The following is a 72089-nucleotide window of genomic DNA, read 5'->3' as shown; positions in this document are numbered from 1 at the left end:
GTTATTTGTGTTATTGTTATGTATAACGCTCTGCTTTCTGCATCGAGCACTGTAATTTCCCACGAGGACATTTGTATACTGCGAGATACATATATATATATATAATATATATATATATATATATTTCTATATATATATATATATATATATATATATATATATATATATATATATATATATATGTGTGTATGTGTGTGTGTGTGTGTCTGTGTCTGTGTCTGTGTCTGTGTCTGTCTGTGTCTGTGTCTGTGTCTGTGTGTTTGCGTGCGGACAGATGCTCATACAAAGAAGAGGGTATATGTTGGCAAGTACATTTCTGACGCACGATCTATGTATTGCCTTTACCGCCGGTGCTGTGAGGCAAACAACAGAACGACGATTATCGAAGATGAGTCCAATGTAGAACATTTGAATGTCTTGTTATACAGCACATCATGCCTACTTTCGGGGCATCGATCCCATACATGTAAATTAAAATGTGTACGATCGGTCTGAGCTGTTAGGCCTGCGGGGCAGAAAGACCGAGAATTACATTGTAATTTTCTTGCCGCCAAAGCTTTCAATGATTAAACGTCTGCGTCGGCGAATGGTTTTTAGATTTGACGCCTTGTGGGTTTGTCGTGCTTGATGTCAAAATATCTAGCGTTGAGCATTGTTCGCTGGTAAGTAAGCCGATTCACAATGAAGCTCCGCCAGCGTTTATGATATGTTATCTTTCTTTGTTGCCTTTATCCCTAGGATATGTTTTCAATCCGACGATACGCTTGTCTAGGTTTCTTTTATATTTAATTCAACAACCCAGTATTCTTATCGTTCGTTTGATTTTTTGTCAATATGAATTTATCTCATGTCATTCAACTACAATTTAGAGTAGGCTTTGTATAACAAGTGCTCCTCAGAAAGGTGTTAAGGAATACAATTGACAATCACGAGTCGAATGTTTGCCAGAGCAAACAGCTACGAAATGTTCACGAGAGCTTTGAAATGCGGAGGAGTGACCGTGGTTAATAGTATTCAGATAGTCACGGAACTCTGTAGCCAGAGTCTTTCAGAGTACCAGTCTATGTTACGTGTGAATTTTTTCCTCAGAAAGGTTTATGTTAATGAATATGAAACTGTGTCTATAAGAATTGTCCAATCAGAATGCTCCATTCGGAAGTCTTTATCCATTCATGAGGCCTTTGTGAGGATCATATTCGGGTCAGTCACAATCAGGGTGCTCCAGACATATTTTGACTTGTTACACTGTAATATAAAAAATATCGTGCAAAATTTAATGAACATTCTCAAAATGAAACAACAAGTAGAACCTAAAAGGCCGCATCAAAACAATTATGTTTTTTCGATGATTTTGAGCTGTGTAGTAAAAAAATACTCTAAAAATGGGTCAAAATGAGCATTACGGCGTTTCATCTGAAAAAGCACATTTTTTTAACTTACTTTTTGAAATTGTTAGATTAGTTTTTCAAATAACGGTATAGGGGTTTAAAAAAAGGAACAGAAATAGTGTTATCAGTTATTTCCCAATATAACTTTAAGATGTAAATGTTATTTATAGTGAAATTAAGGCATAACACTTAACAAACTAATTTACTTTCACATTAAACCACTTTCCATTTGCAACTGGCTTCATGTCACGGACACTACACCTAACAAGTGGTTAACCATTTTTTACTGCATTTACCTTTAAATTCACCTGACATCTGAAGTAAACTTCATAGACCATAATAAATCCTTTTAAAAACAAAAGAAAATGTGTTTTTGAATTATATAAGGGGGAAAGTGGTTGCAAATCTGACTATTTGACTAATTATGATGCTGCTGCAGTAGTGTTGGCTCCAGTTCAGATCTCTGTCATCAGTGATGCGTATGAGGGGGGGGGGGGGGTTATGCCCCTTCAAATTATTTTTCTGTTTTAACCCTTTATTATTAGTCTTTGATGAAATTTCAATCGTGTGTTGTTTGTTAAGGGAAAGCTATGGCGATATATAAGGAGAGTAAGTGGTTGCACATTTGACTATTTATCATGGTGCTGCAGTAGAGTTGGCTCCGTTACGGATCTATGTCAACAGTGATGTATATAAGGGGAGGGTTTATGTCCCTTCAAATTATTTTTCTGTTTTAACCCTTTGTTTGCATTATAAGGCTGTATTATAAGTGTTTGATGAAATTTCAATCGTGTGTTGGTTGTTAAGGGAAAGTTATGGTGAGACATAGTCGGATCTATCATGTGGTGTCTATTGAATGCTGCGATCCTGAAATCTGTTTCGACACCCAAGTGTGTGGTTTCTCCTCAGTCGCAAGGTACTGTCTTTCCTAAGTTGTTGTGTCAGATATGTTGTTGTTTTTTGTTATACTTGTTGATGTTAATGTTTTCACGTGTTATTGGCTTCAAATAATGACATCAATATTTCTATACTTTTATCTTGTGTTGAGATTATTGTAACGTTTTGTCTCTTTTTGTGAACTTTGTTTTGACAATTGTGTCTTTTATGTTCTTGTTTATTTTTATGGGTTATCATTGGGTGGTTTGGGAAAAAGATTTTTAATGTTTCGTCCTTTTCAAGTTCCTGCCAGTATTTTGCAAGACTTTCTTTCAAGTCTTTTGGCTGTTCAACAATGAATTCTACCATCAAATATGTGGCTATTTAATGGGCTGAAATGCATTTCTGGAGATCGCATGATTGCATTTCATAAACTGGAAATGGAAATCATCTCTGAATACTAAAATGTGATTCACTTTTGGAAAAGATTCAGAAATGACATTTTCATAATTTTTACTTGAACACAAAACCAACTGGCAGAGTTCAGCCATAGAATAAACAAAATGCACCAAACATTTAAATTTACAGTTAAGAAATCACTAGAAAAAATAACATTTCTCGACGTCAAAATTTTGAAGGGCCCAAGGCACAACTAAGAAAATATTTTTGATATTAAAACTCATACAAAACTATCATGTTACCCAAATCAAATTTTAAAGGACTAATTGAAGGTGAAATTCTCAGATACTTCTGTACGTGCAATGACCAAAACGATTTTAAGGAGATAGTTGATTTCTTTACAAGCAAATTAATTTACAGAGAATACACGGAAAAAAATAACTAGAATTACAACAGAAATCAATCACAAGAATTGAACTCAACAAAAAGTACAAAAAAATAAAGGTGGAAACAAAAAATGATCTAATCTTCACAACAACATATAGGCCATACATTAAAACAAAAGATTTGAAAGAAAGTCTTGCAAAATAGTGGGAGGAACTTGAAAAGGACGAAACATTAAAAACCCTTTTCCCAGAACCCCCAATAACAGCCTACAAAAGAAACAAAAATATAAAAGACACACTTGTCAAAAAACAAATTTACAAAAAAGTCTCAACACAAGATAAAAATATGGAAATATTGGCTTTATTTTTTTTGAAGCCAATAACACATGAAAACGACAACAAGAACAAGCATATAAAAATCAAAATATCTAACACAACAACTTAGGAAAGACAGGACTTTGCGACTGAGGAGAAACCACACACTTGGGTTTTGAAACATTGATTTCAGGATCACAGCATTCAAAAGACACCAAATGCTAGATACGACTATGTCTCGCCATAGCTTTCCCTAAACAAACAACACACGACTGACATTTTATCAAACACAAATTATACAACCTTATAATGCAAACAAGGGGATAAAACAGAAAAATAACATTATGGGACATAAATCCTCCCCTTATATACATTACCATTGACAAAGATCCATAATGGAGCCCACACTACTGCAGTACCACCATAAATAGTCAGGTGTGCAACCTCTTTCCCCCTTATACACAATAGATACTGACCAAATACTTAAAATACTCCAGTCACCTACAAATATCACTATGAGTGGCAAGAGGGTATTATATTATAGTCTTCATGACTTTAATTAGACTTCTGATATAGAGTATTTGTGTTTAATACTGTCTGTTAAAACTGATAAAGAAGTTGCCCCTTTAAGTATTCAAATAGTGTCCATGACGTTACTGAAATACAGATCACTATAATATGTTGGAAACCAAATGTTCAGTAAATCATTTATTGTTCACTTTATAGTGTTACTAGGACAGTTTTGCATTGTGTAGCATTTTCTACATACCAGTTATCATTGTCTACATACCAGTTATCTCGAGAATTTTCGCATTCAATGTTGTATTTCTGATAAAATTTTCTGGTTATTGAAAAATACCAGTACTACAAATATTCTTTATGTCAAACTTCCTTAATAATATGTTTTTGATTTGTTTGTAATCAATTCTTGTCATAATTTTACTATTTTTACAGGTTTACTGGTTATAATAAACAATAGTGTGTTTCGCACACATATTCCTGAATGTGTAGTGTCCGTGACGCTTTTACCATACTGCAAAAATGACTAGAAAACTAACAAATAAACAAAACCAAGCCAATGAAGACCATCACAGACTTTTTAGTGTTAGGATTAGTTATTGCATGTGATCACAGCAATAATTCCGTCTCATTCCGGGTACAATATGTCCCCTCTCACGTTTTATTCATCAACTGACCCCGACGGCAATGGCCATATTGCCCCTTTTTCAATACAGCACTTGCAAAAGACGGCACACTGTTACGTAACAGAATTCACAGTTCATTCAAATGCAGATAATAATCAATATGACGGCCAAAAAAACTTTCTATGTTTCATTTGCATTACTTCTTCGACAGACCAAAAATCACACCTGTACATTAGTTCAAACTCTGTTAATGATTGGTTTAATTTTTTTCCAGAAATACATTTTCTTTATCTTTGCGATCATGCCTCCCAATAAATTTTTGGCCCGGCTGTCTTTTGGAAATTTATGAATCCACGGATGTAAAAAAATCATCTATAATGAATTCAAGGTCCGGAAGTCCAAATACAGCTTTGGTCGACACAGTGACAGACATTTGGTGTTTGGAGTCATTGGTCGCGATATTTTTGCTTGCTGTTGACAGGCGTAATGTCAATGCTTTATCGATTTGTTTCTCCAGGTTCCAGTGGGGGGGGGGGGGGGAGATGTTGTTCATCGTTGTCAAAGTCTCCTCAGTTCTCTCATTTCACCGCTAATCATTGTCTTCATTTTGTGGATCCTCAAACCTTCGCCCACACCGACACCTTGGAAGGCATGTGGATGCATGCCAAGCGAACTTGGGCGGGCTTCACATTTTCACACTTATTTTCAACTTCTATTTATGCGTTCATGTGGCGGAGGCGTTTCGGCGATAAAGCTAAGGCGTGGATGTCATTTGTTCAACATATTTCAATTCTTTATCCTTTGAATTAACAGCCCTTTCATCGATTCAATACTGCACATAACACCATATTGCGTCAAATATTTTGGGACGGTCTAAAAACTAATGTTACTGCTCAGGAGGCCACTGCCGCTGATGTTTGACACTGGGAATGCACAAACCAGACGAAAATATGAGTTCGTGCTAGTGACAGTGTGTGGACCCTAAATCATTATATTGGCAGCGAATTTCGTTTGCTTCCTTACGTAGTTCACTTCGTCGATCGGTGGACTTACTATAATGTAATTTTCGTGGCATATCCAACGAATTGTTGTTCACGTTTTCATCTACAATAGCAAAGAAATATTGCATTTCCTACATGTTGAGTTATGAACTACTTTTATACAAAGTGTATCCTGTCAAAAACGGAATGCACACATTTCTTATTTTTTAAAAGCCAGCAAATGACAAAAGTCAATAATAAAGATCAAACACAAAGTTTTCAACATATAAAACATTCTAAACAAGCGACAACTTTATGCGTTAACTGTGCAAATACTACAATGAAAAATATTTAAACAATAACAAATCTGCACAGCAAACACGACAATGTGAAGAAAAAATAAAGACAGGCAATAAAGCAATCAATGCAGAGGCATAAAGTCAATTAAAAGAAGGAAAATGCGTAAAAGACTTTCAAATCATTACAAGTAAACATAAATTAATCAGTTCCTCGACCTGCTTAGCATTATCATGGTAACGTTTACATCGCATCCCTTCCTCGCAACTTGTTCTCGTGGAGTACAGGTTATAGGTAGTGCTTCACATTCTGGAGGTGCTGGGCTCTCAAGCCCCGGTAGCGACATTGTTTGTTGTGTAAAAATGTGTAACTAAAAATTAAGCACTTCTCTGTCGTTAATCAACCGTTGCTTCCACATAGGCATCAGGGTGGCTTAAGAAGACGTGGGTAGAGTAACATAATACTACAAAAAGAGGGAAAGCAGTGAGGATAGTAAAAAATTGGGACCCTTCTTTTCAATCATTTCACCCTAAGTTTCCAAGCCCCCATTCCTAACTCTTACCCCAAAATAATTTTTCGCCCCTTTTAGAACGTAACCTATGACCTCATTTCCATAAGTACGCACATCTTTGACGTCATCAGTTTGTGGCTATACTAAAATGATGCCCTTTTGTTACGACTGTGTAGTTTTTGGTACTCTCGTGTTGCGAATATCTGGAAAAACACATTCGTTCGCAATCACGCCGACGACACCCAGTGACCATGCGATGGCGAGAGAGTGTTGGCAAGACTGGGAAGATTTGAACTAATTAATCGTTTGGGAATTAATCGAACACTGGTTGCTACATACACTTGCAGTACATCTGTTGCACATTGTCTTGAAAGAATTAGACCAATCACAAACAAATTCTCTGCTCCAATACTGCGAAGACATAAATTCCATGCAGCATTTTAAAGGTATACAGTCACCTGTAATATAAGTATACCCATATATGGTCAAAGGGGCGTTCCTTGGTATTCAAAATGCCCATGTGAGGGCGCTGTTTTTAAAAAGCGGCCATCCGCTTAAAATCTGTGATTGGTTAGATTTTCTCTGTCCATGGTAACTGTGGCAAAATTGGAACAGGTGATAGTATACCTTTAAGGATGCGCGGTCCTGAGCCAAATACAAATGAATATCGCCTGCTAAGCGTTGTCCAATCAAAAGTGATCGCGCCCTATCCACTAGACAGCTGCAATTCTCAATATTCAATTTTAACACAAAAGCTAAATATGTCGGCAAAAACTTACGTTGGCAAAAACATAGAATAAGATGCCCTAGGGCTTTTATGGGAAGTTCCATTATATTTGTAGGTAAGTTTGGCATCATTTTACAAGTGGTATAGCCACAAACTGATGATTTCAAATCGCCGTACACAATACACAATGCCATATTACAAGGCGTCGGTGTTTTGTGTACGGCGATTTGACGTCTTCAGTTTTTGGCTATACCACTTGTAAAATCGTGCCGTAACTTTAAAAACATTGTTTAATTTATGTGCTAAAATGTTACATTGACGAACGAGATAGTCAAGACAAAACAACCCAAACGAAAAGATGTCAGTTTCGGTTGATAGTTTTTAAGCCCGATGAAACCCTCATCCTCGGGCTCCTCTGGTGTATAAAGTTCTCTTTCAGCCTTGACATTTTATCGTAGGATCTATATACAAGAAGAACCCTTGTATACTCGGGCTTTACCCTGTACATGTTTCACTCCTGATTTCTGAGCATCTCGTGAGTGGACATACCCCCTCCTTTTATTCGAATTCTACGCAGCCCACAGTTCTCTATGTTCCCCATACTCTTAATATCTACGTTTGCAATTTGTGGAACAGATATCTTTACCCTGTTTCGAAAATTTACTGACATCTTGTATCAGGATTTTTACAGATCTTCAGAGACAAAATCAGAGATAAAAACTGCGAAGCTATCAGCCTTACATTGATGGGAGATCATTGTCACAGAACAAATACGTTTCTGAGAAATCTAAATTTCTCTCTTGGATAAATTCAATTATCCTGAGAACTGGACCACGCATGGGCATCACCACTTAGAACCCTCGTCGAACTGCCGGGCAACCCCCCCCCCTTCAGGAAATGCGTCTCTTTTGATTACCGCCACGCTTGAAAGAAACGTGTCCAGGTAAGAACAACCTAAAGGGACGTTGCAAGATTCATCACAAGAGCTTCCATCTATGCAGAAAAGTGCCGCAAAATCCGAGAACCAAATTTTTTACCGGCCCCCCTGACGGTACCCTTTCATGGATATGTCGCCCTCCCCTGGGGATTTCAATTGCAGTCGATGAGAACGACTGACTACTATACTAGTTGAAAATTGCAAACATATTTTTGCATGGATACCAAAGAAGACAGTTAAAATACCCGCTCGAGTCTTCCTTGGATGACAGTTTACAATTTGTACGTCGTGAGAGAGATCAACAACGGTCGTTACCCGTTTGAAGAGTATAAAAATACCTGAGTGTGTGTCATAAATTTCAGTAAAACGATAACCCGCTAACGAACGTTATGAAGGTCACGTGTAACGATTCCTCCTTCTCGAACTGATCTGCGGACGATGATGCGGTGCCCGCAGGTTCATGCTCGGGAAAATTCTCTCCATACTTGAATTGGTTCTTCTCTAGAGATACGTATGTATGTAATATTTATCAGTGTTCAAAGGAAACTGTCGACGACAACGTCTTTGGTGAGAACTTTTTATATCTGTCCATAATAGGACATTGTAGTTGTATGAGGCATGCGTGTTTTTTTTTCTTTCATCAAAGTACATACTTCAAAACAAACATTTGCATTTAACATCAAGTCCAGTATCCAAATAGCAAGTTTATTACATTTATAATAAGACTGTATGAATTTCATTGGATAGTTGTACCTCTCAGAGTAAATTCTGTATGTAGTTCTACAAGTAAGCTCATATTTTAGTAGAGCACTAATTGAAATATTTTTCTCCATTTGCCAACTTGAATATTTGTGAATAGTCCATTTACCGATCAGTGTAAGAATTCATCATCTTGGGAAAAATTATTCATACAAAAATAAAGTACAATGTCTTTTATATACATTGGCGTTTTCAAAAGTTTACTAACGATACATTCTATATTATTTCAAACAACTTTAGTAATTTGACACCGTAAATCTGTGTCCGAGGGTATCTGTCTCCTTACAAACTTTACAATCCATGGACGTTCTCTTGTTCCAAAAGGCATGCGTGGTTTTCGTCAGTTCTTATTATATTTCATTCAGAAATTGCTTTTTAATCGGTGGAAATTCATTTGATTACAACACCAAGTCGTAGATTGTAGAATGTTGTCAATGATACGTTACACCACACAATATTTACCCCAGGTTTACATTGACAGACAGTTCAAGCATTCTAAACTCTGTCTATTGATGATGTCTCACTCACGATGACATTTACTGTTTGTGGTGATGTGTATTTCTTAGAAATGGTCGGCAACAAATCTCTAGTCTTATACCAATTATCAGAATCACACAAGACATGACAAGTTTTCCATAAAACTGCCTGCATAGGCCCAAGATGCAATTGGTTATTGTGAAATTGTTTCTGCCACAAGAAAGACTGTGACAACGTCTTTCAACGAGCTACCATTCACTTGCGTGGACACTCATCACAGAAAGTCTAAAATCCGACAGCACAACCAGCTGGGACAAACGATGAATACCACAATGATGCTCAAGCAACATAACCCATGCACTTGAAACTCACTGACAGATTAATTGAAGGATATGAGTTCCTACAGTAACTAGGTAACGATAAAATCGCTCGATGCAAAAAGTGAAAAAGAACGCATCGACGTCGCACTACAGGAACAGTGTCACTTCAACTTAAGATTGGACCTGTCAGTTTGAAATAGCAATTTATTTCAAGGCCATGTACTAAAACGTGAATCAAACGGTACATGTAGATGCTGCGATGGCCTTTACATGAACGTGAATACACTGACATATTTTTTTTTGCTGACGCACAAATAAACCTGCATTTCGTCACGCACATACCCGGTGACGCATATCCCTGTGGATACTCAAGAGATATGACACAAATTATAACTAGAAATTTCAAACATTAATGACATTGAGTGGAAACAGTCAAAAGTGCTTGAAGTAAATCCATTTCTTCCTTCGGCAAGTCATTTTCTCGTCTTCAATATTAATGCATTAGCGGCCTGTAGGGCGGATAACTATGTGTGTCGTTGATGCATGTACTACCAGTAACATAATTATTACAAGTAGAAAATGTAAAATCAAGTTGCAAAAATATAGTGTACAATCGTGAACAGTTTAAGCAAAAGCATCGCCTTTCACTATATCTTTAACAAAATACAATGTAGTGCACGTTTGTAATTCTCTCAAAAATTTATTTCGCAAATAGAAATATTACGCATAATCCGTTCAGAAAGTTATTTATAATAATATCTAGAGTCATATCTCACCCCAATTACCTCAATCGATTTGTTGAAACCGAAAAACACGATTACCACATCAATCTACAGAGCGAATAATTTCGCTTGGGGAGGGAGTTTGCATTCTTCTTTGACACGACAAAGCTAAGGGGCAGTCGAGGGTATGGTCTACCTTGTACCCCTCGGACCATAGGACTACCTCCCTCACAAATGTAATCCCGAATGTGTCTCATGCGTAGAATTTGTACAAAGTGATGAGTAATCTTGACCCTGATTATGTGAATTCGGTGTTAAGCAGTTCAAACGACAAAGAGCAGGTCTCCAAACAGAAAGGATTTAAGTATTCCAGGGCACAGATTTAGATAATCCAGGGCATATTCTTCTAAAATTCGTCATGTCGTCCCCAAAGCAATTTTGCTTTTGCTTGATAATTCCATGATTTTACCCCATATTTGTTACTGCATTGGGATCTGGAAGAATACATTCAGTTCTTTACCCTAGCCTATCTTAATTTTACAGAAAAAAGTTGTCCGCCTTATTACATTACATTTTCTGCTGCGCGAGCTCATACCGCCCCTCTATTTCAGGGAAATTTCTGGGAATTCTCAATGTCCATAAGCAATGTGAATTTAATACCTGTACTTTTTATCTTTGACCTTTAAAATAGTCATTTGTCACATTCGATATATCGTTACCTCGATCCAATGCCTCACAGTTATTCAACACGTCTTAAAACTGATGAAAACTTCTATATTCCTAAAGTTAATCTTACTTTGAGTCAACACAATTTGAAATATGCTGCAACTATGCTATGGAATAAACTTCTAGATTCTATAAAAAATTAAGTAAAAAGAAAACATTTCAAATTTCAGTTAAAAGATTGACTACGTGCTTGTTGATACTACTTTTCCCAAAAGTGGTAGGGTATTTTGATCACATTATCTTGTTGTTTTCTGAACTGTGTCTCGTAGTATTTTTTCTCGTTATCTAGTTTTGATCTGTACTTGATGGGAAAGTAGTTTACAATTATTGCTATAGCTTTGTCTGTCCATATCGACAAATTTACACCTTTTATAATCATTATTAGTGGCCACAATACGACTAGTTTAGAAGAACCATATCGTTAGGAATACTTGCTAAATAGCTAGGAATATTTGCTAAATTATAAAGCATTGATTTTGCGATTGTACCGAATTCTTCTATTTTTATTTTTCCATGTGTTTTTTGAGTGAGTGTAACTTTTTATTTCTAGCATAATAAACTGATGATGATGATCATGATTTGTTGTGTTGATGGCTTAAAAGGCTCGCATTGCTGTACACTTCGCCAGAGAATGTTTCTCCAACTCCAATGAAATTTGAGAGCATGCAGATCTGCGTGCAGTAATGAGGTCTGCATTTCTCTCTGAGAAAAAAGTAATGCAATTATACCGATGCGTCTGTATTACAAAATACCAATTACATGGCACCATGAACCTCGTTTATCAAATATTTATGTCTAATCTGTTTTGACTGTAACGAGATATGGATATGACTCTGATGCTTCGAGGTGTGTGATCGATTGGAAATGCACCACTGGGATTTTATTTATTGACATACTATTCCCGAGGGTATAGGTAATACGAGGAGTAATACGTACTCACAGGCTTTTGGAGTGGCGACAATACTGTTGACAATGCAAACAGAATGTGTGAGATTCAACATACCAGTAAATGCACGCATACATACATGCATACATACATACATACATACATACATACATACATACATACATACATACATACATACATACATACATACATACATACACACACACACACACACACATACATACATACATACATACATACATACATACATACATACATACATACATACATACATACATACATACATACATACATACATGCATTAAAAATAATGATCATTGCTATATATTGTAGCCTTCTTTTTCTCTATCGCTCTATTGCTGTATTGCGTCTCTCTTTGAATATCCAATCGTTAGTTTTCATTTTGAACGACCTACCCCCCTGTATTTATTATTGGACACCGAATATGTTCAACATTAGCACACTTGAAGACACCTGGGCCACATTCTCCCTACGACAAAAGTATGTGATTTTAAGAGGGTATCTTTGCTGACGAGTAAATACGAACATAACCCTTTAGATACTGTTGAATTATTCTATCCTTTAGTATAGGCCCACTATCCTTCAGTCTTGTTGTTTCGGCGCAGAGACAGAAACGTCGCCTACATGCACGGCAAGGATATGGAAAACATCAGGCGTGCTAACGGTGGATCTCTGATTGGGCTTCGTATCTCTTCAGGAGAGCTTGGAGAAGGGATAACTTTGGATACATTTTGGTCATGGAATTTTGTGATGGTGCCATCGGACCATTGCATTGTCATAATTATTTCAAATTCGTTCCCATCACCGGGATAGCAGTAACGCGTTAGAGCGGGACACAATAAAGCAAGGTACCCGTCTTATATTCTGTCGAAACGGGGAGTCTTCCATCTCTTCCAAATGGCTTGTCTTTTGTCTGGTGACGAAAAAGAAGAAAACCAGCAATGTGGATGAACCTACAACAGAAGTAAAGATTATGTGTGCTCATACAGTTACTTACCAAAACAACATATGATAGAATAGGGTGCTCCAGTATTTCTTAATCATGGAAAGTTGCGTTGAACATAGTATTGACATGTCAATCTTGGTATTGCAGGAAATTATAGATTCTAAACGTCGTTGTACAGTACTTCGTTTTTATATCATTCTCATGAATGCATCTAAAGTATCGTATTATTTTTGTCGTGACATGTCGATAGGGGTTTCAAAATTTATTTAATAAAATGAGCCATACATGACGTACAAACATTGTGGTCAGAGGGAGTAGGGTCTCATCTTTATCGTCGACGACCCTCATATTGTGATATTCCTATTGTTCGTATTTGTGCAGTGCTCTATTCTGTAAATACTCTTAAATGCACCCAGGAGAGCTCACCCCCGTAAATTGCCATAATTTCAACATTTCTTATTTTAGAATGAGACTTTGTCAATCTTCCGATTTTAATCTTTGATAATTTGTTTGGAAAGACTCCCTAAGCTTCGCGAGTTGAATACTTCTTTCAAGAAACCCGCTTTTGCTTACCGTTCAATCTTGGTCAGTCACGGTGTTACCAAATATTGCACTGTCAAGTTGGAATGTTTGGAGTAAGCAAATATATGTATGTTGTCTGTTGTCTCGTTTGTCACGGATTATTTTCTATGGTCTGACGTGGAGTGATGATAAAAATATAATACTGTGTGGTTGTTGCTTCCATGACTGCCAATGTGTTTTACCCTTCATCCCGAAATATCGAGGATATTTGCGAAGGAGGGCCACTTTCGTTACACTATTATGCTACATTGTGATGCACAGTCCTGACAAGCTTTTGCCTGCTTGGTGGCAAATTACGAGAGCCGATTTAAGGCAATTAATGTTGTGGAAAACATAATAATCAGATATAGTTTTATCGCCTCTTTCAAGTGTTATTTCCTTCTGAAAATTGCATGCGGTGATGCAATCGCTGAACAATCAAATCTGAGCCATATACTGCCGAGAAGATATGCTATGCATGATTAAAATAGCGCAGCATGCATGCTGAAGAAAGAGCCGTGGCGTCAAAGCCTGGCTCCCGCCAGGCGGGAAGAATACTCACGCGTGATTTCTATCCATGCTTTACATGTAATTTCTGATGCCACATTTCCTATACGATCCATCAACTTAACTCTTTTTTGTTTGTTGTTTGTTTGTTTGAAATGTTCTCTCTTTTATGTACAATATTTTAAAAAGAGGTATTTGATAACACTTGTTGACATTTTGCAAAAATGATGCGATGGTGCAATTTCCTATATTATTTCTCTTTCCAGTGACTTTTTTATGAGTCTATTTTAGTAATTATTTTTTCACTGATTTCAAAACGATTTCCTCTTTTAATTGTTGGCAAAGTAGAGAACTGAGGGAAGACAACTCCATAATCTAATCTATAAATTCAACTAACGCCACAAGTGCATTGTGTGTTAACAGTCTGTGAGTTGTGAAAATTTTCTTTAAACCATCAATGAATACAAAATTGCGAGGCACGACGCACAGGTCTCAAATTGACACGGGTGCAGTGACAATTCAAGTAAAAACGTACAGCGCGATTTTGTTCATGAGTCAGTATCTTTCAATACCACTTTCGACAATCTAGAGAATTATACAATCTTCTATACTCGTAAGAATGTAAACTTGCACCCAGCGCTAATTGTGTCAGGTTATTTCTATGTAAACAATGCACCAAAGAGCCTCCTTCCCATTTTTCCGGACCTAAAGTTCATTTTGTTTATCTTAGTTTACGCTATATCAATTCCTGATATATTGTTTAGTTTAAGAATACGAGGAAAAGAGGACGGCTTATCACCGCACTATTTCAAAGTTGAGCGAGAACGAGAAGTATTACTTTGTTCTTGTTTCTTTCATCCCCTGGCCTTCTTGAATCCTGTCTAATTTAGAGCCGGCCCAGTATAGGTAAGCAATTGAAGCAGCGGATATCGTTTGATGTTTAATCACGATAAAATGACTGGAGTGAACAATCGTGTGTAATTGACATTCTCGGAATGGTATGTTGAAAAGGAAACAAAATCGGAAGTTCCGTGCCGATTTGACACGAGTTTCAATTTATAGGCAGGGGAAAAGAGTACAGCTGCATATGTCTCGCTTCAATCTAAGAAAACATAGCAGACAAGTATATCAAATTGGGTCACATTCGTCGGCTGAGTGCCGCATTCTGAACGGCTCCAGCATCCTAATTGCTTAGCATGCAGTGCATTGAATTACTATAGTTGATGAAAGATTATTTCACCGCGTCTGCGAATAACTCCTTGATCTTTCACTTTCTTCTAATGAAAAGGCGGTCTGATATATTCATTGTGAAAGTTGTAATCTAGCAGCTGCTTGAGGAGACCAGAAAGCTAAATGTGCACACAGGCTTAACTGCACCTCGCTACCTATGATCAAACTCCCGGACCGCTGTATATATATAGGGTGCAGTAACAATTAAAGTTCTATTAGTCTGCAGGCATCTTTTCGCAGATATGAGTGGCACATATTAAAATATTGGTTGGGTTCACCTTTTAGCTAGTCAATCAGTCGTAAGTTGTGTGATAAAGAAGTGTTAATTTATGCAAATATATGTAAATCACCCGATTTCCTGGCTTCTTTTTCCTCCCAATTTCAAAATTTCCAAAGAATTTAACTCCGCTCTGGCTGGGTCAAATTTCCTGAAATTTTCACATTATGTTCTTTAAATGCTATATTAAAAACGACTATTTTGTTTGGTGATTCAGTACTTACATTTTGAATAAGAGGCATTTTTATTTTGCTAGTCATGATTTAAATCACTTTTTTTGAGTGTCAGTCTTTCAACATTTGCCATTTTAGAATGAGGAAAGGTAATGCAAAATAGAATAGTCGTTGTTTCCACATATACTTTTCTTTAAAGTGAAATATTACATTTCAGAAAATAGCGTCAAGTTTTTGACTTAAATTAATTTTTATCATTAATATTAAAATTGAAGTTTTTACCAAAAATATACACCCACTTCAACCTTCGAGTAAACTACTGATACCATACTAACCTCAAGTGTCTCTGCTTTTTGAAAATATATAGTATGAGGGGGTTTCCTTATCATTTTAGATGAGAAATACTGCTTTGAAAAACACTGTGTTGGCAACATGCAGCTCCACCTTAATTTACGTACACTTATAGGTGAGTATGGCTGCGAAAAGTTTCCGCTTCAGCGCTTTCCCTAATGCGACAACAGTACATTGTAAACACACATTCTCATTCAATTCCTTGTCAAGCATCGCCACATATAACATTTCCTCAACTACTGACTACGCTGTCGTTCTGAGAGTACGTGCATTGTTATGGGCACGTACTATGAAGAGAAATTAAAGCGCTTGAATATTGAGCTTTTCCTAATCATCAGTTCTCCTAGCTGGTTCATTTAGTCTAATATACATGCTAACAATTCCGAATGTATCGATGCAGAACAAGGATGGGATTTCGAAATTTTCAGAATATACTTTTTTGTAACTATACCATTTCTGCGTCAGTGTGGCTCAGGAAACAGTGTATCTAAACACTAAAAAGGACTACTTCACACTGTGATGGATCTCACGCTGTATGTTCATGGCAGAACTTGACATCAAGCGTTTCCCGGATGAGGTCACAGAACATCTGGCGGTTGAGCGTAACACAAGCGTATATCCTTAATACATTATTCATGGATGGCTACCCCAGCAGTCTCCCTTTGAACTTCGAATTCAATCCTGGGTAATTATAGCTTCGGGATATCATTTTAGAAAGCATAAATCTCTAACAGGAACTTACTGATTGTATGTGGCAGATTTTTGCAACCGTCCGCCGAATATGTCGCAAAGGCTACTCGTCGTGTCAATTGCTCGAGGGACAGTAACTTCTTACTTTTTTATTGTATTTCTTTTCTGTGTTTAGCTCATTTTTTGTGTTCTCTCCATTGCCTGTTCTCTCGGCCCTTAAAACATAATATGCATCTTTGCATGTCGTTGTTTGGCGCGTTGTTATTGTTACTCGAATTCAGGAGCTGACAGGGATTTGATTGTCAACAGTTTTAAAAACAATCCACTCGTAGCGCGTATATATTGGCTGTGTTAATCAGATGCATACCGGGTATTGCAAATGATGTTAGAAATAGGTCTAGAACCTGAGACTGATACGTAAAGAACATATGGGAAAATGTTCCGAGTTATGATTACTTGGGCTTTAATCATCCATGACAGTAACGTCACTCAGAGTTCTACTTGTCAAGGTCTTCACGTATGATACATCGTAACGACCCATAAAATTAGATATATTTTTCTAGTAGATTTAAATTCCCATCCATTCATAGACTCAATTAGCCAACAAAATAAGACAGTGGTGTCATCTTTCATAAGATCAGGTTTGATACTAAATAAACTGATGAAAGTGAGAGTCTGATAGTACTGAAAAATTGCCGTAATTAAAAGAAGAAAGGAAAAGGGAGCATACGGGTAACTAATCGACATCTGTAACTCAACCCAATCTTGTTTGAAGCAGTGGAGTTCGATGCAATAAAATACGAACCGACCAGCGGGAGATAGGAAATACTTGATATGAGCAGAGGATAAACACACGAACGTTTCGATTACAACCGTTCGTCAGCAGTGAAACACCATTGAAAGATTTGAACGCAGAGGAAACAAGAGCGTGAAGGCAACCAATCACGGGAAAAGTTTTGTCCGTTCTCGTTAAAAATGCAAAATGTGATAGTCTTGAAGTCCCTGGTCCAATTGCAAGAACTGGAACATTGCTACCCATTTCACCCGTGTATTTGGTGGTAAGTGCATGCTCAACTGTAAATGTTTATTCGTTCAAATGAAGTTAACATCACTAAAATATGCTAATAAGCAGAAAAGTGTAAACGTTGTGAAAATCTCAATAACCGTTGGCCAGATTATCTTGCCAAAGCAGCCAACAAAGCCTATTATTCAAACAGTGTTGCATAGAAGTAGCCATACGTACGGTGAGTCTAAAAGTAGTTGTGGTGTACAGATCTCACAAAAATGTCAACTGTATAGACAACAAGAGGTACAGGCTATTAATCACCAAATCTTACATCTGTGTTTGTAAAAACATTGTATGACAATTTTGTATAATGCTGAAATTTCTTCAAAATTTGGTTTGCAAGGTTTTTGTTTCTTTCCATTGTCGTATTGTATATTATATAATACCAGTATATTGATGGTGCAAATACAGCGATCTGATTGGTCGAGACGCGAAAATAACCGTAGTATATTAGCAATATACCACTGCTGGCATACGCGCGAGCTCTCAGCTTGAGCAAAAATCCGTTTATGACGTTCCACGCCAGAATTTGAATATACTGTTATGATATTATAGCAATAAATCACACCCAGCAACGGTATACCACTCGATTTTGACCAGTTCACTTCATATATGCACTCGCTATCTCTCGTGCATATATATGATGTGTTATTGACGCTATGTTTGCGAAAATGCTACAAACAAGGCAGCAAATATTCCAAATCACAATTTTCTCAGTGCTTAATCTGTCATTTATTTCATAAATTTACTGCAAAGCTAACACAAGTGTTGAGTAATATTTTTATGATACATACTAGCAGCGAGTCAGTCGCCGCATATCAGAATCTGTCGGTCGTCATATGGTAAATGAGGCATTTAGGCTGTATGTGTATACGCAGAGAACGTTCGCAGGATAGGCGAAAAGATGTACTATGACACTTCAGCTGAAGATGACACAATGTCCTATTTCGAACCTTATAAAAATCGGGGAATCTCAATGGCAAGTAAAATTCGCCGGGTATAATTTGATGATTCATTAGGCTTTGAGCTTTCGAAAAAGTTGCAATATCTGAATGTAAAATTTGTGACTTCATCTGTTGTTGTGATCACTTGATTGAAACAATAATGGAAGAATGGTAGGAGCATATACAAATTCTAAATAAGATTGTTGCATTACTCAGAATACTTTTTTCTTCGGTAAATTCCAAAGATATTATTTGCTTATTGTGACGACGTAACGATAGTGTTATGAGATAACGATGGCTAATTTTTGTTTAAATTAAAAGATAGAAGGTACAAACTCGTATAGCCTTGTATGGCCTTGACTATGTATAATACAACCGCAAATTTTTGTTCATTGACTTTCTTTTGTACCAATAGACAGTGGAGGCGGGATCTCCTCAGTCTTCAGAGTGACCTACATTTTCCTCCAAGGAACAAATGAAGCGATATAATTTTTCAAGTGAACGCACTTGATGAAGGAAAAAATAAAACACATTCCTAAAACATGGCTACAATAATCTTAACTGAGGACATTAACATAAGCCGTTTATATGATTTCACAGCCTAAGTGGACTGGCTGTTTACCGGAAGGTTTTACACGATTTCATGTAAATGGTACGGTCGCTTGAGTGGCGTGTGTAATAAGTGAGTACTGCGCTGCTTAAGTGGCGATTGTAAAAATTCCATCGATCAAAGTGGATAAGTATTAAAAATCTTTACGAAATCGAAAGGTCGTTTCTTATACATTCGTTATTTTAAGTAGTTACTTCACCGTTCGATCCATCCACCAATAGACGATACCAACCACCTTGGTGAGAATAACTTACATAGTCAGAACTGCGAGTGAAGAGTGCACGCAGCTATGTATCTTCTCTCTGCTTTTGTTTATAAAAGTTGGATTGTTTTCTTAGCATTAAGGCGGAGTTGCACCAAAGCAGAAAATCTAAAGAATAGTATGGTAGCAATAGTATACTCAAAGGATAAAGGGGTGTATCTTTCGGGTAAACAAACGTCAATTTTGGTATAAATGATGAAAATTAATAGTGTCAAATACTTAATACACTTGAAACAAGGGTATGTATATATATATATATATATATATATATATATATATATATATATATATATATATATATATATATGTAAACAAAGATTATTTTATTTTTCATTATTTATCCTCATTCTAAAATTGCAGGGGTTTGAAGGTTGATATGCAAAAAAGTAATTAAAAATCATGATGACCAAAATTGAAATGCCTGTTATTCAAAATGTAAGAACTTTATTGCTAAACATAATAGTCGTTTTATTATATAGTACTTAAGGAACATTGGGAGAAAAGAGACGCAAGGCAATCGGATGATTTGCATACATTTACATACATTTACACTTCTTTCTCACCAAATATACGACTGCCTAACAAGTTGGAAGGTGAACCCAACCAATATTGTGATTTTGGATTAACAAATTACTTAAAATCGAATGAATCTTTGCTCAAAAGTGATTTTGAGCAAAATACAGTGTGTTACGTGCAGCTAAATCTTAAGTTGTTGACGTCCATTTCATTGTATGCGCATGCAGTCTCTCTTTGTAGAAACCTTTTAACGACTTTGAGTAAAATGTTTATTTTTAGAGAAAAAAATTGGGACAGGCGCAGACGTCTGACAAATTTACTGCATGCTAAAATAAGAATTCAGAATAAAGTTCAGCTCTGCCAGTCAATCCCACACTTATGATTGACCTTATATAATTCTGACGATACTGTAGAAAACGATGTAGGGCAAGTCAAAATATTGAACCAAATATTTGTGCACAATTTTGCATTGGAATTTTTTGGCAAATCAGATAATCAGATAAAGTATTTTGATTGTTTGTGCTTACGCCCCCTTCGTAGTAGCCATTCCTTTATCAATCATACGGTAAGGAATGCAGCGTGGCGCCAACCGTTGACTATCTCGGCTCACACCACTCGCCCACGCTACAAATTGGTTCAATTGAACCATTACGTGTTGAGCGTTGTGCCATAAACTCAAAAATAGCTCTTCCGATGTCTATATGGAAACCAATAGTATGCTCACAAGGAAATCATTTGAAACGTGCTCGATTAAATCATATTTTCGGAAGGCTTGGATTCAAAGATTTTGTCAATTTATTCCATAAAACGACAGCCCTATATAGCTCTCATGGTAAATGAATAATAGGCGGAAACTCTTTTATATCTAATTATTTTCTTTCTAACGTTTGGAAACACATTTGATGTTTTATCCCCTACCGTAGGCTAACGGAATTGCGATAATTTAAATGATGAAGGGCGCAACAAATAAGCTTATCTGCATTACCTGCTTTAAGGTCATCCACTAAATTACTATTCATTGGTCTCCATATGGTAAATTTAGTCATAATGTTATTTGAAATCCTCTTTTCTGATCCAATAAATTCAATTCACGTCACTGAGACGCTACTCCATGTCGTATTCCCACAAATTAAGTTACAGCCGCTCGTCTTGAGACTCTGTGTGACCCGAACTGAAATCTATGTCCTAAAAATTTGCAGTGAATCTTGTCACCGAGACATTTCATAATCTGTTTCAGTGAAACTAGGAAAAACTTCTTTTATACGGTGTCTCCCAGTGTAAAGATTTTAATGATTGCAGCAAAAGCGTCGCAAAGGTGCATACCATCTAAAAAAATGGGGTAAAACATGTACCAAGTCAAGAATGAAGGTGTTGAAAATTGTGTTTTCTTATTGATATTGCGTTTGACATTTTCATTGGAAAGACGTAATATCTTGCAAAAGTCAAAACAACAACAACAACCAAACCTATTCAGGGTAAATATATTTCAGTTTCTATGAATTACATGTCGATACATGCAAAACAATGACGAATGCATAGTCTGAACAAAAACCAAACCTATTGAGGGTAAATATATCTCAGCTTCTATCCCTTGCCTGTCGATACATGAACAAGAATGATGAATGCACGGTACATTATGAAAACCTTAATTGACGGCCGTTTTGGTCATTTGATGTTAAATGATTCATTTGCTCCAGGCTATTAATTTCCTAACGGTTGTAAATTGCGTTCACTACATCATACACTTGAGAAATTACTTAATAACTTTATTCTCGTGATGGGTGTTTGCATATGAAATTGCACTTATATATTCTTTCCAACTTTAATTCTTTCATCACAGCCTGTCATACACTAAACACTGTGCAACATGATACCCTTCCAATTATGAAGCTTCACACACGTGTTGTACTGATTCAGAGAACAGTTGTACAAGGCGGAAAGCAATCAAAGGTCTCATTCAAGACAAATTGGATGTGTAATGTTGACTTTAGTGACACGCGGTATTTCAGATATTTTGCATTCAGATCTGTCAAGGATAGTCTCTCAATCTCTTATATTATTAATCAAGTTTTCAATTAACTTGTCATCAACTATAACATCAAACTCAGTACATCGAAGAACACATAAACTCCTACTTTGCCAATGTGTAAACTTGGCATGTAGAGAGAAGCGAGGTATGCAGTATTGGGAAAATTATTAAACGTTTGAAAGAAAAAAAATCGATTTGGCTGCAGCAGCACTCATGCTTTTTCTTGCTTTTTGTTCTATTTATTTATTCATTTCTCCTAATGTGAGTGAGACAGTGTTGCTATGAAGCCTCTGAAATCGTGATCGCTTATCCAAGGTAATTATCTTGACCAAATTCCTGCCGGATGTTGACTGAATATACTACAGTTTTCCAGTACAAGTGATGTGCGCAGTTGCCTGTAAAGTAAATTGATTCATTCGTTACAAAATATGGCCGTTAGCGTTACGAAAAAGCACCAGCTCATATTCCTTGGCTTTTGTTGTAGATGTAACTCTATTATTTTCTGAAAATCACAAAATGACCACTGTCTGCCATTTTCTAAATACAGCGATAATCGTGGTTTACTCGATGGTTCGCCGTCTTGTTTTTAAAACGTCGGTCACAAACACTTTGACATAGTTACACGTAATAAAATTTTGTCAAAGATAAGTCTAAGACATACTCGTGATTGAAATTTTTATCAAGCAGGTATCTTTATAAAACACTCTTGGCGCAGTCACATTATAAATATAAATTCGATGTGGTCACCAATAATACGATACAAAATTCTCTGAACAAGTGAGAGTTTTTGGGGGGCGTTTTACTTCCTCTGAATACTTTGAATCTCCCACAGCGCTTGCAGGGTCGACATTTTCATTCAGCGTGTGCAGCAGGTACATGTATAGGTTCGATCTTTGCCCTAAGAATTCGTATTTATGAATACAGTATAGTGACTCTAAATTTGTATGAATACAAGTGCACGCCACGAAAAAGGAATATATTACGGTACATGTGGAATGTCTATATCGTATACACCCAAATTTATCCAATTTTACATTTACAGAAGACGATCATCCAGTATTTTTCGCAGTTCGGTTTAACTTGGTTGTATTTGTACTATGAGTTCACAAAGGAAAATTGTTCTAAATAAACTTTGATGAATTTGTAAGTAATTATTGTGTTGAATATCTTCGAGTGACTGTCGCATATTTAAGCACGGGGCTGTTCACCCTTTGATTCACCAAATGAATTTTACTCTTTCAAGGCATTAATTTGTTTTCTTATAGCATACAAAGTATATGTACTAAATGTACCGCTATTTTATGGAAAAGCGGTGAAAGTTATCATGTGTCATTTTAACAATTGATATGCAAAAGGTGGACGATTTATCCTTGTGGGCAGCAAAGTTCGCTGACCATATAAATAGGTATTCGATTATTATGGTAAAGCTAATTTCTTTGGATGAAATTAGAACGTGTTCAGATGTATGTCTGAGGCACGATTCATTTTAATTTATACGTAACGCAAATCGTAAAGGTTGGTCTACATGTAAATTGTCGGTAGCCATCTGAGACAACTGAAAAAACAAACTGCCTCTTTTTAGATTTCTATCATTAATTATTGTCATTTAAGTCGCTGATAAAATCATATGGGGATTTCTCTATCCCCGATAAAACCATTGTAAAACATTACGCCCCACTAACTAACGAGACGCTACCATATATCTTAGTGCAATCATATATCTATGAAATTGGTGTGTATATCAAGTTGCATTTAATTTGCGTTCCAAGTCCGGATATGATCTATATTCTTTATTGCACAAGTTGATTACGTATGCTTCACTATCGAGGCCCTATGACTAACCGTGGGTCGTGAAGAGGGATATCATGACTCTATACGGATTTTCTAAATGCTTTTAATGAGTTTATGTAACAGTAACTGAGCATCTTCGTTGTTTTGTCAGCAACCCACCTTTACATTAACGCATTTTGGAGACAGTTGTGCGAAAATTTTTCGCAAACCACACAAAGGGAATAACGAGGAAAACTTTAGAAAACTACACTGAAAAGGATAGTCAGTTTTAATCAGCTTCCTAGCCCGTTGCATCTCATAAAGCAATATGATCTATGTACGATAAAATGGGGAGGCGCATTTATATCCGCTGTGTATCTCAAGAGAGACGGGAAAGCCACTTTTTCTTATCATATTTCTTCTCCATATACTGTTATCTGGCGTAGTACCCCGCCTTGAAGAGAAATTAGCGTATCTGGGTTTTTGTAAAATTCGTCGTCTTGCAAACACAGTCCCGAAATCAATTATCAAACAAAGTAATCTTGTTTATGCGCAATACAAATGTCACAAATATATATAAAACTAATTCTACCGTATGCTGAAATTTGCAGTTTTTATGGTAGCTCTTGTCACGCATAAATTTCTATATCATTTCACATGTCCGAAACGTCTATCAGTAAAGTAATTGCAAACAACAGTGCCCTGATAAAGCGTCCTTTTTCATGGAAGCGACTTGCACATTATTTTAATTCCTTCTGGGTAAACCTCTCCTTGAAAGTTTTGACGTAGAAATTTCTAGCAAATACCCTATACTCTACCCATAATCTCCCTGCATTGATCAGTGACACTCGATCAGCTCCTGCCGTAAAAATATGACACTTTCAAATCGCAATGACTGAGAAATGAGTGAGGCAACACTTTGCAGTTCTGCTATATGTACCTATAACACATTTTCTGAAATTATGGGATTTTTCCATGAAATATACAAGTATTCATTCATTCATCCATCTATCCATCCATCCATCCATCCATCCATTCATTCATTCATTCATTCATTCATTCATCCATTCATTCCATATATAAATGCAGTATAGTAAGGCAAAATTACCAGATGTGGTGCCCACAGCCCGTTGTCCGATGATAAAAAGAAGAATCAAGTGCTTTGCTGAACAAAAAGGGTTGTGCTTAAGCCATAAGTCTACCGTCTTCTCCTTTTAGTGTGATCACCCTAATTTACAATCACTTGTGTACTGTTTATCAAACAAATAAATTTAATGTCGATTTTAAGATTGTCAACAGTGTAATAAATAGGTCGAATCCAATCTATCACCTGTCAAACCAGATGTGAACTGAATGTACTCACGTGGTTTACAACAGGTTCATAGTAGTACATAGTACATAGATCATTATATATAGCAGGTTTCAACTTTCGCACAGTACTCTCGGAGTTAAATCACTCATTACAAAACTTCATTTAATACGTAAATGAGCTGTTTATTAACTTGATACTGCACAGTTCTTCATGGGACAATTAGATATCTATCGGATCGACATCTGTAGGACTTTTCATTAAATTTAATGTTGTCATTGCGGAGTAATATCACTAATTACAAAGTCATTAAATATGCAAATGAACCCTTAATTAACATGACACTGCTCAGTGCTTTACGCGACAATGAGATTTTATCAGATAAAAATCTGTAGCAGGTTTAACTTTATTTGGTGCCATAGTCTTAGAGTTATTTCACTAATTGCAAAGTTCATAATATATGGAAATGAACCCTTAATTAACTTCATACTACTGAATGCTCTACAACACAGTCGGATATCTCTCGGATCAGTATCTGCAGCACATTTCATCTAATTTTGTGTAGTCATTTCGGATTTATATATGACTAATTATAAAACTTCATTAAATATGCAAATGAACTATTTATTGACTTTACACTGCCAAATGCTTCTCAGTACAGTTAGATATCTATCAGATCAATATCTGTAGCAGGTATCATCAAATTTGGTGTATGAATTATATGAGTTATAAACACAATTTGAACTATTTTGTGATTATAAGATCTTGAGCATTTTGTTATAATCTATTTAAAAATCATCAATCTAACAGTATTTTTGTGTGAAGACGGGCAAATTTTATAAATTACTGATCGTTGCACAATCATCAAATACATCTCTTACAAATTTTTCATTTTTGTCTAACTTTTCACACCCTCAGGAAAGGAGAGCCCATTAAATGTAACTGATTTGTCAATTTTGTTTAGGTTTAAGTGAAAATACAAATTCCCTTTCCAAGATTGATTTGTAGGCATTTGCTATTCTCACCAAACGATGCATGATAAAATTGTAAATTTTCGATGGAAAGATGGCCTTCTACCCTTACCCACATCAGTTCTGCTGTAGTGTGAGGACAGATGTGACCTTGAAACTTTCAGGGACCACCCTGATATGACCCCGAATCTTTTTAGAGACCATTCTGATGCGACCATGAAACTTTCAGAGACTGTCCAGATGTGACCTTGAAACTTTCAGGGACCACCCTGATGTGACCCTGAATCCTTTAAGGACTATCCTGATGTGACCTTGAAACTTTCAGGGACCACCCAGATGAGTCCCTGAAACTTTCGGGGACCAACCTGAGGTGTCCCTGAATCTTTTCAAGGGACCACTTAGATATGACCCCTAAACATTTGGGTACTAAGTGACTAAGTAGTTGTGACCTTGTAAGCAAACAGGGATCTACTGTACGACCCTGAATTTTTTTAAGGATTGGCTTAGAGAGGCACTTTGAAATAGTAAAGAACCAATCAGATATGATCCCGAAACCTTCAAATGCATCCAGATCCTCTAAACAATACAGCAATCATCAAGTTTTGACCTTTAATCTTGACATTTTCAAGAATGTGTATTGATGAGATGAATTATCCTTAAAAAATTGTCAAAAAGGATAAATTTACAATTTTTGAAAAGCAGATGGCTTTAAACACTACAATTTTTTTTAAACATTTAATTCGATAATTACAATTTTGATATTTTCACTAGAAAAGTTGATAATTACTAAATGCTTTGAGTAAACCCTCTCTTAGAAAGCATTATTCTGGGACTTTTACTGTTCGTCTTATAATCACAAAATAGTTCCAATTGTGTTTTTATCACTAATTACAAAAGATCATTAAATATGCAAATTACAGGTACTCATTCGGAGATTGAGCTTTGAGACCGAAAAGCAAATCTTTACCGGGACATTCTTTAAAGTATATTGTAACATGATTTGATAGAGAAACTGTCGTCCTGTGCCAAATTATGCCAAGAATAAATGTGTTGCTTGCATGGTAACCCTAGTTTTTAAATAATAAAACAGTTTTAGCCAAAAATTTAAAGGTTCCTGGCCGACCTGCGCTTTTTGTGAAGATATCTTAAAGAAAACCCAGATGTATTTTAGGTATACCCAAGCATAAGAATACGAACGAACAACGTACTATGGATTTGGCGATGAAATATGTACAGTGACTACTATCAACACAACAAATTGGCTTTGCTGGTTAGATTTACTGTTGCATTGTAGGAAATACCTAGCATTCCACACAGATCTCAATTTCAAAGTAATGCACAATCCCGAAATTTAAAATGCAATGAATTTTTGACTTAAGCATTCGACACATTTACCTTGAAACACTTTGTGAAATGGCCAGCGCCGTTCTCTGCTTTCAAGAGTATTATCACAATCTTCGGTGACATTAATTGATACATTACTTCGTTTGGGTGTCGTTTCATCAACATTTTAACGTCATGATCATGGCATTTCTTCTAAGCAAGATGCTATATACCTCAAAGAGAAACGACACCACGACTGATAACGTTAACCTAAGGTTAAAACACGAAATGCCAAATGAAAATCCAGTAGGAATTTTGATATATCATTATTCCATAAACTATGTTTGTTCAGCAAAAGGCCCGACTGAATTTATCAATTTACTTATATTTATTAAAAGTTTATTATTATAAGCATTGGTAGTTATTGTCGTGTATTTATTAGTTATTTAAAGTGGAGCTGCATGTTGCCAACACAGTGTTTTTCAAAGCAGTATTTCTCATCTAAGATGACAAGGAAACCCCCTCATACTACATATTTTCAAAAGTAGAGAATATTAAGTTGAGTATGGTAGCAAAAGTTTACTCGAAGGATGTAAGCGGTAAAAAAACTCAAATAAGGTATTAATGATAAAACTAATTTCAGCCAAAAACTAAACAGTATTTTCTGAAATGTAATATTTCACTTTAAAGAAGAGAATGTGTAGAAATAAACGACCATTTTATTTTGTATTATCTATCCTAATTTTAAAATGGCATGGGATGAAAAACTGACACTCAACAAAGCGAGTAAAAACATGATTAGCAAAATTAAAATGCCTCTTATTCAAAATGTAAGAGCTATTGCCAAACAAAATAGTCGTTTTGTTATGTAGCATTTAAAGAACGTAAATTACGTAAAATTTAAGAAACTTTCACCCAGCAAGAGTGGAGTTAAATTCTTTGGAAATCTTGACATTGGGAGAGAAGAGAAGCCATGAAATCGGGTGATTTGCATACATTTGCATAAATTAACTGCTTGACAAGCTGAAATGAAACCCAACCAATATTTTAATCTAGGGTTAACAAATTAATTGAAATTGAATGAATATTTGCAAATAAGTTATTTTTGAGCTAAATACGCTGTGTTCATTCATTCATTATTTCTTTTTTTCAACAGTTTACTAATTTATATTCCATTCAATCATTAACTTGCTGACTAAATCGTCATTAATTTTAATTACTGACTCATTCTTCATTCAAGGGTGATCAAGTATTGCTTAACAGTGTCAAAAAGAGAGAAGACCTTGGCAAATTACCTTACAGTGGAGAATTAGGTAAATATGTGCTCAAAGCCAAATCTCATAATTGACAACAATTCGATAATTATATACCTTTAAATGGTCGTTATTAGCAGCGACGGGAAAGCCCCTTCGAATAAAAATAGCCTAATTGCCTAATTTTTTTTTTACATTCGTTATCGTTTAATTTGAGAGAGGGATTCAACTACTCGTAAAAAATAGAGCATTTCATTTGCCGAAGATGAATAGCTGACATGTTTCTCTCTAATAACACATTTTGATACTGAAGCTATTCACTCGATGTGAGTAATCGTAATATAGCATTATGGTGTGATTTTGTAGAGCTGCACAACAGATGTTGCTCGTTACAATCTGTAAGTCTATCGGTGATGATTATTGAAAATCAATTGATCTTTGACCTCTAATACATCGATTTGTAAACATACCTTCACACAAACGCAGACAGGTATATATAGATTGATATCTTATGCAAAAGTGATTCTATGTTTAAGTTTTGGTTACACAAACATTAAGATATTGCTATTGTAAGATAATTTTGTGGGCAGGGTATCTTATTTGTACAAAAATGTAAAAAACCGGGACATGACCAAGCTGTGTAGAAAACTTTCTGGATAACTCAAACGTGCAGCTAATCCGTCACTGAGACAGGAAAGTACTGTCAAACTCAATAATTTTGTTGATAGCCCACTGCAATTAGCAAATTAGGAGGGTATGACAACTTTGACTGTATAAATAACTTAATTTACCCATGGGAAAAACAGCAACATGCATACCTTCGAGAGTGAGAGAATTAAAATGAGCCGTGTGAGAAGGTGGGGATACACATTATCAGTGACTTTAAAAAGTCAAAAGTCAACGGTTGTCCTATCAAATATAGATTACACAAACAGGGTCGGGGCTATAGGTTATATGTGCTTCCTTTTTACCACACTTTGTCAAAATAACACAGAGAAATATATTCACGCCACTTGAAACAACAGAAAGTACGACGTTTCTGTCACTAATTTGTTTGGTCTCCTGTCAACTAAGTTTTCATATCATCATGATATAATTGCTATAAATATGAATATGCCGCCATCTGAGTTTGTTAGCGAGGCAATACTCGGTATTAATCGTCACACCTGGTGCGTCGTTGCCGTCTGTTTGACTTTAATCAAAGATGTCGAACTCGTTAGATCAGGCTTGTGTAACAGTTCATTAATATATTTTGCATGTTAAGCAGTTTGCCATGCAGGTATATTTTAACTATAGAGACTGTGAGTAAGAGTATTTTACGCGTTCATCTAAGATCAGCTGATGTACAACCCGTAAAATTCCACTTTCTGAGCAGTTAATTGGCGAATTAAAGGAAGGGAAAAGAATGTAAATTTATTGGTAAATGGATCCAGTACTAACTACATCATACGATAAAAGCAAAGTTCGGATGAATCAATCCTTCATTCCGAGTAAGTGTGCGTGCATCTCTTTGTCAAAGAGATGCACGCACACTTACCAAAAATATCATTTACAAAAATACAATTTCTTCATGTCACTCTCGGTAAACTGTTCATTCAAAATAGTAACTTTAATAAACAGGATATTCAAGTTATTCATGAAGAAAGTTTCATTTAGAACATACGTTAGAAATAAAAAAAATTACGGCCCTGATACGTGTTTTGCGGACCGAGATTGTATGGCGGAAGGGCCTGAGGTCCTCAAAGACCGTATCAGGACCGTGACGGTTTTATTATACACCTTATAGAATGACAAATATGCAGTTTAAATATTGCGCAAAGATTTGGAAATAGAAATACAGGAAATACAGTGAAGTTAGCGAAATCGGGTGATATTCCTCAGGGTTTCATATTAAAATCAAATGTTGACTAAGCACATTCTCGATGATGTCTGCATTTTTGAAAGATTTGAAAGTGAACTGAATATGAATTTGACCGAGTGTGATCATGCGACGGACAAGCTAAGCCTAGCCGTCACCCGCAGCCCGCCACAAGAACATGGTCATTTCATTGCAAAATCTTCATAAAATTAAGGGTACGATATCTCTTTCAATCGAGCTATCTACTGATGATCGCATCTAGTGCAATGAGATTTAAGATAAGTACACCATGCCGTTCTTCTTACACCTCAATTTACGCCTCATTCTTTGTTGGTATACGTACATTGCCCTAAAAGTTCTACAGGTAAACAAATGACGTCATTATGTAAATCAATACGCACAAAATACAGCAATCGCTTTTCCGAAAAAAATACAAAAATGGCGATAAATGTTTGACATTGCATGAATTTCTATTTTCAAATCTTTTCACAGTATTTTTAAGTACATATTCGTCATTTCATAATGATAAAACCTTTATGGCCCTGATACGGATTTTGCGACCTTGGTCGTACAGCGTACGGGCGCTCGCAAGCTCCGGCCCTTCAGCCGTGCAACCTCGGTCCGCAAAAACCGTATTTGGGCCGTAAAGATTATTATAACACACCGCATGGTCATTCCGTGTCGCGATTCGCCAGAATACTTCACGTGACGAGAAAATAGTAAACACCTATTGCCTGGTCATGAGGGCTATAGCGCCCGTCTATTACCCCGAGGGGCCGTGTGTTACCAGAAACACATCGCTATTCCTCGAGGCCGTAGGCCGAGGGGTATAGCGATGTGTTTCTGGTAACACACGTGGGTAATAGACGAGCGCTATAGCCCTAATAAAGACCAGGTTTTAGGTGTTTTATAACACACCACATGCTCATGTTGTATTGTTATATAGTTTTTAATGTGTTTTGATATTTTGCACCGCAGCAATCCATTGTGACAAGTTTACTGGGCGATGTACAGCGGTTTCAGTTGTACGTGGTACTACTTTCTTTCAAAAAATATTCGAAGCATACCTAGCGACATCCTCAATTGCACTTTAGGCCAAATCTCTTCCGTCGATGAGCTGTTCAAGTTCCTACGCTGTTGGAATGTTGGAAAATGTTGGAAAATCTGTTTTAGAGAATGTGTCGTCACCTATCCCCGACGCACATCACGTTCCAGTCACCCGCCATTGTTGCAAAGCTGCAGACGACACTCCGCCCGTACGTGACGGTCACGTGACCGGGTACTTTTCCAAATTTGGTCAGAACTATTTCCCTAGGAAAATAGCTTTTCAAAAATACCCTCTGACGTCACCTTTTTCGATCCGCTGGGGACTAGACGTATCTATTTTCTCGCCACGTGACGTATTCTGGCGAATCGCGACACGGAATGAGCATGTGGCGTGTTATAAACGTCTAGTCCCCACCAGATCGACAAAAGTGACGTCAGAGGGTATTTTTTGAAAAGCTATTTCCCTAGGGAAATAGTTCTGACCAAATTTGAAAAAGTGCCTGGTCACGTGACCGTAGTGTCGTCTGCAGCTTTGCAACAATGGCGGGTGACTAGAACCTGATGTGCGTCTGGGCCCGGATAGGTGACGATACATTCTCTGAAACAGATTTTCCAACATTTTCCAACATTCCAACAGCGTAGGAAATTAAACAGCTCATCGACGGAAAAGATTAAAGTGCAACTAAGGATGTCGTTAGGTATGCTTAGAATATTTTTTGAAAGATAGTGGTACCACGTACAACTGAAACCGCTGTGGAAACATCGCGCAGTAAAATTGTCACAATGGATTGCTGCGGTGCAAAATATCAATACGGCTAGTTTTCAATCGGGTTCGAACCCACAACATACGGCATCAGTCGCCTAGCGGAGAGGCCACAGAGAGAACCGCTCGGCTAAATCTCCACTCCCAAAAAAAAAGTGGTTCAATAGCCGGCTAAGTTGTTACATTTTTCTGACTGAGACCGCTCCACACGTTGTGAAGCACTCACGCACGCATGCTCACTATCATACATCGCACATACAAACTTTAGCGAAGCGAAGAAACGAATTTCAATGCTTTAACTGGGCGAACGATAACCTCGGGGACAATTCTGTCCACCAGCAGAGTTACCAACCCAGGATAGAAAATACGGCAAATATCAAAACACATTAAAAACTATATAACAATACAACATGAGCATGTGGTGTGTTATAAAACACCTATAGCCTGGTCTTTATTCGGGCTATAGCACTCGTCTATTACCCCTCGTGGCCGTGTGTTACCAGAAACACATCGCTATACCCCTCGGCCTACGGCCTCGGGGAATAGCGATGTGTTTCTGGTAACACACGGCCCCTCGGGGTAATAGACGGGCGCTATAGCCCTCATGACTAGGCAATAGGTGTTTATTATTATACAAACGCTAGGCATTTTCCCCCATAGCATTACACATGAAAGTGGCTTGAGGTATAGTTGTCTATGCCAGACGAAGCGAGATCGACAGAAATTGACTCTTAAGTTTTCAAACATTGAAATAATAACTCGTCATCAATCTTGCATACATGATGTGCCGAAACTTGTTTCCCTGGACGTTCAGGATAACATGATAACACACTGAAAAGGCCATACGTTCAGAAAATGCGAAGCTATTTCCATGTCTTCAGGTGGGTCTTTCACGGCTCCATTAATTGCTTGTAGTGTGACCAACTTAAAATCTTCTCATAAAACTGCCAAGTCGATAATACTCGTCATCCTCGTTGTTGATATCCATGCCAAATTTGGCAAAGTTTCACTGTATGTGTCAATGATTCTTGGAGACGAAGACTTACATGTATAACATATTGTTGAAACAGAGGCTAGGGAATCATCATACGTGAGCTTCTTACGTCAGTCTATACGCTATTGAGCGGAAATTAAAGCAAACCCATGTTATGCGGGTCATCTTCAATAGCCATATACGTCGATATATAAAAGTATTGGAAAACAGGCGATGTATTTTATATTCACTTGCTTCATGAAACACATAATGTTAATTTTCTTGAACTCTGTGTCCTAGGACATCTCCTTCCTTTCTTAGCAAACAGAAATAGACACTAAATTAATGAAATTGGAAAGCTGAAAGACTAACGTATGAAAGCCCGTAAGGGACATTTTTTGTGAGAAAAAATATTACCTCGTGCGCACGAGATACTATCTTGTTTTCTCACAAAAATGTCCCTTATGGGCTTTCATGCTTATGTGTCGCATGCTGATGAGACTTTTTTTAATTATGCCAAAATTTAAAAAACAAGGATGTAAAATTACCTTATTTTGCTTCACTTAATAATTTGCATAACACCCCTGTTAACATCGGCGCTGTCTGTTATCCTATTATCACGTGATTTTCCTATAATCCCGCATGTGTACTCAAAAGAGGTCAAGCCGCTTACATATAGCGAGAGTTCAAAATAACTTAAAATAGATTGTCAGTTCATTGAACACCCCGTATATTCCAATGAATGATTACAAAACAGATGGCGATTTTTACACTTTACGTCAGCGTGTTTAATATACCTTAAAAATCATCCAAAATATTTTTAGGATGCAATGTGATAATTATGCAAACGTAGCACACGCCCAGGCAGAATAATCTGGCAGCTGACGACCACAATCAGCTGGTATTTGAAGTGCTTTTCCATCTTACCTATAAAAGGCTAAAGTATTCAAGATGGATAATAAATTATTTCATACTATAAAGAGAAAAATTATCCACTCTCCGTAACCTCCCATCTATGATAAATGATAATACCAATGTGTTGTGAACAGCTTTAGGTAAACTATGTCTGATTTTGTTGAAACATGAAAACCGATACACAATTTTAGAGACACGTTTCTGCATTTCTCCACTTTTAACAGTCGAATCTTGGCCTTGGAGGAGTATCAGTGGGCCCTGGAAATAAAACTTACCGACCGAGAGTCGACTAAATACAGTTAACTCTGTCTTCCTGATAAAATAGCTATTTTCAAATATGCGGAAAATAAAAACTAATGTGGCGAACGATACAAACGGTACAAATATTAAAAGCATCGGAACAGACAGTTCAACAAATTTAGTGCATCTAGTGTGTATTCGCACCCGGCTGTGGAAGGCATCAAACAACATGATGATCATGGAACTTTGAATCCAGTCGCTTGAGGGACATACGCACTTGTTAGGGAGTAATCATTAATACAAATCTGCATTTCTATGGACAACTAAATCGGATGAGGTGCAGCTCAGGCAGTCAGGGAGTTGTTACCTTATAACATCATGATTGCATTTTCCATCTGGGTATAATAAAGTGGAGAGCCGAGAGCTCCACATTACTGCTTAATTAAAGCATTAGGTACTACGGTCAACCTATTAAATTCAACTAACTGCGTTTTTGTGCTACGGTCAACTTATTAAATTCAACTAACTGCGTTAAAATATTATCGGTCTGCAAGAACACTTTGTATTTTACGAGTCAATTCAACAAGATATGTAAATGATTTCCAAGAATAGAACCTCTTGTTGTCATTGGTATATATATATAAGAAACGATTGCAGGTCGCTAACCCTAATCCTAACCCTTGAAAAAAGGTTCCCATTTCAAACGACAAATGAAATATCCATAAGAACTTTAGCCTGTGGCAATATTGCAGCCCGAAACAATGGAAATAAAAAATGTTCCATCTTGATGTCACACTTTTAATTTCCACTTTTCTTTTACCTTCTGTAAATGTGCAAATTGTGAGTATTCCTCCAAGCAAACTGCTATGTATGTCAGTTTATCAAAGCCTGGATCGAGTCACTTGCTGGGTAGAAATTGTTAAAACAACCGTCAAAGTGACGATTTTTTTTGAAATTGCATGTGGGTATGCTGACTGGTGGTAGCTGCCCAAGTACTGCAGCTGTAGAATTCTAATACCTGCAAAAAATACGCTTTCCATGTTGGTATTATTGTCTTTGAAGGGATGCAGGTTATTTTAGGCATACGTCAACTTTGCCACCAGAATAATACCTTAGTTTTATCACAAGAGTTTATGCCTCTATCGCCGTCACAACAAAATTGAAGTGTAATTTCTTATGCCAGGTAGAAGATCAATGCAATTTATCGATCTTTTTACATTTGACGTTGATTCAACCTTCCGGTATTGTATGGTGATGCCCCGTATGTTGAAATAACCTTCTCCCCGTTCCGATTGCATACAACAGTGTATGACAACTGTTTGCGAGAGAGAGAGAGAGAGAGAGAGAGAGAGAGAGAGAGAGAGAGAGAGAGAGAGAGAGTACATTTGCACTTACAGAGAAAGAGAAGGTACAGATAGTATATCTTGTCTGAGGGCGCACCTAGTCGAACCCCAAATACATCGGTTAAAGCGTTGCAGCTGTGCTTGGACAAACAACCTGAGGGCACTATCAAAACCAGCACGTCAGTGCGCAGGTCTGAATCAAGCGATGTGACAGCTGATAAAAGCTGCTCGTGTTCGCGTTGAAAGCTTCATTCGCAGAAGGACGTCGAGCACTTGGCATTTTGCGCGAAAGATGGATAGAAACGGGAGTCAGTTGGAAAACATGAGTTTTTTCCAGAACTCTACTCACGACGAGCTGAAACCGCGCCACGATCGCGAGATCTGCGGAGCTGACCCAATAATGTTCAGTATACTCAGTGTAACCATCGGCAGCATCGGCCTCCTCGGGAACCTTGGCTTTATGTTTGTGGTGATGCGAGTCAAATCCATGCAGACAGCGACGAATCACTACCTGATCAACCTGGCCATGGCTGATCTCCTCTACGTGCTAGTCCTGTGGATTTTCCACTTGTGTCTCATGATCAGTGAGGACGGAGCCTGTATCTTTGACACAAGTCAAGGTCTGCGGTGCGTGGTCGGTACGGTGGTAGACACTGCCATCCTGACTTCAAACTTCAGCGTGGCGTTCATCGGGATAGAACGTTACGTGGCCATAACACAGCCGTTTAGAGCACGGCAAATTTGTACAAAGGGTAAAACCATTTACTTCAACATACTCATGTGGATTTTGTCAATAATTATCACACTACCCTCCGCAGTTGCTTGCCTTGCAAATAATCCACCAGAGTCCATCTATATAGCCATATACTTTTTACTCATCGTTTCTTGTTGTGTGAGCCTTTGCACGGTGACTATCCTGTATTCCCTGACGATATACCACTTTAAGAAAACGGCCAAGGCAATGCGAGAAATTAACGACACTCGCCACCGTACCCCAAACCATGACAAAGCAGTAGTTCGGCTTTGCGTTCTGACAACCGTGGTATACTTCGTATGTTTGTTCCCGACAGAGCTGTCGCTCATTCTACGCCTTTCGGTTCAGTACAAGGGGCCTGCTGTCTCTGAGGCTGCTGCGGGCTGTATCCACAACATCTCCATCATCCTAGTGCTGCTTCACTCGGCGGCGAATCCGATCATTTACAACGTAATGAGCTCCAAATACCGCGAAGCCTTCGTCACTGCCCTGGCGTCCTGCTTCAGCAGAAACAGAAATGGTCACCTGGCCAACAGAAGCTATTATTACTCGCGAACTTTGAACACCTCAACCGTAAGGACAGTTGGTCATGACAAGAATCTTATCAACAGAAACACCCAAAAGTGTTACGTTTGTCCTAAAGAAGTGGATGATTATTCGAGAACGACATCGATGTAACATGTCTTGTGTTCCCAATTTAATGATTATAATTATGAGCTTTTGGAAAGAAATCATGACTTTTATGTTTCCGTGTAGCATAATTTTCTGTCTGTAAAGACCGTTCCAATGCCGTTATTGCATGTCAGCGATGACATTCTCCAATGAACACAAAACCCGTCGCTAATGAAGCCAACCTAAACCGCCAAAAGCCAGTACGATGTTTAACCAAGTATTATGTAACCTACCCTATATTCACTTTCAGGTATGTTGTCTACAAAAAAGTACTGATTTATGTTATATATATATATATATATATATATATATATATATATATATATATATATATATATATATATATATATATATATATGTATTTATATTTATATAAACAGTTTTGTGAAGCAAATGTAGATTTATGAATATAGTATCTCCGAAGGACTTGACGGGCTCCTCGACATCAGGTGCACAAGAGCACGTAACTGGTTTCAACAATACAGTCAATGGAATCGTCCTCGCGTGTACGTGTATCTTGTAGGCGCTCTTACTGTCAACTGAAAGCCAAAGATCAGCCAGTCAACCGTAATCATTTCCTTTCCGGAAACAATTATTTTAATATAATTTTAGAGCGTTTCGATATAAATCGAATTACTGAATCCAACCAGACAGGCATGTGAAACGTTGTCGAGATCACGCAATATTTCATACCGCGTAAGCCGATCATTACAAGATCTTGCAGATGTACAGTCTTTGAGATTGTTTTGTTGAAAGTTGTGAGGTTTGGTTTGCTGTACATATCACAGATACGTCCCTCTATTGAGCAAGTAAACGTCGATTTTGCAACTAGCTATTATCAAGATTTGTTGTTTGTAATTTATTGTTGGTTTACTGATTGTAATCCAGTTTTAATTAATTCTTCATGGAAACCAAGAAATTCTCTCTATATATACAAACGCTCTACAGCATATGAAAGTTACTTTTTTTCTGTGGAAATATGTGCGAATGTGATCTTTTGTTCTATGGCAGAGTTGCTTCTGCAAATTTTATTCAATGTTGTATTTCTCCGTATCAAGTCAAGGTCAAGCTACACCATCTTAAAAAGTTTGTTTTAATCAATGCAGATTCGAAAAGGGTTGTAATTCCATGTACACTGTACAGGGAATTACAACCCTTTTCGCATGATGTATGTGTCGATCGAATTGCTTTCTTGGTCTGTAAACTAAATTTATACATCATGTCTAAGATTGCAACAATAGTTTTCAAACACTCGTATCTGAGTATCTCGTCTTCACAGCTTATTGTGTTTCGTTATGGCAATGGAAATTAAAGGGAGGGGTCGTCGCGCTGCCAGGAACCAATACGACCAACGTAAATACTGTATCTAGGGTACGTTGGCCATTGATGAAAGTTAGAACATCTTAACGATGAATATCGTAAATTTAAATATTGCAGCTATGTTGACATGATGCATCTATATATAGTGCATGAAATACATTGTTTGTAAACAAGAAAGTCGCACATGCGCAGTTCCGACGACCCGCTCCTTTTACATGTAACTTCCGATATATTATCAATGTTTTCAAAATAATGACTGGATGATCAAGCCTCACAATTTACTCATTTTGAAAATGTAATGTTTCCACACACTATAGAGGAAGTGTGTCACAAACATAATAGCGCGAAATAGATCTGCGAAACTAGCAGAATCCATGAAGTTTCACTGTATATTTTAAGACCCACTGTAACCTTTTACCAAATGTGCCAGATTTCTTGTGGATATGAAATCGATATTTTCATTGTTGTTTGTATTTCAACCTTTCCTTCCAATGTATGTATATTATATATAGACCTCATTTTATTTAAACCTAAGCACTTCGTAGGTGTAGGCAATTTACTGTAATTAGTTACAAGAACAGGACTTTGATCTCCAACTTACTTCTCACTGAATAATAGTTTTCAATTAATCACGACCCTGCACATGCATGTCAGCTCTACATGAGTATCTCCGGGATATTGGGTACTCCTACAGACTTCAAATCAAAGTAAAAAAAAATAAAATGGCACACTCGTTCAAAGTATGGCTGCGTTTTGTAAATACCGAAGGGTTACGAACGACCTTTAAATCGCCCGTTTGATGTTTTTTTCGCATTGTTTTGAGCTTTTACAACAGTACTGTAAATTCGATCTAATGTTCTGTGTTTACGCTTGGATATGTATACCCATGAGACAGTGTACAAGTTACGGAAGTTATGCGTCATTGGCAAAATGACACCGACGTGATTTCTCTGCTAACTTTTGACCTTTCCAAGCAATAGTGAAATGTGAAGAGTGAAAGTGTTGTCCATTAGTACAATAGTCAATCAGCTAGACGCCTGCTTCAAGGAATTCTTAAAATCAAGCACTTTTTAATGAGAAATTTCGACCAGAAAAGTTTAATCAGTCATCACCTTAACTCATTCTTTCGAGATTTCTTGGTTAACATATTTTACGTTTTACCACTCCGCTTTCGTAAATCAAACTCTTTGTACCATAGAAGACACAGTAATCTTACCTAACACAATAACGGGAAAATACGTATCATGGCACAATTCTTTCAAAAACCACGTAAACCTCCCTTTAATATCGCAATGCTGATCATAACGGATACATTTTCTGACATTGCGACAAACGTGTTTCCAGACGACAAAAGCTCCAAGTTCTTTGAAGATCGCTCAGCCAGTGACCTGAAAAGAAAAAAGTGACATCTATTAGCTGAATTCTACGAAGCAGCTGTGATTTGCTTGCAAAATATGAGAATAGATTATAAGCTTGTACTCTGTATACAGTTATGGGTACCGAAAGTATTTAATCCTCTTTTTACCAGCCTCCATAGACAAACCACAGAAATAGCTACAACTTGGGAGAAAGAGGATTAATTTCTGATAAGGACGTCAATAAGCTTAGAGCTAATGGAAACAAAAATCCCCGAATGCTTTAGATTAGAGTTTGTGCGGTTTCGTCCGAAATCTGAAAACTAAATTGTTTATGAAGTATCGAATGCACCAAAGTGATCCCCAGCAGGGAATGAAGAAGCTGACAATTATTTGAATCCTCAACTCAAAGAGTTCTTGCGATTAGAATGAATGAGCCCTCACTATTGCTGTCGGCACTTCATTGAAACAGATGCGATAAGATCTCATTGGTGTGGACTGCTCTTAATTTAATTTTGGTCCATTACGTCATACTTACGGCAACGTCGGCTATCTGATTTTCGCCTATAGTTTTATCCGGGCTTCTTTGCATATTTGCTTTTCAAGAAAAGCATGATATGGAATCAATCGCCAGTTTTACGTCGTCAAGGACATTTTTGCAGGATTATCTGGTCGTTCAAAGACGCCATGCTTCCTTAAGTCATATCGAAAATATTGACAAGATTAAAGCTTTTAAACGGAAACGGAAGTTAAGTGCAGGTGTTCTGCGCACTGTACCCTGGTTGCAGTTGAATCGGAACCGAATCAGTTTGCTAAAACTGATTACCTATAAGAGGGATTCTTTGTTTTGAACTCGTTTTCCGCCGATTAAAATGCTTTGTGCTACAGTGTATCAAACAAACTGAAATTCTGTGAAAAATTGAGCATAATCAAGTGTAATGTATAAAAGATTTACTGTAACCTTTGAAGTCCGAACAAGGTCATTGACAATGGGGGCTTACCCGGTACAAACTATGCATTTTGCAGGAAAAAGGGCAAAATGTCGCATTCTCATATTCAGAAAGCCTAGATTGTCATATTGTAGACTTCTTCAGTAGGCGACATGTTTTCATATATTCATCTGCATATTTTCATCCTATGTCACTGCCAGATGTTCTCTTCAAGTTGTTTTAAAAAAAGACCTGTCTTTTCCTATGCCGACTGACTTACTTATACTCTCCAGATATGCACATCTAAGCTTAACCTGAATATCGATGCGTCCCTCTACGTTATTGAATGTGATTCAGTGGTTCGCGCTGATACCAGTCGATAAATTAGTAAAGGGTGGAAACTATTTCCACGGTTCAGGTCACGGTTTTAACATCGGAGGGCGCACTATCCAAAACTCATATTGGTATCGATGCTCTGAGAATACAGACTGAATATTCATACAGACGTAAGCCCGATGTCTGCGCAGGTCCAACAAAATACAGTATGCTGACTGGAGGAGGAAGATGCACTGAGTGGTTCTTTCTCCTTTAGAAGTCGAGACTGAGCGACATTGATGTTTAAGATGGAAGGAAACGACAGCATCATTGTGGGAAATAGCATCTCTCTCAACACAACTAATGAAGGTTACACCTGTTGGGCTGACCCCGTTACGTTCAATATTCTTGGACTTGCATTGGGCGCACTGGGTCTATTCGGAAACTTATGCTTTATGTACGTTGTAATGCGAGTCAAGTCCATGCAGACAGCGACGAATCATTACCTGATCAACCTAGCTGCCGCCGACCTCATCTACCTGTTATGTCTCTGTATTGTCTTCGCCTGTGTACTCCTCAGAAATGAAAGCTGTGTCTTTGTTCTGCACGAGGACGCGCACTGCGTCATTGGCATGGTGGTCGACATCGCCGTCTTGACTTCGAACTTCAGCGTGACATTCATCGGCATGGAACGCTACGTGGCCGTCACCAAGCCCTTCCTGGCGCGCCGGCTGTGCACCAAGGGTAAAACGACTTTTTTCAATATCCTCATGTGGATTTTAGCTTTAATCATCAAACTGCCCTCGGCGGTGGCCTGCCACGTTGATGATCCACCGGAGTCGATCTACATCGCCATATACATCATTTTCATCGCTGTTTGTTTCGTGAGTCTGTGCATGGTAACTGTTCTCTACATATTAACAGTTTACCATTTTACGAAGACCACGAAGGCCATGAGAGAAATCAAGGACTGCCGCCACAACGCCCCAAGTCACGACAAGGCCGTGGTCGGACTATGTGTAATGACGACAATTATATATTTCATGTGTCTGTTTCCTAAGGAAGTAACCTTCGTGTTACAGCTGTGCCAGCAACTTGGTGGACAGAGCGTGTCCCCTGGAACCGTAAACTGTATTCACAACACCTCAATCATCCTTCTGATGGTTCACTCGGCGGCGAACCCGATCGTTTACAACGTCATGAGCTCGAGATACAGGCAGGCATTCAGGAGCGCTCTCCTGCCCTGCTACCGGCAGAACTGGTCCCGTCGCCAGGGCGACAAAAGTTATAATTACTCTCGCACAAACGACACATCGGACAAAACGCAGACTGACATGATTCACTCAAGTGACAAACATGTAAGGAAGTATCTCGTTTGTTCAAAAGAAGTTGAGTCGAGCATAAGAATTACTTCGATGTGATTTTTTAAAAATCTAATACTCGTTAAATGTTGTTTTGAGCTTGTTAATTTTCTCTGTACAGTACGGGAGCAAACAAAACATGCATCATTTCTTTTAGCAAGCCTCCTATTTTGTTTGAAATCGTAGGAGTAGCAAGTGGTAAACAATATACTAGCGACATATTAAGTTATATTGGTAAATAACACCAATCACGAAGTCGAGAGATACAGTGTCATGTTGGCCTCGGTAGATCAAATAAGCGGTGTGGGTCGTCGTTTAATCATGTCGAATTGACTCTATTGGTCACGCTACACAATATATTCGTAAAAGCACGTGTACCTAGTATCTCACGCTGTGGCAGAAGGCAGCGCTGTCAGTCAACGTTGACAACAAGTACCCTTCCCTTGTTAAGCAAATGCTTGATGATGATGTTTCATTTGAGAAACCTGATTCTGATACAGTGCCGCTGCTCGCCGGGGGACGGATGTCAAATCTCACATGTACAAACATACCCCTGTACGTATTTAGGATTGTTTTGCTAGAGTACACCAATTTCATTCCCATGTACAGTCATATATCACAAACGTCAATATTTCATTTCTGTGCTTCTTTTTCTCGACTGGGTCAGCGGAAGCAAAGTATTTAACCTGGACAATAACATGTTCTGTATTTGGAATTCTTGTGGTTCAATTTTGTGATAAATATACAACTTAAGATATTTTGATCTAGGTATTCCTCGGATTTTGTTTTCCATTATTATTTTTCAAATGTCATGCATCAATAGAAATGATCTGAACTGTTTTATCTCTGCATGTATTGATTTCCAAACATCCCTCGATATCATACTCTATGGCAAAACATGAACAAAAAGGAATAAAGACACAAAATCTGTTCTTAAAGGAAACTTTATCTTTTGTTTATATGTTTGACTATACTAGGAGACTTTCAACGTCAACAACTTGGAAATGTTATACGAGAAATGTTTTACTTAAGGTAGAACGCGCCTCAGGGACAGATATTCGGACTCTCAAATATCTACAATTCTTTTTCTGATCTACCACTTGTGGCAGCTCATTTCAAAGTTGTAGGAGAAGGAAAAACTTTCACCGTCTTAATTTGTTTTTAAATCTTGAATTTTATTTTTACTCGATAGAGTTAACACAGGGATAGCGGCCATTTTGAATTTCAAATATCGCAAAATTCTGAGTAATTTGTATCGCTAGTTCCAAGCTCGGTGACCACTGATTTTTATTTTAGATTTGGTTAGAGAATGATTGGAAGTTTCATTTAGCAAAGTTTGAGCAAAAGTTTAAGTCTTTCACTTTGGAGACGCTTACTCCCTTAACACTTACGCACTTATGTCATGTTTCTTAATTTGCACCGGTTACTGTAAATCTTCACAACATTTCGCCACTTGGGCTTGAATTCCCACGATTTACCGGAGGTGTAATTCTTCAAAATTGTGGCAAATTTACATTTTCAAGTCTCTTCTGTTTAAATTCAATGGCAACGCCATTCCAGGCACCGCATGTCTCGTGGATTCCTATGATTATGCATGGAATGTCTCACGCAAGGTTGGACAATAGAAAGACAATGTAGTCGAACTTTTATCAGAACTGTAGCTGTAAGTATCGCTTTTCATATTTTCACAGCTTGGATTTAAAACAATGGTGTTGTGACATGTCTCATGCATACTATGTATTAATCATTGTGAAACAAGCGTTGGCAAGTTTTCTTGTCGACAAAGTATTGTAAATTTGGGAGTCGGACTTTGGGAGCCTTGGAGTGAGCATATCTCCAGGCTCTCGGAGCTAAGAGTTGCCCCAGGCAGCCATCAGGCTGACCTGGGGAAATAAAGTTTCGAGCGCAACGTTAATTCCTGTGTCGCCTGATATATATTTACTCCATCTACGCGTACTGTGGTCAGAAGTTCCCCTTTAATCCTGTCAGAACAGCAAGAACATTTTCATTACTATTTGATATGGTGGAGAACTGAAGCCCGGTTGCAATATCGACCAAATGTGGTGTTTGATCGAGCCTCGAGCTGCTAAGCGAGTCGTTCTGCCAAAATCTGAGCTGCATGATTTCCCGAAAACGACGAAAACGAAACCTCTCACAGCAAAGCTGAATGGAATTGCCCGATAGAACTGCGAGAAGCGAGTCGCTCCCGGACACCTGAGTGATATTCCCCGGATGACATAAAGGATGGACAATGCAGAATTCAGACCGAAAAAAAATCACAGGAGAAGGTGATATTTACAGGAGGCAAGCTGAATCATTCAACCCAAGGAAGCTAGCGAAGAACACGTCAAGGTAGATCAACCATGAGAAGATAACAGTATCAACATTTTGAAGGGTGAGCAGATTCGAGATTTGTCGAAGTTGAACAAGAGAACTGTGTATGATCGTTGGAACTGCGTGTTTTGTCTGCGAACTGAATTTGACAATTGTTCGAGGGGTTTTTGTGGTCAAATAGTTAGTATAGCAGACTCGCTTTAATTTCAAATATTGATATTGTTCAACAGAGAAATCTAATTATTTATACTCGTTTGTCTTTATTTTATACGAAGCCTCATCTACGCGGGTTGGTTTGGGGGTTGGGAGTGTTTTTTTTTTATTAAGTGAAGATAATTATAGAGCTACGAGAATTACCGACGCTGCAGTGCTACGCGTAAGACGTCTCCGATACGAAGGGTTGGGGGGTTGGAGAGTTGAATAGTTAGTTTTTGAATTTGAACATCGTCAATATGGTAATCGAGATTGTTCTAGAAACGGATCTCACTGGGAGAAACTTTTGATCACAAACATAACCGCGGACATTGCCCGATACAGCTTGTATACATCTGCTATCAGCACTGCAACACATACATTATTCGATTATTTTCAAAGAACAATGTCATGTTTCTAATTACAAACAAAAAATTGTACTTTCCACTTTATGTTCTTCTGAAATTCTGTACTTCCTTGTGTATTTTGTGTAAATGTAATATTTTGTATTCTATCTATATTTTAGACACCTTTTATAAGGCTTGAGGGCAAGCCTTTGTGGGAGAAAGAACGATGTCATGTTTCTATAATTTGCACCGGTTACTGTAAATCTTCACAACATTTCGCCACTTGGGCTTGAATTCCCACGATTTACCGGAGGTGTAATTCTTCAAAATTGTGGCAAATTTACATTTTCAAGTCTCTTCTGTTTAAATTCAATGGCAACGCCATTCCAGGCACCCGCATGTCTCGTGAATTCCTATGATTATGCATGGAATGTCTCACGCAAGGTTGGACAATAGAAAGACCATGTAGTCGAACTTTTATCAGAACTGTAGCTGTTAAGTATCGCTTTTCATATTTTCACAGCTTGGATTTAAAACAATGGTGTTGTGACATGTCTCATGCATACTATGTATTAATCATTGTGAAACAAGCGTTGGCAAGTTTTCTTGTCGACAAAGTATTGTAAATTTGGAGTCGGACTTGGGAGCCTTGGAGTGAGCATATCTCCAGGCTAGCGCTCTCGGAGCTAAGGGTTGCCCCAGGCAGCCATCAGGCTGACCTGGGGAAATAAAGTTTCGAGCGCAACGTTAATTCCTGTGTCGCCTGATATATATTTACTCCATCTACGTGTACTGTGGTCTGAAGTTCCCCCTTAATCCTGATCCAGAACAGCATGAACAATTTCGGTAGAACTCAAAGTTATATTTATTGTACTTTCTAAGACGATTGAGTCGACAAAGAACTGTAAATGTATAAATTGAGGTTGCTTTCGTGATTAAGGGGTATTCACTGGAGATTCTGTTTTACACAGAGCCCCGTCTCTCACGGAGACCTAGGGTCGGCCGAGATAGGCCGTTCCCGCACGGCACCACAGTCAATAAACCTGGTCAAGTTCCACACCGTACACCTGTTGTCGCCGTATTACTACGTAGCTGCACTCCCTGCCCTTATTTTATAATTATTACAGATGGAGAATCCAAAGTTCCGGTAAGAAGACTGACATTGGGTCGTCAATCACCTCTCGTTGCAAAGCGAGACAGCTCTACCAGAGGAGCGAAAATTCCCCGAGAACATGAAGTATTTTTTTAAAGGAGATATAACATGGTGGAGGACCAAACCCGGTTTAAAAGTCTGCTCGGAAAATCGACCTGTCTCTTGACTGCTAAGCGAGTGGTTGAGCGATCCCCGTAACCAGACAGCAATCCCCGTAACCAGATCTACAAAGTGAGTTGCAGTTTAAAGCTGTTCCCTGAGCGAAGACCGTGTTGTCATCTTACACGAGCGATCCACGAAAATCAGAGGATTCAACGGGACGGCTGCAGCCGCAGACGAATTGAAGAAGATGCCTTACCAAGCGCACTTCGACGCTCAAAGCAGGGCCAAGTCCACTCCAGTCAGCTGTACCAAACCCAGAATGGAATCCGTAGCAAGAAATTTCCGTAGACCAACGTCTCCAAAGATGCCGTACATCTAGCGCCCCGACAACAAGGTAATATTCTAGTTCCACTGCGAAACCAACTTTAACCATGAGATGAAATATTCAACTAAAGAAGCAAACACGAACATTGAACTGTCGGACAATAGTCTGTATTGAACTTGTTTGAATTTAGTTTGTATAAGCTGATAGAGTGTTTTTAAAGTGATACTCTGATTTTTTTCGTCCTTGCCAAAACGCTATAGGATGTCATCAACGTATCTCCATTGGTGAAAATTCTGTTATTTTCTTTTTTACTAAAAAAAAAACCTTTTTAATTTGTGCCTTTTTGTTGGATTTCATCGCAAATTCTTCACACTCCCGACAGCATTTTTTGTTTTGATGAAATGCTCCAGTCATCAACTTTTTAAGCGCGGGGTTTATGTCTGTTAGAGCACCTAAACAAGGTTTTCTGTTGGTTGCCTATTAAGCATTTACATTTTGCGTCTTAGAATGACGATGCCGGTCTTTAGTCGCTGCTCCGATAGGGTTGGTATTGCGCGGGCCAGTCTTTGTCGTTTGAGCACCTTTAAACTGTTGTCATGTCCTTGACTGCAATTGTTTTTGTTCAATGCGCGAGTGTCTATGAATTTGTTCTGTCTCCGATGAATATGACACGAGCTACTTTCAAGCCATTCGTTTCGCGATTCTATTTTTTACTTAGAAACATTCTACCTGAATCTATGTGGCGATATTTTTGGTAGACATTGATCTTTTCAGTGTTTTTTTTTGTTATTTTAAAATGTATACCGAGTAAGTTATGCGTAATTTATAGAGACAGCATTCGATTCATCCAGCGAGATTTCCGATGGCAGAGCGACCAGTCGGACCCTGGGGGATAAATGAAGAAAGCGGCCTTGAGTAGCGAAAAACGCTAGTAATTTATCTTTTCTTTGAATCTGAAGAATGCGTAAGAGTAAAAGAAGTAATAAGTTAGAAACATTATATATGTTGCGAAATACTAGACATATTGCCATATTGCGAAATTTGAGGGTTTTTTTTCTTTGAAGCGTTCAACATGCAGTGTTCGTCAGCGATGATAAATGAATAGGCGTCCGAAAAATGGATAAACGCAAGTAGTTTGTCTAACATACACTGAGAACATGCCGTTTTTTTTTAATCTCTAGTCGCCGACACAATATCACATATAGATTCCCTTTTTTCTTATTTCCTTTTTTTGGCTATATCAAACATTTCACCAATGAGAGAGCGTTCTTGTATATATTCAATCTAGCGTTTTGTATGCAAAGATATATTGTTCTGTATTCGTTTCAATTACGAAGTTTGTCTTTACTTTTCACTGACTATTTTTACGATTGTTGGAAGTTTTACATGCTATTTTCTTGTGTATTTTGATATTTGCCATATTTCTATAATTTTCTCAGTTACCGAAAATTCAATTTCTAGAAAGTCGCTTAAGGAATATTTGAGACGCTTTTTAAGGCTTGAGGGCAAGCCTTTGTGGAAGAATGAACGATGTCATATTTCTATAATTTTCTCATTTGCTGCAATTTTACCTTCTTTAAAATCGCACGGGCGTGAGATTATGTCCCACATATCTTTCAAATTGGCGCGAAGATGCATTTTCACAATTCTTTGTTCTAATTAAATGGCGCCGCCGTTCAGGAACCCGTATAGTATGAATTCTTATGATTATTCATAGATTCCCTTGTGTACAGGGTTGGACAATAGAAAGACGCTGGTAGGGTGCTTTTCATACTTTCACGGCTTGGATCTTAAACAATATTGTTATGTGGGCAAACTGATAACTTGTACATGTTTCTTTTCAAAAGTCGGTAGAACTCAAAGTTATATTTATTGTACTTTCTAAGACGATTGAGCCGACAAAGAACTGTAAATGTATAAATTGAGGTTGCTTTCGTGATTAAGGGTATTCACTGGAGATTCTGTTTTACACAGAGCCCCGTCTCTCACGGAGGCCTAGGGTCGGCCGAGATAGGCCGTTCCCGCACGGCACCACAGTCAATAAACCTGGTCAAGTTCCACATCGTACACCTGTTGTCGCCATATTACTACGTAGCTGCACCCCTGCCCTCATTTAATAATTATTACACACTTATGTTATACTATTCCAAATACATGTATATGCTGAGCGGTTTATTATGACGACTTGTCAGTCAGTTCAACGCAAAAACTGTCTTTCCAATTGTGACCAAATAATCTAAAGCAGAAACCGATGTTTGCCATTGTGCAAAATGAATTTTGCTCACCACGGGGCGGGATTTATATCAATGTTACAGTAGTCGGCAATACATATCAATAGTTAATTACTCGCAAGCGTGACACTTGATCCAATGAATATTAAGTGAACATCAGAAAGACTAGAATCTCCCTAAGGTAACTACGGCACTCGCTTTGTAACTTCTTTCTACACATAATAAGCTGCAGAATAATATGGCGTCATTATCTTTTAGATTAAACAGCACATTCTATGCGTGAGCGAGAGCAAAACGATATATAATTCTCGTCGAGCACCGCATTCCCCGGGGAGGACACCCCCAATTTTTTGGGACATATGTACATAGATAAAATCCTGCGCGGTAAGCACATTGTTTAGAGGCACCAGTGAAATATGTGAAAATGTACTATAATTTTAATCACACAATGATAAAGTCAATCTAAATGCACATATTCGAAATGAAACTCAACCACTACGGTCAGTTTGTCCTAATTGCCATTCCATAATACCTCTAGTGGCATTTTAACTGACGTTAATTGCTATGCTATTCTCTAGCAGTAACCTGGAATGGTGAGATTTGAGCGTTCTGGTTTCTGAGTCAGTGCTACGATAGGCCTAAGGGCTCCGAAGTTCTGTCACACAATAACCATGGCATCTTTTTTGCGACGGTTGGGGACATACGACACCTTCTTACAACAAAATGCAAATACATTGTGAACATGACGATATATTTATGCAAATATGTTTCACCTTGTACTGATATTAGAGCATTGTAATGTGCACTTATCACTGAAACCGGGGCTATATGCCGCGCGGGTTGATTTGGCTTCAATTCTAAGTCTTTATTTGATGGATCGAGAACTATTGCAGCTTTCCTACGTAACTTCGGAAATTCTAAAATATGCTCCAAACCGTGGCTAATGCCTCACCTTTCTCGATTTACAAGGCGATGTTGTATTTACCTCCCGTATTTTCCTATTATTTGTCCCGGGGACCAACACTCGATAAATTTACCCTTTTTTGTTTTCAAGAGGAATGATATCGATGTTAGTGTTACAAAGGAAATATTTGTTTTATGTTGTGTTCAATTTTAACAATGTGATAGAACACATCATGGCACCAGCTCTTATGTTAAATGATCGCATGGTATTCTGTATAATGTTGGCGGTGATTAACTGTGTACACGTTTTGCACAGGAACAACATCAATTCCTACTTCACTGACGTCCCACTTCGAATACAAAGTGTCTTTCATCGTCATTTATTGCAATAAATAAACAATGTCAACGTGCACTCAGTTCCAAATAGTGCTTCGTTTCAAAAGGGAGATCTCTCCGTTTAAAATGCAACTATCTATACGCTTAAATGTATTTGAGGACGGAGAACTGTTATCGACGAGAGATGCTATCTTAGGCACAGTCGGATGTACGTGTTAAGTTGAACTAAAGTAAACTAAATCAGACAGAAGACCTGCAAGAATTCGGCTCTATCGGCCAGTTATCGAGCCATGAAAAGTAATTTTCACTTGAAACCAGGATATGGATCTTTTGCCATCGTATCGAGGAGGGCAATGTAACAGTTGACTTAACACAATTTTAGCCATGAAAGGAACGATAACATTACTATTTTTCTTTCTTTTCTGTACATACACCAGTATGATCAGTAAACATTCATATAAATTCAATTACATTTACATTTTAAGAACGTGACTGATGACAGTGAAAGTCCAGTGATGACGAAGTCAGTCTCGTTTGGTTCTATAATTCATCAGTTCCTTGCATTCCATGGATGGAATACAGTGTACAAGTTTGTGGAGTGAATAAAGGCTTAACCCCTTACCAGCACGCATCAAATAGATTACCAATTAAATTTCCGCGACAGAATTTCAGAAAATATAAAAGGACTAACCCAAACGCACAATCGTACTTTGAACATGATTATATACTTAACAAGTAATGTTCAAGCTGATCCTTGGCCTGTGGATCATGAAGAATTACAATATATTGTGTGGCCTTTGATGAGTAACGTCTTATATGTCAGTCTATACGTCTGCTTATATTCAATATGGTTTTGTAAACGTAATGGCTATAATGCGAAAATAATTATCCTGTTATTCTCCTAAGCGATATATATTCCTGCTAGATTTTGAAATCTCAATCAATTTAGATATTAACCGTTGTGCCAATTTTAGCTTTTAGTTTCATCTATACTTGTGTGTAAGCTTTTCATTCAAGGAAGCTGTTGCCCTCATTTTCACTGGGGAGAGCAAACGTCTCTAAATGTACGTGAAATGTGTACTAACATAATCTAAGTCGGGTTTCGTTTTGCACAAATCCGATCGACGGAACTAAAGCGGGCATATAATATGAAGAGACGGGCTGCATTGTTATCGTTGCGGCTCTGTGTTGTGAAGCAGCTGCTGAATTCGCCCGTTGTCCCGAACTCAAGTCAAGCGTGTACGTTGAATGCTCACATGGCAGGAAAGCTGTGTTGCTAACATATCCTTTCGGATTTTATTTTCGTTATGTTGATTGTCGAGCGGACACTAACCGCTAACCGTGGCTTGTCACGACAGAATCGTTTTTTGTAGCGCACAGCAAATTCATATGTCAGTTCGTGCTGAAACGGCACGGCCTTGTCATCAAAATATTTCAATAGTATGTCCATAAATACTTGTTTTCAGCGTACGCTTGATAGTCAACCTGAGTATTGTCGTGCTCCAATTCAAAACAATACTCGATTAAAAGTTCACACCGACGGCATCCTTGATATCAAAGACCTTACGTTTAAGTCTTATTACCTATGACCTCAAATTTGATATCAAAAACCTGGCGTTGGAGTCCCCTAGCTGGTAGAGTATTAATCGTTCACATGTCAATCGTATTGAGTCTTGCGCCGTAAGTCACGAAAAAATTTGCAAGTGTCGCCCGGATCGCATTTTTTTGCTTAAAGGGACACGTCCTCTTTTGTATCAGCTCTGTCATAGTTGCTAATATCATGTGAGCACGTAACTGTAAAGGAAGCAGTCACAGAAGGTTGTTGCTTCGTGCCAATACCATGTCAATGACGACAGGTAGATACAATCGAAAAATGTTTTATTAATATAGACCTTTGCTGCGAAGCATCTACCGCAGGAGTACATTGAAAAATAATGATGTTACAATTACAAAAATATTGTCAATCGCCGATATTTTTTCGTGGAAAAATCAGGCGAAGCCAAACTTCCAGTTTTGCGTATATCCATCACATAAACATGTGATGTTTATTGTCTAGACTGGATTATCAATTTCGACGGTAGTTTGCAACCGGGGAATGCAGCATCAGAAAAGACATGATTTTGTTGCTTTCCTTCCTCCATGTTATAGTGTATTTCGAGGAAGTGAGTTGTAAGTATATCTTAATTCCGAAATGTCAATTATCGTCTACAGCGGCATACACGACATTGTATGTGTGTGATTTATAGACTTCGCAAACACAAAATGAGTAGACGCTTACTACCTTCGTTTCTGAGGTAATTCTAGGTTAAATTTGAAAACGGTACGGTACTTTCCTTCCTCCCGATCACTTCTGTCTGTTTGTATCTGTCTCTCTCATCCTCTATCTGTCTGACTATCTACGTCTCCCCGTCTCTCTCTCTCTCTCTCTCTCTCTCTCTCTCTCTCTCTCTCTCTCTCTCTCTCTCTCTCTCTCTCTCTCTCTCTCTCTCTCTCTCTCTCTCTCTGGTTGTATAGCAATGCTGTTGGCTCAGTCTAACGCACTCCAAATCCAAATAGTCATTCCCAGGACGGAGGAAGTGAATAATGAATGTCTTGTGAATTCGACAACGAGTCGAAACTTCTTTGAATTGTCTCTTAAGTGTCGTAAATGCAGACAGGCAATTTACTCTTTGTGGCGTTTCACTGAATCACAATCTCTTGGGACTACTAGAAATGCTTTTCGATGTCTAAATGGTCGTTTTTTTAGTGATCTTGCCTTTATTCCATCGCGCCCGCTCAATATTCAGTATATTTAATTGAACGCAACAAATAACTTGTCTTGACTTTTTTGCCACGTTTTGAAAGGCTTCACCTTAAGGCTTCACGCAGTAAGTTTAAAACGAAGCAAACGCAATGACAAGCTTTCACTCACAGATTGCACTTACATTTGAAGTGAAATCGCTCACACAATATGTTTTGAATATTCTGGACGAACTGATCGTCGTTGAACCACAGAACCTCCAACCGAGAGTGCCAAATGCTTCCATACGCGTGTTGGAAATTGATTCCTTCAGCCCTGTCATGTGGGAATTACTCACACGCTCTTTTCGATCAGTAGAGTCGTGGCGGCAACAAGAAAAACAAACATCGACTTAAACGTCGAAGGTGCCCTATTTGCAACAAGAATCAACGGGCAATATTGTCGCACATGTACTGACATGATATGTTTTATGTGAAATGCATTAGTGCAGGTAAATTTAGCCAGTATGAGTGTTTATTCAATAAAATGGTTGCATTTCTTATTACGATGCTCTAAATTTGAAGAGAATTTCCTAGAAACACTTTACTATTACATAAAATGTGACTAATGTGGGACAGATCAACTTTGTGTATGTACACACATATCTGGTATTACTCCCTGTGACATACATTGTTATTCCATTCACGAGTAGAACGTTAGGGCAATCATGGAGTCATCTGAATTCATATTCATGATAGCTACAGGTGAGAAGAAAAAAAAACGAGCACCCGAAAAGAGTGTCATCCGAGTGTAGTGAAAACAAAAACAAAACAACACAACGATACGAACTGACTATAGTTACAGAAATGTTATATTCTGTGGTATTCATCGAGTACGATTGCTGTGGTTCCCATGATTGTCATCGCACAATGCTCCGACATTTATGGCCAGTAATGTCGCCCTGTCTGTGGATTTTTTCGAGCAGAAAACAAGACAATGTTCCTGGCGACACACTCAACTGGTTACGTTAATTAAAACAGTTAAGTGACTAGATCATGAAGAAGGCCATTGCGTTTCAAAGTCACGTACATCCGCTTCACCAAAAACAAAAGATGTGAACGGAATTAAAAGCAAATTTTGCAGTTTTCTTTACATTGTTACCTATATCTGATATTTTTTCCATGAACTTTGTTTACAACTGCATTGAAATTGTTATGCTAAAAGATCACTAATAATACTAATAATGTAGAGTTACAATTCAATATATCATTAAGGTTCCAAGATAAGAAATTGACTTTTTAAGCTAACAATTCTCTAGTGATTAATAAGCTCAGAACCCCCGTAAATTATATATTTTCGGAAAGCCTAGATATAGAGGAACATTTTGGTTACCATAGTGTCACCATTGTTTACATAACTATCACATGACAGGTAATTTGCATACCCTTTCAAAATCGATTTTCCCTATGTTTTGTTTCAATGCTTTGAGAAATTAGGTTAAAATTTGTGTGAGTGCAAACTGTCATAAGGATCTTCCAAAGTATGTCTCAGAATTTTTTTAAATCTTCTAAAACAATTTTTAAGCCAGAAAAACTTCCAGGGCGGTGAATATAATCCTAGCTGATTTCTTTAAAATTGTGCTCCAAAAAACTAAGCAAGATATAAAAAATCTGACACACACTTTGAAAGACCGTTGTGACAGCATTCCAGAAAGTTTGAGGCAGCTATTTTGAAGAATTGAGACAAAACATATGGAAAACCGATTTTTGAAAGGTTATGCAAAATACCTGTCACGTGATAGTTATGTAAACAATAGTGACACTGTTGTTACCAAAATGTTCCCCTATATCCAGGCTTTCAGAAAATGTACAATTTACGGGGGTTCTGAGCTTATTAACCACCAGAAAATTGTTATATTTAAAAGGTCAATTTTTTTGTCTTGGAACCTTAAGCGCACAAATAAATAATAAACTAAAATGATAATGTCAAATTTTCTTTCACTTCTGTCGTATCATTGTATCATCACTTTGTAGCAAGCTTAATCGCCTCTTACCAAGTCCTTCAAGTTTTGTATGTCTGATTGAGAAAGTTCATTAAATGCAAAACGTCTTTAACTACTAAATATTATTGCAACATCAGAATCCATAGCACTTGCGTCAGCTGCAAGTCCTTCCTGTTTAATGTACCAAATTGGAAAGCTTCATTAAATATGCCCAAAAAACAATTAGCTGACGTTAAAATGCAAAATACCTTTCGCTACTATGATATCATTGTCTCATCAATTCACATCATCATAGTGAATCCTCTGACTGGCAGTTAAATGTGCCAAATCGAGCAAGTTCATTAAATATTCAAATTATTCATACGCTGACGGGAAAACGAACATTTCTTTAAAAGTATTTTATCATTGTACATTAAATATACATAGCAACGTAAACCAACTTTGGCAAAGTCATTGCAGTTCAATTTCAACGGATTGGAAAGTTGGTTTAATACTCAATTTACTATAATGAGCCGACGTAAAAATGGTAAATATTTTTTTACTTCTGCCATACTTCATGTCATCAATACACATATCAACTTTTATATACTTCGTTCTTCAAATTTTATGTCCCTAATTGAGACAGATAATTAAATGTGCAAATTAGTACTTCATTAGTTTTGCTAAACGACTTTCACATTAATTTTATATCATAAAATGCTCATATGGCCAAAAGACATTTGAAAGTCTAACAAATGACAATGAGAAAAGTTCTTTCCCTCTATTTTTGGTCGATAAGTCAAAGAACCTCATCTGAATATCTAGGACATCAGCTAACCTTCATAGGACTCATCACGTTCTAAATGTGGATGCGTCGTCTGTGCCTCCCCCCCCCCTCATCACCATTGCCAAAGTTCAAACCAAATGTTACTAACCGGAAGCAATGAACATTAGATTATACCTTGGGGACACCATCGCTATAAAGAGAATCAAAGGCCAAGCTCAAGTAATCAATCTTTCTCGATTCATCCTTGACACTACCTAATGACAAGTCACAGAGTCCTCTGTTGCTTCCTACCGGGCTTTATGGAAACAGCATTCCCGCATTACCACCCTCAGCTTAACATACCAATGCATCTTGGAAAGCCGTATATGCCAAGACCAGATGATTGATGTAAACACATTAGCATCGAGAAGCAATTGTTTCCCCTAGACACAAGCTTGTAATGCAATTTCCTGCCTATCTGTATTGGTTCCTCCCCGCCCTCGAGTTAGAGTGATCAAGGTCTCTCGGTTTGACTCATTGGTCGATGCTACGAGAAAAGTGTGATGTGGCAGCTACTGTACGGGCCGGTGATGGACATAACCCTGCATTATCAGTCAACGACTCCCACAGGAGGAAATAATTATAACTTGCTTTCCGTGTAATGTCGTGTTCTTTTTCTCTATGACCACCAAAGTTATAAGCATATGTGGAAAAGATGCTAAGTGAAAATACAGCACACTAGGTCAGAAGCATTAAATTTAAAAAACAAAGACAGGAAATATGTAACTCCAACGTGGCAATTGCCCACACCACATGTGGATGTACTGTCTTACATCAGTGGTACTGATAATTCACTTCCTCAGTCAAAGGTAAAAAGGTTTTGAAACCGAAAAGCCAGTGCACTCACCAGGTAAACCAGACACACTATAAAGACTACTGCCGAAACTCCTTGTTCGAGGCCATGTCTGTTAGAAGTAGAGCAACACTACTAAATATCACGGGTGTAGCCTGACGAGGACCCATATACAAATTTATTATGGTTTTAACTTTGATTTTATAGTAATGCAAATAAAGGTAGAGCTAGACAATAAGCTAGGACAATATGATCATTTAACACTGCTAAAGTGAGATTAAGATGTCATAAGCTATAGATAGTGCCATCTTCCACATTGGCTTTTTCGGCCGACCCATGCCTTTGGATTTGTACAGTTTGGATAAACTCACATTTTGGGGTAGATTCTTTGTAGCATTCTACAAATTTCTGAGAGTAAGTGGACTCTCTGCACATCAGCCATTTCAAAGACTCAACGTTTCTTATAATGTTACGGACATCAAGGCGATGAACATCTTGAAGATCACGCTGAAGCCATCATAACTGATCCTCTTCTGCAGTAAGAACGTCTTATTTCATATTGGACTGGAACTTTTTCTTGACGATAAGAACCTACGCGAAATACACACTGTCGATGCTATGGTTTGACCATAGTAATTTACAGATGACATGCTGGTTTACCTGGTGTAAAATTAAGCACCACTATTGGGAATTACTAACACAGGTAGGTATCTAACAAGTAAAACTTGCCGTCACTGAAAGCGTTACAAGTGGTAAGGTTACACTTTAAACTCCAGCTGATCTCCTTAATTGGTTTATATAAGCACTAAGACGGCGTCAGAACACTTCACACCAGTTTTATTTTTACTTTAATATGCCGAAGGAGATGATGATCTCAGTGTCGTAAGTGTTTCAAGGGGAAGAGACCAAGGAGACCTTGGGCACTAGACAACATCTACAATTGACATCCTCATGAGCAAAAAGCGTATAAGGACCACAGTGCCTTCGGGATGTGATAAAGACAATAAACCACTTGGAAGCCGTCCTCATGAAATAGAGTTCGTTTAAAATTTTCCCTGAGGAAGCTTTATGTATTGAACGCTGTGGGATTTCGTACAACCATGCTATTGTTTATGACCAATTTTTACTTTTTTCCCATGAAATATGCCCCAAACATGACATTTTACTTGTACCACCATAGTATTTGTCAGTATGATTAATTTTGCTCTAGTCACCTGTGGTAAATCGTGGCATAATATATAACTGTCAATAAATTAGAATATGAACAATGACGTTATGATATGAGAAAAACACGTCCAATCACGGAGGTTTGATAGGGAGCTATAAATGGACAGTTTATAACTGAAACCCGCTTCACATCACTGCATCCACTAGGTTCATTGCACAATAATTTATGTCAAGTAATCGCTATCATACCAATCCATAATCCAATAACACTAGGTCAAAATTCGCAAGACAATAGTTGTAAACATAGACACAAAACAGCACAGAACAGACAGTAAATAGACGGTACACAAACAAAGTCAAATTCATGAAAGAAAGATATATGGACCTCTGGCCAAAAGACCAAGAAGTGATGTCAGGTGTTTCGAAAATAGTAAGCGCATCCTGCCCCACATGTGGCACCCTCCATATATCAATCTGTAAGTCAGATAAGTAGTGGTCACTAACTAAGGCCCCATGTCACCGATGCCATCAGTGATCATTTGTCGAAGAGAGATATTGTATTTATCTACCAGCTTGCGATACCTGCCAAAAGATTAACAATTTCACCGTCTCTATTTTGTACATTTTTAGTTCGGAACTAGAACCTAACATCCATGAAAGCAATTACAGCTCAAATTGTTAAAAACAAATTATAATGTAAAGAAACCAGAAAACTCTGAAATTGTTACAATAATGTATATGCAGTGTCTTGAAAAGATACACTCTTGAACCAAAATTCTGTGATATCCTAGAGAATTCTGTATGATCACAAGTGATATATATGTTTAATATAGTTAATTGTTCAATTGTATGATGATGGAAATAATCGACATTGCTGACAAAAAACATAAAAAGTTGGCACATAATATCTTTTTTTACGGTATGACATATGGGTTTGTATCGAATTTTGCATTTCTGAAGAAGGTGTTATCTGGCCTTGTGTTAGGGATTTCGAATCAATGGAAATTGATACTTAACCAATAGAGATGAATCGTGGCCAAAGATCCCTGGACAATTCATTCTCAAGATATGTAAAAGAAAATGTCAACGTACGGTAAACACTCAATGAATCATGGCAGGAAATATTGTTGGAAGTGAGGAGGATGTTTTGTTCCCGTGCAATTTATTAAGGACACTAAACTATTACTTTCCCATATGTTCTCTGATCTCTAACCTATAGTGTTGATTTTCGCACAATGAATAAGGTTGGTGTCAAAGTTCGTTTTTTCATGCTTGTGAATAGTTGCGCCAATCTCTGCATGTCTCTGTCGTAGTTTAGCAGCTATGAATTCGTCGCGTACATTAGCGCCATGACAAATTCCTCCAAGGGCACAGTTCCTGTTTTCACAATTGCGCGTGTTTATCCATAACTGATTGTAGAAGAGAGGGTTCAGGTTCTGTGCGGTAGGAGAGTGTAAGCGAGACAGCTGACAGTGTAGGTCCTTCTTCAACTGCTTCAAGCAGGTACGATCGATTTAACGAATATTGTATGTCATCTTGGAAGTAGTTGACGGGTGGGGTAAAGTTACGGTAAATTTAGGTGATCAGATGTAATAGCACTATAGAAACGGTATTAGGGTGTACACTATACGGTGCTTTCAATTGGGTTCGAAATAACCAGTCACCTAGCGCAGAAGAAACACACAGAACCACTTGGTCTTATCCCCACTCTCAAAAGCGAGTACAAGATTGCTGTCTGTGTTGTGAGAGTGTGCAGTAGCCAATCCTGAATGTGGTCGTTGATAAAGGAGGCGGCTTGAGTGACTGACTGAGGCAAAATGTAGACAGATGATCCATAATTCTTGACGTAGTAGGACTGTAAGGGCAGTTATATCACGATGAAAATTGAAGTCACACAAAATGACAGAGATCGGGAATCTTCTACAAAAGAGGTGAATCCGTAAGTTTATTTTTCCGGCTGAATGGTGGACTGTACAGACGAAAGAAGTGGACGACTTCGTGAGGTAACTTCAGTGAAATCTGGGCTACTGGCAGGAGGCGTGAATACATTGAAGTTACCCTTGAAAGAAATCCGAGGAACGAACGTGGAGAGGATATCATTTACAAGCCAGTTGGTGTCCAATCGACACATTTGGATTCATCGCCTTTTGTCTTCAACCAAGTTTCTGTAAGAAACATAAGTTGTATGTCGTGATCTGTAATAGATATAATCGTTGAAGTTTCGTTTCGTCTTTCTGGGTTGTTTACTGAGTGGGTGTTCAACAGAGTTTAAAGTTTCCGGAAAAGGGTGTCGATATTTTCTAAGCGGACAGCCCCATGAGTATATCGATAACTAAGGTTCACTGGCATCAGAAAAAGTGTAAGGTTTAGTAGGGCACTTCCTCCATCAATCTTGGTTATCTTGTTTCAAAGATACCCTTCAAATAAGCACATTTATTCGTAATGATTGCATAACACGCAGATTGAACTATTTTAATAGTGTTCTCTTTTTCTTCATTCTATGTTTTTCATGCTGTCGCTCCAGTTTTGGAATACAATACGGTGATTTTAATTCGTTTCCAAACATTCTGATTGAAATGACTTTACCCATAAAAATCCGTTTCCCTTTTAGTTGCTGTTTGCACTCCAGTCTGGGATTTTAATGTACACAGTGCATAGTTCGGTTGTAATTTGGACAATGAAAGTATCCGGCTTTATATATTATGACACGCTTGCTTTACACAGTAGGCATGGGCATTTCCGAGTGCATTTTCCATAAAGTGTTTCGCCGCATTTTGGCAGCATACCTTCTTCATTTTTCATTCTCCCCAACTCCTTTACAATTTTAAAAAAAGCAATTAACTCATGTACCACACACTGTGTCGATGTTTATTGTAATATTGGGTATTTTATCAGACGAGTTACCAGTCTTTCTAGACTGCAAAGTGGCGATTCTGACATAGGGCAGGACAAGTGCCCCTTTTAAAAAGTCGCTCGATCGCTTGTAATTTGCTGTCACTGTTTGCTGGTGGAATTGATAAAATAATATAAAATGGTGAGTTAGTCAATCAAAAGAAAATTCAGTGAGTAACATATTTCTTTATAAGTCAATATCTCGTTTCTCTATCACCTTATTTACTAAGCCTAACAATACATGGCGCCAATTTGAAGATTAAATAAGATGAAGAAAATTCTGATACACTCGTGAGAGGAAATCACCAAAGCTTCACACCTGAACGAAATAATTGTGCATGGCATTTCACCACACAGCGCTGTCGAGTTTAAATGAAACACGGAGCCATAGCGCAGATGATGACGTAAGGGATGAAGCCTCGCCTACTGGATGACGTAGGGAAAACAGAATGATGTCCTAGGAGACAGCGTAATACATTATGTGCCCTCGTTTGACGTGTGTGCTATTCGGGCTTTGTCCTATATTCATTACAATTGCAGGGCACTATTTACAATGCAGAAGGAATGAGGTATCTTACGATCATGTCTGCCAACATCTCACATACACTATCATGAACAACTTATTAGCAATGCATTTTTTCGGTAGGTTTGCACGTTTACTACATGAATTACCCGTGAAACAGTAAGTTGTTTTGCCGATATGAAAACCATTTGAAATCATTTCACGAGTTTAAGTGTAGGCCTACGTCTCATTTCCAGCTTGTATTATCAAATCGTCAATTATGAGTTAAATCAGAATACATATCACGTAACATTGTTCGTTACATTTGGCGTATTATTAGAATATCGCGATTGGTTTAAACTTAGCCACGTGAAAAATTGATTAAATGACATAACATGATTTGGGAGCCACTTTCCAGCCCGATGAAGTAACGTTGCCCGCTGCGGACGCATTTGAGTAACGTGTTCCCTTTTTCTCCTCATAACAAATTGTTGTGCTCTGTATTAAAAAGGCACACCTAAAAAGCCAACCTCGGATGCATGGCACGTAATTTCTAAAAAATTAGACGACGTTCTTGTACAATTAAATTGTAAGTTCACAGGGTTAACTACAAACAATGCTGAATCTGTTTTTAAGAAATTGTTTGAAAGCAAATTACTGCAGCTGTTCACAGCGGTTACACTTTGTCTGTTACTGCATTCTATGATGTGACTGCTTTTCTGAGCATAAGGCGCAGTAAAATAAATTCTTTGTTTGCCGTCCGCGTGCGAGTAGGTTTTTGAACGAAATCTGAAAAGCAAACACAGATCGTCAACTCGAAAATAAGGCGCGCTGTGCCTTTTCTTTGTTCGCGATGACGCACTAAAATATCGCATATACGTGAATGTCTTACGATCGTTTCGATACAAATCAGATTACCTATCATAAAGGGGTACATCAACCGCTGTATGTAAAGTGTACATGTGTACATGTGCACCTCCTGTTGTAGCGGACTGCAGTGTACCTTAAGTGAACATCGATCGACCGTTTCACAAGTTGAAATTGTTTTCGTCTTCATATAGGACGGATCGAAAACAATTCTTGACTGGTCGATCGACTGTTTCACAAGTTGATTTCTCCCTCAAAGCTTTCAAGTCAGCGGAAGGGCGTGAAATTGCTTTTGTCTCAATAAACGACGTTTCGAAAACGATTCTAGACTTGTTTGGCTTTAAATGAGGAACGGAACTGAATTGCAATAAAGTTGTTCTTGATCCGCTATTGATCACAATATTGGATCTGCATCGGGGCAAGCAGGTGACCGTGAAATGTCGTTGTTGAAATCCCCAAATAGTTCCTACGGAGTTGACGTTGCTGTTACTTTGAACATTTTCTTCTGCTTAAAAACCGATTGGGTCATTTCATAAGTCCGGATTATCATTCAGTTTTCAAAAATAGCAATTGCCATTTGGCATTGGCTGTCTTGACAAGCAGAATATTTGGCATTTTTATATGCAATAGCGCTGATCACTGAACGTCATTTTTCTTTCATTAATATACAAAAATAAATATTTGTCCGCATTTCCGCAAGAACGATAAAAATAAAACCTGCTAGTGTTATAATGCATACAAAAAGTCACACTAATTCATATGAATTTATGGCTCGGACTACAAGCCGCAACAACGACCGCGCATGCAACAACAAAATTTGTCCTAGGCAGCGGTGTCCGATATTGCGCGAGAAGCTATATTTAGTAATAAACCTGACATCGAGATCAGCGGTATTCGAAGCCGGCTAAAAAAGTAGTATATACACATAATTCAGAATAACTAGCCTTTAAAGTTACAGCTAGGGGAGCATTTAACTCAACAGAAACAGGACAAGTATTATTTGACACTTAAAAAGGAGGAAATGTACTCGAGGCTGTTATGATTTTTTCAGCTACCCACTCTTCTTACTGCAAAAATTGTAATTGTATGAAAGAGACAGTAGTTTCACCTTTTACCAAGATGTTTAGCATTTGTTTTCTGAGTGACAACTACATACTTTGTTATACCCAGTAACTTTTGCAGTTTAATATTTGGAATTTTCAGGTTTTGAAAGAACACTTTTTTGTTCTACCCCAACGTTTTGAAAGTCATAGTGTACAGGTTGTCAAAACAACTTATTAGGCTACTATTTGTTTTTTCTCGTATTATCTCATTATCTCGTCTTGGCCTTCTTTTACTCATGGGCTCGTCTTAGCTTGGTGAGAGGTACTGTTAATCTTCAATTGACTACACGAGATGTTTAGAGTTCGTTGGTACTAGACTTTATTTCTCCGAGTCGGTAGACAAGCTTGACAGGTGCCGTCGTCCAAGATACGCTTCTCCAATTGTCTACATGCCCTCGACTACTCTGTGGTCGTTCTGTCCTCCTGCCCTGTCTGTTATATTTTTCTCTCTTGTCCTTTGTATTCCCTTTCCCGTATTATTTTAGAATGGGATTTTAAAAGTTATCCTTAAGGATTGGCTTTGATCATAGATAGATATGAATTAAAGATAAAATTATACATTCAATCGTCAACATCAGTACAGGTCTTGATCTTAAATTTACACGTCACAATTAATATACAAATGTCACTGAGACACTATGCAAAATTGAACTCGTTACGTTAAATTCTCATGTTCCTTCATTAAGTGTTGACTACTTTCATCCTTCTTAATATAATTCAAATATATTCTTGTTTTCTCTAAACTTCGTAAACATCCTCGGTAATTTGCGTCTTTTTACATTTGTCGCAAATATGCTTTGTATTCGTAATTGAGATCTTGTTATTTTAATTAATAATTTTACTGGCGCCTATGACTACCCAGTGCATAAACCTACGCCAGAGACACACTGTCTTCGTAACACAACCAGTTGAAATATTACTAGTACACTGTGTGGTACATTATGTACTGGTATAGTGTTTATTGCCGTTGTTTATTATGGAATTTTTGTTCAGACTCACAGTCACCTAGCTCTAAGTATGCTTGTTGTACTTATACAAGCACCAGAAACACTGCATTGTAAACGTAACAGATGATTTTTCATACTTGTGACCCATAAACCGATGGGGAAGTTAAAGTTAATGCTATTGACCTATGTTTGTTTTTTTTCTGTGTTTGATTTTTTGCTGGCCGGCTGGCCGGTAAGTTTTTCAAACATCCAAGGACGGCAAACAAAGAATTTTCTTTACACGGCCTAAGGTCAGGCGCACAAATTTGTGTTCGGTATAATGAAATTAATAACACATGATGAGTAGGACAAGACCATGATTTTTTTGCCCGCCCTCGGGGTAAAGCTCATGACGATAATATTGATGATACCTCGCTTTCGGCTGTGGCTTCATCAAATTTTACTGTCATTATCCCAAGGGCAGGCAACAAGTCGTGATCTTGCCCTTCTCATCATGTATTATTACTTAAATAAGGGGTTACCATTTCGAACGTGTTTTATCACCTTAGGTGTACATATCAATAATTAAATACAAACAAAAATGGTGCCTTAGAAATAGTTGTAACTCTCGCAATTAGAAAGACATTTGATTGTACCAAAGCACATTTCTCTCTCTCTCTCTCTCTCTCTCTCTCTGTCTCTGTCTGTCTGTCTCTGCCTCTGTCTGTCTGTCTGTCTGTCTCTGTCTGTCTCTGTCTCTCTGTCTCTCTCTCTGCTTGGAAAATATGATTTGAATATACTAAAGATAATACATCGTCTAAAATGCTCTCTAAACGTCTGGGATATTGAATTCCTATTAAGGCTGTGCTGCAGGACGGAATAAGTTTACGTAATTGCCAGTAACAAAGGTTTCAGCAGCGCTATAAATAAATATGAAGTATTAACGTGATGAAGAAACTTTGATTTGACAGTAATATATCACTCCGTATGTATGTGACTTGATTTCCTCTGAGTAGATACGCAGATAATTCTCTGTGGAAGGGTTATTAACACGCATACACAATACGTCGGTTAGGTTGTCCCCCAACCAGTTGTTTGCATCTCAAGCAAAAGCACTCTTAACAAACGCTTAGAATTAAATTGTTTGTTCACCCCTGCGTGTAGAGCAGACAAGCGCTCGAATAGCTCTCATAAAGTCCAAATCACTCTCATTGCCGACTCAGAGAAATGCACCAGCTGAGAGTATGTTCTCAATTTTACCATAAAGTTTAACAATCAATAATGATCTGATCTTTATTGAATATGGGTAGTAACTAAACTTAATAAAATGCACTAAACTTTGTGATTTGGTTATATATAAAGTACACCAGTGTTAGTGATAAACCGTTTGCGGCTGTTATTTGATGTGGTTACATTCAATCATGGGCAAAATTTTCCGCGTGGTTTTCCGATTACTTTAACTAACATCTTATGCCATCTGCTCGTGCAGAGAAGTTATGGTTTATCTAGACAGCACTACGACACCAATAGCTAGCAATGTAGTCGCATTCGTACATTTACGTCATCAACGACAGAGCATATGTGACGGATGTTTGTACTGCGAAGTTTTAATAAGAAATTTCGAGAGTCAAGTATGATGACAATATACATGTATATGTATCTACCTTCAGACCTTGCTTGTCGGATGGTATCGCAAACGTAAGCTTCAAAGAAAATATCAGCGGCGCGAATTGATCATATTCATATGAAAACGTTGGCTTATTGTTGACAAAAGAACTGTCAAACCAAATATTTTTTGTTCAAAACGAAAAATTAAAAATGCAATATTAGTATATCACACAATATTATATGTTCATCAGACATCATTATCTATGTAATGCGACTAAGACAAGACATATCTTCAAAAAAGCAATTTTCTATGATCCTAATAGCCGACGGTACACCCAATGACGGCTTATGTCTATGTTTGGATCAACCCTTCCGCAGTTTCAATTCACATTTTTGTCACGATAAATATCGAATCAGGTAAAGAATACAATGACTGTTTATTTTGATATTGCCAATGTTAAATGATTTTTTGGCACCATGTTTTATATAGCTTGAGACTATTGAAAAAACATTTATAAAGCAATGTTACGAGGTTATCAAGTTAGAGGAGTCATTCTTTTTCAGAATCTAACATAAGCTTATGCTAATTTTGGTTGATGCATATAACAACTTAAAGAGGCACTCCCACCTGGTTACATTTTTAAAACACATTTTTTTAATGCCAACGGTCGATATTTGACGTGGCGAAAGCGCACGGATCGCGAGATATCGATAAAAACATGTCATTTCCCGAGCGTATTTTTCACATCCCGAAGTTTCTGATTATGACCCGAAATCCCCCGAAGGTTTGTTGTTGTGCTGATTGACGATATTCTAGGGAGTCCAAAAACGTTCGAATGACCTCCCACTGCGAAGACTTTATATACATCATTATGCCTTTACCTAAGGTAATTAGGGCCCAAGCAACCGGCTGGGCCCCTATTGGTTTTATAGGAGTTCAACTTTCTTCTTCTTCTTCTTCTTCTTCTACTTCTTCTTCTTCTTCTTCTTCCGCTCTTTTTTTGTCGACCTAGAACTCAAACACCGCTTACCGCAAACTTCTGAAACTTGCAGGGCTAATAGGTACCTATGAGATCTCGTGCACCTGGGTATAGAAATTTCTAATAGTCGCGCGACCTGGCGGCCATATTGGATTTTCGTAAAATACCAATTTAATTTTAAAAATCTTCTTCTCCAGAACCGACATACAGATTTAGCTGAAATTTTACTCATGGCATCCTTAAAGTGATCTCTTTCAAGTTTGCGAAACCCGTTTGGATCGGTCATGTGATTTGGCCGCCATCTTGGATTTTACGAAAATCGCAATTTAATCATTAAAAATCTTCTTCTCCAGAACCAACACACCGATTTAGCTGAAATTTTACTCATGTCATCCTTTGAGTGATCTCTTTCAAGTTTGCAAAAGACGTTTGGATCGGTCACGTGATTTGGCCGCCATCTTGGATTTTACAAAAATCACAATTTAATCATTAAAAATCTTCTTCTCCTGAACCAACTCACCGATTCAACTGAAATTTTACTCATGTCATCCTTGGAGTGATCTCTTTCAAGTTTGCGAAACCCGTTTGAATCGGTCACGTGATTTGGCCGCCATCTTGGATTTACGAAAATCGCAATTTAATCATTAAAAATCTTCTTCTCCAGAACCAACACACCGATTTAACTGAAATTTTACTCATGTTATCCTTGGAGTGATCTCTTTCAAGTTTGCGAAGGACGTTTGGATAGGTTACTTGATTTGGCCGCCATCTTGGATTTTACGAAAATCGCAATTTAATCATTAAAAATCTTCTTCTCCAGAACCAACACACAGATTTAGCTGAAATTTTACTCATGTCATCCTTGGAGTGATCTCTTTCAAGTTTGCGAAAGACGTTTGGATCGGTCAAGTGATTTGGCCGCCATCTTGGATTTTACGAAAATCGCAATTTAATCATTAAAAATCTTCTTCTCCCGAACCAACTCACAGATTTAACTGAAATTTTACTCATGTCATCCTTAGAGTGATCTCTTTCAAGTTTGCGAATGACGTTTGGATCGGTCACGTGATTTGGCCGCCATCTTGGATTTTACGAAAATCGCAATTTAATCATTAAAAATAACTAAGTAACCACAAGTGCTACACCCTTCATATTTGGTATGATGGGAGACCTTATGACACCACATCCTGTACCTCATTAATTATGCGCATATCTAATTCTGAGCCAGCCAATAGAGCTAGAGGTCTTATTTTTGGTATATGGTGATAACTTAGCAATACAATTTTTTTGACAAAATATCACGTGACCTCGATGACCTTTGACCTTGAATATACGTATATGTCAATAACTCAGTAACCACAAGTGCTACAGCCTTCATATTTGGTATGATGGGAGACCTTATGACACCACATCCTGTACCTCATTAATTATGCGCATATCTAATTCTGAGCCAGCCAATAGAGCTAGAGGTCTGATTTTTGGTATATATGGATAACTTAGCAATACAATTTTTTTGACATAATGTCACGTGACCTCGATGACCTTTGACCTTGAATATACGTATATGTCAATAACTCAGTAACCACAAGTGCTACAGCCTTCATATTTGGTATGATGGGAGACCTTTTGACACCACATCCTGTACCTCATTAATTATGTGCATATCTAATTCTGAGCCACCAAATAGAGCTAGAGGTCTGATTTTTGGTATATAGGGATAACTTAGCAATACAATTTTTTTGACAAAATATCACGTGACCTCGATGACCTTTGACCTTGAATATACGTATATGTCCATAACTCAGTAACCACAAGTGCTACACCCTTCATATTTGGTATGATGGGAGACCTTATGACACCACATCCTGTACCTCATTAATTATGCGCATATCTAATTCTGAGCCAGCCAATAGAGCTAGAGGTCTGATTTTTGGTATATAGGGATAACTTAACAATACAATTTTTTTGACATAATGTCACGTGACCTCGATGACCTTTGACCTTGAATATACGTATATGTCAATAACTCAGTAACCACAAGTGCTACATCCTTCATATTTGGTATGATGGGAGACCTGATAACACCACACCCTGTACCTCATTAATTATGTGCATATCTAATTCTGAGCCAGCCAATAGAGCTAGAGATCTTATTTTTGGTATATAGGGATAACTTAGCAATACAATTTTTTTGACAAAATATCACGTGACCTCGATGACCTTTGACCTTGAATATACGTATATGTCCATAACTCAGTAACCACAAGTGCTACACCCTTCATATTTGGTATGATGGGAGACCTTATGACACCACATCCTGTACCTTATTAATTATGCGCATATCTAATTCTGAGCCAGCCAATAGAGCTAGAGGTCTGATTTTTGGTATATATGGATAACTTAGCAATACAATTTTTTTGACATAATGTCACGTGACCTCGATGACCTTTGACCTTGAATATACGTATATGTCCATAACTCAGTAACCACAAGTGCTACAGCCTTCATATTTGGTATGATGGGAGACCTTATGACACCACATCCTGTACCTCATTAATTATGCGCATATCTAATTCTGAGCCAGCCAATAGAGCTAGAGGTCCGATTTTTGGTATATAGGGATACTTAGCATTACAATTTTTTTGACAAAATGTCACGTGACCTCGATGACTTTTGCCCTTAAATATGAGTATATGTCCATAACTCAGTAACCACAAGTGCTACATCCTTCATATTTGGCCGCCATATTGGATTTTACGTAAAACATGCAATTCCCACTGACACGTACAGTAACTATGAGATGATGTTCAAAATCATACTATTCCAAGATCGAATTTTGCACATGATATCATGATGCAAGATCTTTCAACCATGTTATCCGCTGGGCCCCGCCACACGCTCTTGCAGCTTTATTTTTTTTTTGAAACTTCTCCTTAATTTTTGTCGTTTTCATTATTCTCAATCAGTTGTATTAGATTTTTAACCAATACCACATAGATATCAGTTTTTACGTGTAAAATATTAGCCGTCTCTGATGACTACAGTTTGTCGTCTGCCACACAGTTGCGCGTGGTTCCATACATAGCGGTCGCCACATGGTATGCATCTGCATACCACGCGCCGGCCGTTATGTATCAACCAAACGTAACCGTGCTGGTCATCTATGCGAATTCTGGTGGAATCAGCAAACTTTGTTTTTCGTATTTTTTTGCCGAGTCAGTAAGACTCGGCTTTGTCCCACGGGACATGACCGATCACCGACGCGAGTGGTACTGTTGCATACAGCAGCGTCAGCGTAGACTCATACTCCATAGCTTAGTTGACAATGGCCCCAGTGCCGAACGTTCGATGTTCGGAAGCTGAATTTAGGTGGGCCACCGAAATTCAAACTTTTACTTTTTTGAGGACATGTTTTTATCGATATCTCGCGATCCGTGCGCAGTCGCCACGTCAAATATCGACCGTTGACATTAAAAAATGTGTTTTAAAAATGTTACCAAGTGTGAGTGTCACTTTAATACTGTTACGAGAAGACGTTAATACTCCGATCAAAAAATCCACAAACCTTAGTCTTTGCTGTGTATCTATACAAAAAAACTGTGCAGAAATTAAATTGAGAAACAAACAGTATGTACATCTGATCATATCAGATAATTTGAAAAGATATAGCGCAAGCTGTTGCAAAGTGTGGCACCTACTATTGCAATCTGTGAGAAATAGTAAGGAGAAAAACATCATTAGTGCTATTGTATATCATTTTTCTGATAGGCAATAGTTGCGCAGAAGCTCACGATATCTGCAAAGAGAGAACCGGTTCTTTTGAGTATCCTCTATTTGAAGGTTTCCAACAGGAATTCTGTCTCTACAACGTACAGTATTCCTCGCTATGGCTTCATTATTAATAAATTGTGTTAACAGCAAACCTGCTCGTCTCCATTTCTGTGTACTTGAAGATGCGGTGCTTAGCCCATTCTTGTTTACGGTGTACAACTGTCTCCTTGGAAATTTATTGGGAAATATGACCTGAAATTTCATCAGATTGCAGACGGCAAACAGCTTTACATTTCTTTCTCTCACAAAGATAATGAATCGTTGTCTCCTATCAGTTCAACCGCAAGCTGCATCTCAAACCTCGAATAACGGATGACGCAACCAACCACGTGTCGATGATGCCAGCCAGAGGTCCTCGTCTTTCGATCACAAAGTTCAACTAATCAGTTCTTCTGATCCTGTTGACTGCATGAAAACGGTGCAAAACACAACAGTTAGTGTTGAATTAGCCTGTAACATCGAACATACATTTAAAAGTTTCTACGTCTTTCATCAGCACGTTAAAATTGCGTGTCAGTCAATTTATACCAAATGATAGAGCGGGCAGTACTTAAAAAAATAATTATGAAAGAAAATAGCACAATTAGTGTTGTTTTCCAAAGTAGACTCCCGTATTTCATCACGGCATGACTCCTTGGTGCTAGTATTTATCTTCCTCAGCGTGCTAAAAATACCGTAGATAACATGCTAATATAATCTCAAAAAAAAGACATCCATATGCCTGGTTTTGCAGCATCTCCACGGGTCAGACTTTACCACATAATCTTGCTACTCAGCTTACAAAGTTCTCATGTCTAAGCTCCAATATGCCTCCAGATTTGCTTAATCTCTACAAATCTGGTCGTCCATTGCACTCTTAACTCTTAGACAATCAGTTATGTGTATCTCAGTATACACACGTTGACTAGCCATGAGCTTGATAGCATGCAATTGTTTGTCCGAGAGCCCAAGATTCGCGTCAAAATAGTCCAGTCACGAGACTGCATGCCGAAGAAAACAATTGAGGGCGACTCTAAGACTCCAGGGAAAGTAAGCGCATGTTGTTACTCGAATAAGGCTAGTCTTACAGTCTTTTGTAACATCTCCTCCGCCTTCACTTGTTTAGGTCGTCATTTTTCTTTATGTGTTCATGTGTGCATGCGTAGACGGCGCTTGCAAAATTACACGACAACAGTTGTCCGGCAACTGTCAACCAGCTGGTCTAGTTAACAGTTTTGGTAACGAGTTTCATCGCTAACCGACTCAGTGAGGGCCACGTGACCATATATTAACAAATCACGACGAATATTTCACGTCGAGGTGAGTTACAATATAGACTGAATATACATGAATGACGGGCTTTCTTTGTCTGTGGCCGGCCTAAAGGGACATTTTTGTGAGAAAAAAATATATTTATGCGCGCGTGAAAGTATCTGGTGCGCTGTACATATAGTATCTCATGCCCA

At 37.8% G+C, this 72089-nt stretch overlaps 2 protein-coding genes across 2 annotated transcripts; both read left to right on the top strand.

Moving 5' to 3' along the window:
- Nucleotides 1-36017: 36017 nt before the first annotated feature.
- LOC139134978 (somatostatin receptor type 4-like) lies at nt 36018-39100 on the top strand. Its single transcript, XM_070702099.1, has one exon. The coding sequence runs from the start codon at nt 36113-36115 to the stop codon at nt 37250-37252; it is 1140 nt and encodes a 379-aa protein (XP_070558200.1). The 5' UTR covers nt 36018-36112; the 3' UTR covers nt 37253-39100.
- A 2373-nt stretch (nt 39101-41473) lies between these two features.
- Nucleotides 41474-47033, top strand: LOC139134219 (somatostatin receptor type 5-like). The gene is made up of 2 exons (XM_070701131.1): nt 41474-42523; nt 46842-47033. Exons 1-2 carry the CDS (start codon nt 41474-41476, stop codon nt 47031-47033), a joined length of 1242 nt encoding a protein of 413 aa, XP_070557232.1.
- Nucleotides 47034-72089: the final 25056 nt, after the last annotated feature.

This window comes from Ptychodera flava, chromosome 6 (genome assembly GCF_041260155.1).
Source record: "Ptychodera flava strain L36383 chromosome 6, AS_Pfla_20210202, whole genome shotgun sequence".
Taxonomy (NCBI): domain Eukaryota; kingdom Metazoa; phylum Hemichordata; class Enteropneusta; family Ptychoderidae; genus Ptychodera; species Ptychodera flava.
Note: the sequence above shows the minus strand (reverse complement) of the source record. Positions and strands in the feature narration are given on the sequence as shown.

Coding starts and splice junctions, on each gene's coding strand:
- LOC139134978 (XM_070702099.1), top strand. CDS start 36,113: ATGGATAGAAACGGGAGTCAGTTGGAAAACATGAGTTTTTTCCAGAAC.
- LOC139134219 (XM_070701131.1), top strand. CDS start 41,474: ATGGAAGGAAACGACAGCATCATTGTGGGAAATAGCATCTCTCTCAAC. Junction 42,524..46,841: donor TTCACTCAAGTGACAAACAT/GTAAGGAAGTAT, acceptor ATCTTACACGAG/CGATCCACGAAAATCAGAGG.